The sequence below is a fragment of the Rhizophagus irregularis genome, chromosome 1, assembly GCF_026210795.1.
Source record: "Rhizophagus irregularis chromosome 1, complete sequence".
Lineage (NCBI taxonomy): Eukaryota > Fungi > Glomeromycota > Glomeromycetes > Glomerales > Glomeraceae > Rhizophagus > Rhizophagus irregularis.
The window spans coordinates 689,692-751,791 of NC_089429.1; the positions used below are offsets into that span (position 1 = coordinate 689,692).

The 62,100-nt window shown below is 28.1% G+C and overlaps 11 protein-coding genes across 11 annotated transcripts; 8 read left to right on the top strand and 3 right to left on the bottom strand.

The window, feature by feature from the left end:
• Nucleotides 1-3,413: 3,413 nt before the first annotated feature.
• On the top strand, nt 3,414-4,886 carry OCT59_000115 (uncharacterized protein; the record flags this gene model as incomplete). The annotated part of the gene is made up of 1 exon (XM_066138604.1): nt 3,414-4,886. The coding sequence occupies one exon, from the start codon at nt 3,414-3,416 to the stop codon at nt 4,884-4,886; it is 1,473 nt and encodes a 490-aa protein (XP_065988083.1).
• A 4,679-nt stretch (nt 4,887-9,565) lies between these two features.
• On the top strand, nt 9,566-9,892 carry OCT59_000116 (uncharacterized protein; the record flags this gene model as incomplete). The annotated part of the gene is made up of 1 exon (XM_066138605.1): nt 9,566-9,892. The coding sequence occupies one exon, from the start codon at nt 9,566-9,568 to the stop codon at nt 9,890-9,892; it is 327 nt and encodes a 108-aa protein (XP_065988084.1).
• A 5,749-nt stretch (nt 9,893-15,641) lies between these two features.
• On the top strand, nt 15,642-15,881 carry OCT59_000117 (uncharacterized protein; the record flags this gene model as incomplete). Its single annotated transcript, XM_066138606.1, has 1 exon — nt 15,642-15,881. One exon carries the CDS (start codon nt 15,642-15,644, stop codon nt 15,879-15,881), a length of 240 nt encoding a protein of 79 aa, XP_065988085.1.
• Nucleotides 15,882-18,985: 3,104 nt separating this feature from the next.
• OCT59_000118 (uncharacterized protein) lies at nt 18,986-19,990 on the bottom strand (the record flags this gene model as incomplete). Its single annotated transcript, XM_066138607.1, has 1 exon — nt 18,986-19,990. The coding sequence occupies one exon, from the start codon at nt 19,988-19,990 to the stop codon at nt 18,986-18,988; it is 1,005 nt and encodes a 334-aa protein (XP_065988086.1).
• A 4,286-nt stretch (nt 19,991-24,276) lies between these two features.
• Nucleotides 24,277-25,173, bottom strand: OCT59_000119 (uncharacterized protein; the record flags this gene model as incomplete). The annotated part of the gene is made up of 2 exons (XM_066138608.1): nt 24,277-24,300; nt 24,577-25,173. The coding sequence occupies 2 exons, from the start codon at nt 25,171-25,173 to the stop codon at nt 24,277-24,279; spliced, it is 621 nt and encodes a 206-aa protein (XP_065988087.1).
• A 343-nt stretch (nt 25,174-25,516) lies between these two features.
• On the bottom strand, nt 25,517-26,656 carry OCT59_000120 (uncharacterized protein; the record flags this gene model as incomplete). Its single annotated transcript, XM_025325957.1, has 1 exon — nt 25,517-26,656. The coding sequence occupies one exon, from the start codon at nt 26,654-26,656 to the stop codon at nt 25,517-25,519; it is 1,140 nt and encodes a 379-aa protein (XP_025178716.1).
• A 4,947-nt stretch (nt 26,657-31,603) lies between these two features.
• On the top strand, nt 31,604-34,542 carry OCT59_000121 (uncharacterized protein; the record flags this gene model as incomplete). The annotated part of the gene is made up of 7 exons (XM_066138609.1): nt 31,604-32,030; nt 32,123-32,161; nt 32,347-32,406; nt 32,485-32,724; nt 32,802-33,208; nt 33,289-33,815; nt 33,894-34,542. The coding sequence occupies 7 exons, from the start codon at nt 31,604-31,606 to the stop codon at nt 34,273-34,275; spliced, it is 2,082 nt and encodes a 693-aa protein (XP_065988088.1). The 3' UTR covers nt 34,276-34,542.
• Nucleotides 34,543-40,722: 6,180 nt separating this feature from the next.
• Nucleotides 40,723-41,928, top strand: OCT59_000122 (uncharacterized protein; the record flags this gene model as incomplete). The annotated part of the gene is made up of 8 exons (XM_066138610.1): nt 40,723-40,819; nt 41,195-41,206; nt 41,289-41,330; nt 41,402-41,470; nt 41,538-41,591; nt 41,666-41,701; nt 41,773-41,841; nt 41,918-41,928. The coding sequence occupies 8 exons, from the start codon at nt 40,723-40,725 to the stop codon at nt 41,926-41,928; spliced, it is 390 nt and encodes a 129-aa protein (XP_065988089.1).
• A 3,455-nt stretch (nt 41,929-45,383) lies between these two features.
• Nucleotides 45,384-45,722, top strand: OCT59_000123 (uncharacterized protein; the record flags this gene model as incomplete). The annotated part of the gene is made up of 2 exons (XM_066138611.1): nt 45,384-45,432; nt 45,493-45,722. The coding sequence occupies 2 exons, from the start codon at nt 45,384-45,386 to the stop codon at nt 45,720-45,722; spliced, it is 279 nt and encodes a 92-aa protein (XP_065988090.1).
• A 2,662-nt stretch (nt 45,723-48,384) lies between these two features.
• On the top strand, nt 48,385-51,361 carry OCT59_000124 (uncharacterized protein; the record flags this gene model as incomplete). The annotated part of the gene is made up of 7 exons (XM_066138612.1): nt 48,385-48,814; nt 48,907-48,945; nt 49,240-49,380; nt 49,456-49,710; nt 49,795-50,201; nt 50,283-50,809; nt 50,890-51,361. 7 exons carry the CDS (start codon nt 48,385-48,387, stop codon nt 51,260-51,262), a joined length of 2,172 nt encoding a protein of 723 aa, XP_065988091.1. The 3' UTR covers nt 51,263-51,361.
• Nucleotides 51,362-54,742: 3,381 nt separating this feature from the next.
• On the top strand, nt 54,743-57,358 carry OCT59_000125 (uncharacterized protein; the record flags this gene model as incomplete). The annotated part of the gene is made up of 6 exons (XM_025325955.2): nt 54,743-55,172; nt 55,339-55,479; nt 55,557-55,811; nt 55,895-56,301; nt 56,376-56,902; nt 56,983-57,358. 6 exons carry the CDS (start codon nt 54,743-54,745, stop codon nt 57,356-57,358), a joined length of 2,136 nt encoding a protein of 711 aa, XP_025178709.2.
• Between the last annotated feature and the right edge of the window lie 4,742 nt (nt 57,359-62,100).

The following is a 62,100-nucleotide window of genomic DNA, read 5'->3' on the forward strand; positions in this document are numbered from 1 at the left end:
GATTTGGATATACGATGTTTAATGATTACTATGATGAACCAAAACAACAATTTTTTGAATTTATTACGAAATATTGTAATAAGATTAGATATTTTGAATCGGGAATACCTGATGATAATAATATTTATTTATTCATTGAAAATAATCAACATAATATTAATTATCTTACTATTGAAGCAAGTATTTATAAGCTATACTGATTATAGGGAATTAAGTTTAACTGTATTACAAAATATAGGACAGGTTCTTTCCTTCTAAATTAGAATATTTATGTTTATCCCTTTTATATAGGACAAGTGATCTGAAAATATTTTTAAAAAATTCACAAAATACTTTTATTAAGAAATTATTAATTAGAAATATTATGGTAGATAAAAATGGGAATATTTTATTTTGTATAAAGAAATATATTATGAAGAAGGAAAGGGTTAAATATTTGGCTATTACTAATATTAAGGCTCATTTCACCGACTATCATTTCACTGACAATTATCTCGCCGACATATGTTTCACTGATAATCATTATACTGACAGTCATTTCACCGACAGTTTTGAAATCCTAATCCACTTACCCTAACCTAATTCTAGCCTAATCCCAACCCTGATTTTCTTACCTAACCCTAACTTTAACCCTAAATTCCCTTGTCGATGATTGTCGGTGAAACATTTGTCTGCGAAATGACCCTGTTAGTGAAATGTCAGTCGGTGAGATAATCGTCGGTAAAATGATTGTTCTGTGAAATGAATGCGACCAAGATTAACATTTAACGAAATAATTAATTCTACCGTATTTTCTTTATTTAAATTTTTCATTTTATTCATCAACCAAATATTCTACATATTATTCCTTTCCTACAAATTGATGAATAAGCTTGAGTTGTTTGTTTGAGTTTCAGAACAAGATATTTCTTAAAGATATGATGTCACAAAAGTGACTGAAACGTTTCAACTCTTCTATTAACTGTTAAGATACAAATTTTGAGTAGCCACTTCAATATTTATATAATTATTATAAAGATTTTTGTTACCATTGTGAAATCAATGTAATCCGTGTATTATATTTTAAATAATATACATACAGTATATATTTTTTATAATACACACCCTATAAAAAAAGAATGTCCGGAAATTGTAGCTGAAAACGTCCGGAAAATGTTTATTTGTCTGGAATATGTCCGGAATATTGCAATATTCCGGACGTTGGAAAATTTCCATTTTCCGGAAAATGTCCAGTAAATGTCTAGGAGGGTTCAGACCCAGCGTCCAGAAAGTGTCCGGAATATTGCAATTTTCTGGACGTTTTCCGGACACACGGACATTTTCCGGATGTTTTTAGCTACAATTTCCGGACATTTTTTTTTTACAGGGACATTAACGCCAGTATTATGTATTCAATAATGTAAATGTTTATAGTTAGCCAAAAAAACATTTATAATATAAAGATGCAGCAATTGATTATATTACCCGAATGAAAATTAATTTAATAAAATATCCAGATAATAAATAATTTTAAAACAATATTTGAAGTACAGGTTGAAGAAATGATCTTCAATTAAGGTAGATTTTGGCATGATAGCCTATCATTCAATAAAATTTGCGTGATCAATTTTTGTCCCCTTTATATTATTTAATTCATCATGTGATATGATGTAAAAAATTCTGAATTTACATAATATAGTTATATAGATACTATTAGTGTTTAAACTTTATATTATGCAAAAACATCGTTATTAACCTGTTAAGCTTGTTAATTAAGTTGATTAGTAATTTTAATGTAATTCAAATATAATTTTGAACTTTGACATGAAAATTGTATACTCATTATGTTAAAAGAATATCTAAAAATAGTGGTAGTGTGTATATAATTATCTTATGTTTGATAGAATATACGGATATAATCTTATAATCCAAACGGACTCTGAATATAAACAATTAACATGTGGAATTAAACCAATTATAAAATATCATTCTTTCTTCAACTGTATTGGATTTGTGCAATATTTGAATGAATATCTGATTTAAAAAATTTTTCGATATGAGTATTTTTAATGGTAATGTATTTTTTTTATCCGAATATCATTAAACAAAATATTTATGAGAAATTACAATAATTATTTAAATGATGTCATATGTACGTTAAAAAAAAGTAAAAGCAAAACGACCTAATTAATAATATTTAAAGATTGAATTAATCGATTATTAATTTCGTATTAAATTTAGCATTAAATTATTCTACCAGAAAAGTATGCTTGCTATAAAAATATATACAGAACATGCTTTCTCTCATAAAGTTATATCATAGGTACTTTAAGATGTAAATTATTACTTACATATAAAAGAAAGTAACATAAATTGCGTCACAGTTATGCGGTTCTAAAAAGTCTTAAGAGGTTTTAAGAAATTAAAGAGTTTTCTTAAAAATCTATAATTAAACTTTTTATGATAATATTTTAATGAGTATTACTAAAAATAAGTGACAATACATTCTGGAAATTCGAATTTCTTGAAATTCTAAAAAAAGAATTTAACTAGTAGTAGAACATCTTCCTTCAGTAATTCTTGAATCTTACGTTAGACCTGTTTAAAAAGTTCATTTGATTTTTGAGAGTTAGCAAACTTTGTATAAAGAAAACTTCATTACGATTATTCTTTTAAGAACTTTTGAAAGAAGGATTTCGTTGGCTCCAGATTCATATATATTATATATATTCTTAATAAAAATTGATTCTCCGTTTTTTGTCAATTAAATTAAAGTGAAATGTTGAATTTATTAGAATTTAAATACGAACAGCAGAACCCTAAAAAGTACATTCTATTAATTGATAAACCCAAAATGGTATTTATTTAAAATTTTGGAACTTTGAGGATAATATAAAAAACATTATTCAATAAACAGCGCAATAATATCAATGATTTATAAAAAAAAAATACTTATTTTTCCAAGTTCACTGTTGAAAGATTAAAATGTTTAATAATACTTCTAAAGTTAATTCTTTTACCATTTAAAGATTTTTGGTGCATAAAATCAAGAATTTCCAAATAAAGAAAATTTTTATGTGAAAATAATACCATTTTATAAAATTGTTAATATCCTTTTTCTGTGTGAAAAAGTGTTTGTTTATCAATATTATGAATCAAAATATGATTATTTAGTTAGTAGTCACCATGTTTTTTTTTTAATATCAAGGATTTTGACTATTAACCAATATTTGGAGTCAAAATAAGAATAATTCCGGTCAGAATTGCAGATCATATGTCAATTAACATCACATGATTTAAATTTCTAATAAAGAATTTCTTTTAGCATGTGCAATATTACACAAATATGCATAAAATTACGTATATTACACAATGGCGTTTATTGTCCCCACCAAAAACTTTTTCTTTATTTTCTTTAGAAAATAAAAAAAAAAATGACTTGTCAACTTTCAGATCTTCCAACCGAGTGCTTACAAGAAATTATTGAACATTTAGAGAATAATATTTCCACTTTACATTCATGTTTATTAGTTAATCGTCTTTGGTGTAAAATTTCCGTTAGAATGTTGTGGAAGGATGTTTGGGGTTATAATTATCAACAACGTTCATTGAGAGTGACAACATCAATTCTTAGTACATTAATTGCTTGTCTTCCTAATGAATCAAAAGAGAAATTATACAAAAATGAAATTTTTATTTTATCACCTAATTTAAAATCACCACTTTTTAATTACGCAGAATTTTGCAAAGTTCTTTCAATAGGTTCTCTCTCTGGAATAGTTCATAATGTTCTTAAAAAAGAACCATCAGATAGAAGTCGTCTAGTTATTGATGAAATTATCAAAATGTTTGTGGATCAAATTTCTTCTTTAAAAAAATTATCTTATTATAGTCGATTTTATAGTAATTTTACTTTAACTTATTTTCCTGGGGTGAGAGATCTTTCAGAATTATGCTGCAGTTCAAATCTTCCTTCTAATTTTTTTTGGCAATTGTCACAAATATGTCATAATTTACAATCAATTTCTATAGATTTTCATAATGAAGTTTCAAATGAATTAAATGAGTTAAAAGAATTGATTTCTTTACAAGATAATTTAAAAAATTTAACTTTAATAGCTTTTGCAGTAAGTTGGGTAAATATTATACCTGCTTTAAAAAAGCATTCTAATACTGTAACAAAATTACATCTTTATAGTGAATATTATGATTTACCATTATCTTTTGTTAGTTTATTCACAAATTTACAAGAAATTATAATTTCTTTCTTAGATTATGGATATATTGAAGATTTTAAAAAATTACAATTTATTAATTTTTCTAAATTACAAAATTTAAAGATTCCATATCAATGTCCAAAACCTGATTATATGAAAAAATTTTTAGAAATTAATGGTAAAAATCTTAAAAAATTTTATTCTGGTGAAAATGATAAAACTTTAAGTATATCAATTGCTAATTTTTGTCCAAACCTTAAAAATCTTTTTGTATTATTTCATGATGGTGAAATTGATATATTAAAAGATATATTTATTAATTGTCAATATTTAGAAAGTATTAAAATTCAATGTGGGAGAAGATTTTTATTTGAAAAGGAAGTATTAGAAACTGTTGCAAGTCATTCATCAAATAATTTTTGTGAATTAAAATTATATAATATTTCATATCCAAATTCAGGTTCTGTATCTCCAGAAGATTTAGAATCATTTATTATAAATTGGAAAAATAGAACATCTAAAAAATTACTTTGTATAATAATTATTGAAAGTTATGGTGGTCGTAGTAGTTTATTAAATGAAGAAAATATGTTGATAATTAAAAAATACGAAAATTTAGGTATAATTAAATTTGGTGTTAAACACTATGAAGAAGAAGTAATAGATGAAGAAGAAGACTATTTTTTTTGATTATTTTTTTTATAATATCTTTTGGACAGACTATATTTGTAATATTACATAATATATTTTGATTATCATAATAAAGTATTTCTTTTTTAACAAATGATTATTGTTTCTTTGTAAATTTGAATCATTGTCATAATCGTAAATAGTTTCACTCATTTTCGAGTTAGTAACTTAAAGAACAACGGCAAACTGGGAAACGTGTATACCTTTTTTCGTCACCGAAATAATTCTTTTTTCCTGGCGGGCTTCCAGATCAGGTGACATGGACGTCTGTGGAACGATACCATCCGTTTTTACTTACCATAACAAGTCTCAACCTAAAATAGAACGAACACCAATTAATTTTTGTATCTCAATAGCACGAAATTCGTACAACTTATACCCCCTATAACGTGATCTATGATCGCCACACTTTCACAACAATTACACAATACTACGTTACTGGTTACAAAACAACTCCACACTTTAAAAGTATACACTATAACTTTATTTACATATAGTATGTATAGTATGAACTTATGATATCTTATGATGAAAGAAAAATATTATAGATTCGATTTATTTTTAATCATTTATTTAGTTGACATCTTTTGTATTATCTATATCCGTAGTATAGATAAGCTTTCTTCATATTTTGTTTTTCTTATTTTCTAATACAGTATATGATTTTATTGTATATAATTTCTTATAGACTGTACTGAAGCTGGTTCTTTTCGAGAAATAAAATAAAAAATAAATGAAAATAAAATAATATTGCCCATTTTTTTTATGTATATATGAAACTAACATAAATATCGAATTTCTGGTCAATTCTTAATTGCAGTAAAATAAAAATTAATTTATATTACAAATGATTTTAAGGATGCTCATGATGCCATACGGCCATACGTATTACAGTCATATTTGAATTTCTTTTTTAAATCGTACGTTGAGGATGTTCAAACAGCGTGACACAAAACACAGGTTCATAATACTGGTAATAAATACTAATATATTAAATATTATAATCAGTCAATTGTAATAATCTATTTATTAAGAGCCCAAGGACTTTATTCCATCTTAAAAAGACTGATGAGAGAGTTTAAGCTAAGTAATAATATCGATATTTACAATAAAATATATATTTACTTGAACTGCGGTAACAAGATGAGCTTTATATTTCGGTGGAACATTCAGAAAGACCAATATGTTTAACTTTTCTTTAACACGTTCAGCTAATGCACCAACAACAGCAGTATCTTCAATGGTCTGCAAAATGCAAATGCAGTATATGCATTGTATATTAAAAACGAATGGTTCATCTATTTTTCATTTTTTTTTAATAAGATTAAATAATCTCTTACATATTGTGAGTCATACGATGTTGACAATAAAGATCGATACAATCCACTTCCAATCTTTTTAAAGAATCTTTGTGATATTGACGAACATATTTAGGTTTACTTGGGAAATTAATTTCGCCATTTGGTCCATGAAAGTTAGCAACCTTTGTTACTAATGAGTTAGTGAAAAAGGATATCTTAAAAAAAAAAAAAGTGCACTTTTTAAATTAAAATGAAATCTTGAATTTATTGGAGTTTAAATACGAACAATAGCATCCAAAGCATGCATCATATATTCCTACGTGATTCGACACATTAATATTCTCCTGTTCAGTTGAGCAAGTTGGGCCGTAAGAAGTTTTCTAATAAAATAAATAATTTTAAATTACATGATGAGTTAGTAGCTCATTTATTATTATTACAATAGATAATTGCTGATACCCAAAATTTTCAGAACGTTTACGCAATGTGTTTTCAATTATAAATTCGGTATTGATTTAAAATTTGAATTTTGCGGATAACGTAAAGAAACTTTATTCAATAAACTGCGACTTGCAATATTATCATGATTCTTAAAAAAAAATACTTGATATTTCTAAGAGATCAAAATATTTACTTTAATATTACTTCCAAGGTTAATTATTTTACCATTCGAAAATTTGTGGCGAAAATAATTAGCATCGAACGAATGTATCATATCGAACAAATTATATATTTTTTCTATTTTGGTATCCGGACTATACCAATTCCAATAAAATTTTGCTTAAATATTCATTGTTAGGTTCCATATTTTTCGGAGATAAAGTTCATACTTGTGTATGTATTTTCGTTTAACTAAGCTTGGATTAATTTCATAATAAATTTTTTTTTTATCATTTAGTTATGTGTAACAGGGGTTCAATAATTCAAGACAATAATATTACACTTAAGGTGGTTCGGACATAATGTTGTACTTAAATAAATTAATTGAATAAACCATTTTGAAAATGGTTTAATACTTTTGATGAATTATGATCATTTTCAGATATCATCCAAATTATTTATTAAAAATTATGATTTACGTAATAATTGAATGAAAAATTCATAATCTTTCATTTTAAATAATTTATAATTATCTTTATTTTAATAATTTAATAGTCCTATAAAAAAATAAAAAATCCGAATTATTTAAATTACAAACTAATAATCTTCTTAATACTCTAATCTTAGTGTTTAAATAATTCAACATAAGATAAATAATAAAATGAAATTGTTTTAAATTAAGAGTAAATTTATTCATCGCACGTGCGATGCATCGCCACTTTCCTTTTTTGTAAATTATTTATGTTGATCAACCTGCTTATACATCGCCACCCCCTTAAAATGGCAATGATAAACATAAAAATTTGCATCGCACGTGCGATAAATAAATTATTTCTTAAATTAATTAGTGTAATGCCGTAGTATACCTAGTAAATTTATTAATTGTGGGGCGCAGTATTACATTTAGTCTTAGTGTATAAAATTTTAACTTATTTTTATTTTTATTTTAATTGGACCGAGAAGTCGTTAAACTAATAATCACATGGATTAAGGTAGTTGGTCCGTGATGACCTTAAACTATTAGTTACGAGATTTAAGGATAAATGAAGATCCGAAAGATACTAAATTGAATGAAATCAAGTGATCTGAGGTGTCAAGTGATTAATTTGTTGATCACTACGTTAATATTATAAATCACAATTCAGGAGTTCATGATGATCAAATGGATACAAAATTAAGATAATGGAAATACTTTAAAACAATGGAAATACTTTAATAATCTAAATCCATGAATTGAAATTATGAATTTATTTATACAAAAACAAACATAAAAGGGCGTGAAGATCACCTTTTGGAAAAGGAGAGAAAAATTGAACGAATTTTGTTATGAATTATTTATTTTATTATTTAATGTTATTAAACCAAGCATATTATTGTATTTATTTATATTATTAATAAAGAGTCATTTTGTTAATACCTGAGGTGGCAAACATAATTCTCTATGGGCTCAGGTGTTACAAGTGGTGCATGCTCCGAGAAAGGAAAAGTGATCATCCTCACATGATCACTACAGGTTACGAGTACAGGATCTCCGAGAAAGGAAAATGATCATCTCCATATGATCATTAGAAGTTACAAATAAAGGATCGACGAAGTTAAGGAATTATAAAATTAAAAGTTCTAAGTCTTGGTTAAAAAAAGAATTTAAGGTGTATTAATGACAAATTTTAATAAAATAAAGTCAAATATTTTAAAGGATACGTAAAAATAATGGTTACCAATGTAAAAAGTATTAATTTGGGTAAGTATGACCATAAATGTATGAAGAAATAATGTTAAAAATTAAATTTTTGATCTAACTTGACCACCGGCTGATAAGTCAATGAAAAATTATTATTATAATAATTTTCATACATATGAACCAAATATGTATGGTAGTAATTGATTATCAAGGGAAATGCGAGGCTAATCAAGTTAGAAGGGGTTTTAATAGAATATTGTAAATAAGTTCCATGAATTAAGGATTAAAAATAATTTTTATAAATAATTGAGGTTAAGTTAAGGATAAAAAGTGTACCCAAAAGCCGACACTATAAATACGATGGTGGGTAATTCTGTGTGAACTCAATTGAGGTTTTCTGTGTGATCAATTGAGAATAGTTCTGTGTGAGCTTTTTCTGTGTGAACTCAATTGAGGTTTTCTGTGTGATCAATTGAGAATAGTTCTGTGTGAGCTTTTTCTGTGTGAACTCAATTGAGGTTTTCTGTGTGATCAATTGAGAATAGTTCTGTGTGAGCTTTTTCTGTGTGAACTCAATTGAGGTTTTCTGTGTGATCAATTGAGAATAGTTCTGTGTGAGCTTTTTCTGTGTGAACTCAATTGAGGTATTCTGTGTGATCAATTGAGAATAGTTCTGTGTGAACTTTCAAAAACAATTCTGTGTGAGGGTACCCAAGAAAAATCATGATTAAAAAAATTTTTTTTAAAAATAATATTTGCTGGACAAATATGAGAAAATTACAGGAAAGAGATAAATCAAATATGGAAACACATCCCAACCTTGGGTTGGAAAATTTTATGGAATATAAATTTATTTGTACAAACCTGTAAACTACCATACTCAGTAATGAACAAATGAGGTAAAGGCAAGCCCAGTATAGGTCAAATAAAATATAAAAGAAGGATAAAAATAATAAAAATAGGAAGATTGACAAAAATCACATGACCAAGGAAAAATATAAATATAGGAGGGAGATTTGGATCTCCCACTTATTATTTCAAAATATAACAAAATAACGATAATAATAAAATAATAATAATTATAACAAGAAATTAAAATGATTGTACATAAAATCAATTTAACTGAAGAAGAATTGGGAAAATACTTACGAGGTGAAGAACAGATTAAAATAGAAATACATGATAAAAATGAGGTCATAATTGAAAAGAAAATCCTAGCTAAAAAGACAACTAATAATGGAGGGAAAAGAAAAAGTTGTGGAGTCTGTGAAGAAAATGCTGAGATAAAGAAAAGGAAAAAAGAAGATAAAGTGGAAAAATTTATCAAAGAAGTGAGCACACCAATTAAAGGAAATAAGAGAATGACGTTAGAAAGTCAATTCACTGGAATTGACAATCAGAATGAGGAAACATGTAAATATTAAAGGATAAAATATAAATAAAGGTTATCGTCTTAAAAGTAGAAATTAAAAAGTGATCAAAATAAAATAAAAAAAAAAAAAAAAAAAAAAACCGTAAATAAAATTTTATTAAAATGGAATGGTACCATGTTTGGAACGCTGAATATATAAACCATAAACAAGAACATGACCTAGGAGTGATAGAACCAGAGGAATGTTTAGCATGTGAAATATGTAACCCAATAGAAAGAGAAGTATCAGCGGCATTCAAGAAATTTTGGGATGCTTTATTTAAATTCGAGGATACAATACTAATGTACAATAATGTAACACATAAAGAATTATTGAATTTATTAAGTATGGACAATAGAGAAAGGGAGGATACAATACATAAAGGAAAATGTAGGAATATAGTAGATAGAATAATTGAATCAATAAGGTACAGACAACAACCAAAAATGAAGGAAAAAGGATTGAGAATAATAATTGTAGTAATTGTAAGGGATTGTATTGAAGGAAACTTGGAAAATGAAGTATTTGATCGATTAATAGGATGTCCAGAAATAATGAAACATGGATACATTTTAGAAGATTGGGATGTTGAAAATAGATTTCAAAAATTTTGGGATTGGTATAACACGATATTGGAAAATGAAATGAAAGCAATACATGTTAAGAAGTTAGCAATGAAGTTATTCAGGGATCTATTATATGAAGAAACAGAAGATCTGTTGAGGAAAGAAGAGGTAATTGAATTATTACTCCAGATAGAATATCAGAATAGATGTGAGACAGACATGCAAGAAGGAGGTGATGCATGGATAAGATATGTATCGAAAGTAAGACAAAGATTTATTGATACCAAACAATTTACAAGGGAACCTGAGGACCCAGAAAGTGCTAGTCCTGAAAGTTATGAATTAGAGGACAGTGATGGTAGTATACATTATGAAATAAAAATAGAGGATAATGTTGAATGGACAGTGGAATCATTAAAAAGAAAAATTGAAGAAATGGGTGGAAGGTTCACTGACAAAGATATACAAAGAATGTGGGACCTAAGGATAAGGATAGAATTGATATTAACAGAGGACTTTTTAGGTACATTTTTCGAATTAATGGGACTAAGTGATAAAAAATTAAAAGATGAAATAAATGAATGGTTAACAAAAGAAACATTAATATGTGGAAATTGTAGGAATAGAAAGTTACCTGATATGATAGCAGACATTGGACAATGTAAAAATTGTGAACAAGAAGAATTATTAAAATTAAAGGATGACTTAGAAAAACTAGGATACGAATTAAATGTGTCAGAAATAGAGAGAATAAGAAAATTCAGGATAAGCAATAGTATGATATTAACAACGGAATTTATGGAAAAATATTTCCAGGAAATGGATACGAATGACAAAGAATTAAGGATAAAATTATATGAATGGATAAATGAAAATACCACATTTTGTAATGAATGTGGAATAAGATGGATGAACAATAAATTTGACGAAGGAAAAACCAAGTGTAGGGATTGTGAGAATAACGAAAATGAAATTGATATCAGGGTCAAAAGATTAAAACAAATATGTGATGATAATAAAATAGAAATAACTAATGGAGAGTTATTGAGGTTAATCAGTATGGGATACTCTGATGGAGAAATACTGGATCAAGAATTTATTGAAATATTCCAAGGAAATAAAAATGAATTGGAGAAAAATTTAAGGCGGATATTAGATAAATTTCTAAAACAGCAAGCTGGAACTGAAGATAGTGAAAGTAGTGGAAATGAATCTGATAACGAAAAATCTGATGGATCTGAAAAAGAATCAGATGGATCTGAAAAAAATGGAGAAATTTTAAATCCAAATGATACCGATAGCAATGAAAATTTTGAAGAACCTTATGAAGAAAACATTATAAATAGACCTGGTTTTGACTCAAGTGAAAGTTCAGAATCAAATTCTGAAAATAAAAGCGAAATATCTGATAATAATATAGAAAATTTATTTGAAACACCTTTAACACCACCGATACCACCAATCCCACCAATAGTACCAATAATTATGGGAGCAACAAGAGCTGAAGTAAGGGAAGATGTTAGAGCGGCTTTACTAGCAACAACAGGACATGATATAGGAGGTAATTGGGCTGGATTAATCGCAGCCAACCCATTAGCAAATGCAATTGAGGATGCAGGAAATGTAGCTGGAGGAATAATTAGTTTGCCACACTTTTATGGAAAAGAAGAAGAAGACATAAACGATTGGGTAAGACAATTTGAAACAGCATTTACTGCTATAGGAAAAGCAGCAGGAGTAAATGGAACTAGACAAGCAGCAATGGCAGCTACCTGTTTGAAAGGTGCAGCAGCACAATGGTATAATGAAAAGAAGGAAGCAAATAATGGACATTTAGTAAATTGGGCAGACAATAATGATGATAATGATTTGAAACATAGAGTTAAACAAAGATTTACCAGAGAGGATGTTAGAAAAAGGAAAATGTTAGAATTAAGGAAAATAACACAAGGAGTAAATGAAAATGTTGAAGCATATACGACAAGGTTCAGACAAATATTAAGGATAGCAACTAGAGGCCATGCATTAGATGATGAACTACAAGTAGACAATTATATTGAAGGATTAACACCAATATTGGGATATCAAGTCAGAAGACAAAACCCAGCAAATTTAAATGATGCAGTGAATACAGCAAGAAGAGAGGAGGAAGCTACTAATGAATTAATAAGAAGAACAAATGTTGTACCAATTAATACCCAAAGAAAAGGAATCGATATACAAGATGACAAGCCAAAGAATATATTTGAAAAACCATTGGAGAAAAATTATGAGGATGACCTTGCCGACATGTTTAAAAAATTAGAGGTAAAATTAGTAAATCAACTCGGAGGGCAAAAGAGACCACCAAACAATAATAATAGACAAGGACCACCACCTCGAGCATGTTATAATTGTAAACAACCAGGACATTATGCAAATGAATGTAGGGTAAATAATGGTCAAAGAAACTATGGAAGACCAAATAATCAAAATTATAATAGAAGATCAAATAACTATAATGGAAGACCAAATAACTATAACAGACCACCAAACCACCAAAACAATAATCGAGGATTCAATGTAGTGGAATATGATAATTATAATGACCAATATGACCAATATGATTATGATAGTCAGGATTATCAGGATAATTATGATCAAGGATATAGTTATGACGACCCGTATTATCAAGATAATGATGTAACATTTAACCATGTTGATCAAGATTTTTATATTGGTGAAAGACAAACGAGAAGTAACATAAAAAATAGGTCAAGTAATCGAGATATAGATATGGAAATTGACCAAGAACAAACACGAAGAAGGAATAATAAATATGCAAGCCAAGAGGAAAGGGCAGCAGCATTACCAAAAAAAGGATTCACTGATGAAAGTCTGAGGAAAGCACAAGAAGCAAGGAGAAATAATAATACATGTGGAAATTGTGGACAAAGAGGTCACTATGCAAAACAATGTAAAAATGAACGTGTTGAAGGTATCCATAGGACAAGCGCATTTCAGAGGAACACACCAGAATATAACGTATTAGAGGATATGAAAAATACCAGAGCAAATGCAACCTTTTCACAAATTATAAACATAAGTCCAGAGCAAAGAAAAATATATCATGAAGGAATGAGAAGGTATCCACAAACAGATTGACTACAAGAATCAATGAACAACATTGAAGCAGAACACTTAACTGCATTAAGGGGTAAATTAATAATAAACCAAGAATTAAAGGACGTAATGTTTGATACAGGAGCAGCAGTAAATGTAATAACTAGTCAGATAATGGATGAAATGGACCTAAAAATTGAGGAACCAAGTACAGTAAGATGTGTGATGATAAATGAGGATAAATTAGCATCTAGGGGTACTACGACAATATACATACAATTTGGGGATAAGGAAATACCCATTAAGGTTGAAGTAATTGATTCAGGAAAAAACGAAATTGTGTTAGGAAATGGAGTATTAGATATGTTCAAAGCAAATATAGATTACACAGATAAAACAATAATAATTAGAATGAATGACGAAACTATGGATATACCAGTAAAATACACACAAAGGACCATTAAAGGGTTTGAAGAAACATTTGATGAAGAGGAAATATTAGAAGAATTATACCAGGATGAATTGTATAACATATATGAAGATGACCATGAAGGTCAGGAAGATGAAAATTTTAAAGTATAAGTCTTGGTCAGAATGATACTGAAGAGACGATAAAGAAGCACAAAAGTGACCATGAAAAATTTACTGAAAAATTTAAAGTAGGGGACATAACCAATGAACAAAAAGGTAAATTAAAGGTATTAGTAGAAAAATATAAGGATATATTTGAGTACGATGGTGAAAAATATAATAGGTCAAACCTAGTAAAACATGAAATCAGATTAAAAAGGGGTACTGAACCAATAGCCCAAAAGAGGTACAAAGAAAATGATGAAAAAGGTAAATTCATCAGAAAAGAGGTTGAAGAAATGTTAAAAATGGGAAAAATTAGAGAATCTAGAAGTCCATGGTCTTCACCAGTGACTTTAGCAGGGAAAAAGTCAGGAAATTATAGATTTTGCATCGACTATAGAAAATTAAATAAAGTTACAATAACAGATGCATATCCATTACCGAGGATTGATGAACAATTAGAAAGGATAAGTTCAGGAAAATGGTTTACCAGTCTAGATTTAGCATCAGGGTTTAATCAGATAGAAATGGCTGAGGAAGATATTGAGAAAACAGCATTCATATGCTCAGCAGGATTATATGAATATAATGTCATGCCATTTGGGTTAACAAATGCGCCTGCAAGTTTTCAAAGGTTAATGGATAAAGTATTAAAGGAGTACCTAAATGAATTTGTGATAGTATACATTGATGATATAATGATATATTCAGAAAATTTTGAAGACCACCTAAAACACATAAAGTTAGTGTTAGAAAAATTAAAGGAAGCCAGTTTAATACTAAAGTTAAAGAAATGTATATTTGGAAAAACAGAAATAGAATTTTTAGGACATGTAGTTGGTAAAAATGGATTAAAACCAAGTCCAGGAAAGGTTGAAAAGATACAAAAATTAACAGCACCTATAAATATAAAAGGTGTAAGGTCAATATTGGGGTTATGTACATATTATAGAAAATTTATTAAAGATTTTTCAAAAATAGTAAAACCAATAACATCTTTATTGAGAAAAGATGAAAAGTTTGAATGGGGCATCAAACAACATGAAGCATTAGAAATATTAAAAAGGAAATTAACCGAAGAACCGGTGTTAAGACAACCAGATTGGTTAAGGAAATTTATATTAATTACAGATGCTTCAGGAATAGGATTAGGGGCAGTGCTAGCTCAAAAAGATGATAAAGGTCAAGAATATGTAATAGAATATGCCAGTAAAAGTTTAAACAGGACAGAACAAAGATGGCCAATAACCGAACAAGAATGTTATGCAATTGTATGGGGAATACAACATTTCCATAAATACTTGATCAATAGAAAATTTGAGGTAGTAACAGACCATGCAGCTTTGAAGGGATTAATGACTGCAAAAGTACCAAAAGGAAAGAGATCAAGATGGGTCATGGAATTGGAACAGTATGATTTTGAAATAACCCATAGACCAGGAAAAGAAAATAAAAACGCAGATGCCTTATCAAGAATAATATAAATAGATGGGTAAAAGAGTTACTTTTCAAAAATAAAAATGGAACAAGTGGTAAGAAATACAAATCATAAAATAAAGGATATAATCGAAAATTTAGAAGGTATAACAAAGGAATTAAACAGGATAAATTATAACTATAAATTCAAAGCCAAAAATTTTGAAGATAGTGAAGAAAGACCATTAATATTGGAAACTCAAGAGGAAATATTACAAATAGAGGTGATATTAAGTAAAGTAAACAAGCTAAAATTATCAGAATTATGTAAAAATGGGACCTAAAATAATAATCATATGTGGAGTTGATGGTACTGAAAAAACATTCATTATAAATAAACTTATAAAAGAATTTGAAAAAGTAGGACAAAGTGTGAGGTTTAACACCTTTAAAAGGAGAAGAGAGGACAATGATAAGTATAAAATACCAAAGAAAGGTATAGAATGGGAATTCAGGAAGGAAGTTGTCGAACAAATCAACAGGAGAATGGAAGAACATGATAATGAGGATTGGTTAATATTAGATAAAAGTCCCTATAGTGAGTACTTTTATCAACAAACACCATCATTCGACAGAGGATACATAACAAGATATGAGAACCACCTATTAGAAAAGGAAGTATTTAGGAACAAAAGGATAATTGATGAATCAATAGTGATATTTTTAGAAAATGAAAAATGTTGGGAAAATTACAAAGGTAGAGAATATTCGAAAAAGGATCAAGGACATAAAACATCATATCCATTATTAGATGAAGAAAGATATATGGAGATGGTGAAATCATTTAAAGAATGTCAAGATATTTACGAAGGAGAAAAATATGCTAATATTAAAATATCGAATAATGACACAGATTGGGAAAGAGTATATAATAAAATAATAGAATTAGATGGAGATAAACCACCAATAGAGGTTAAAAATGTTGAGATTAAGGATAACATCAGAGTAACTGATGGCAAAAAGTATATTGAGAAAAATGGTAAAAACATCAGGATAATAGAAGACTTTGAAAAGATGGGAGCACTATATTTAGCTCACGGTCATGAATTATCGGCACATATGGGAATCAAAAGTACTTATGATAATTTAAAAGATAAATATTATTGGGAAAATATGCTGAATGATGTTGAAAGATATGTAAGGACATGTGATGAATGTCAAAGAAGAGGAAAACCACAAGGGAAAAATGAATTACACCCAATTAAAGTAGTAGAACCATGGTATCAAATCGGGATTGACTTTGTTGGACCATTGAACACAACAACAAATGGTAATAAATACATCATAGTAGCAATGGATTATTTTACAAAATGGCCAGAAGCCAAAGCAGTAAAAGAAGCAACTGCCAAAGAAGTATCAAAATTTATTTATGAAGACATCATTTGTAGACATGGATGTCCAATGAAAATATTGAGTGATAGAGGAAGTCATTTCAATAATGAAATGATTAAGGAATTAATGGAAAAATTCAAAATTAAATGGAATTTTTCTACAAGTTATCATCCAGAGACAAACGGACTTGTTGAAAGATTCAACCGAACATTAGGTCAAGCATTAGCAAAATTATCAACCAAAGATGATTGGGATCAAAGGATAGCACCCATATTATTTGCTTACCGAAATAAAAAGCATAGTTCAACAAGAATTCGACCATTTTATTTAACATACGGAAGAAATGTACGGACAATAATGGATGAAAATATCAAAGAAATTAACCTAAATGATAGAATAGTTGGATTATTAGAAGAACTACCAAAAATCCGACATGAAGCCAAAGAACAAATACTGAAATCTCAAACAAAACAAAAAGAGTATCATGACAGAAAAATAAGCAAAGAACACACCTTTGGAATTGGAGATAAAATACTACTCTATGATAAAGCCAAAGCACAACAACTATCTGGAAAATTAGAATCAAAATGGTTAGGACCATTTTACATTCATGAAATACTACCGAATGGAGCTTATAGAATTAAAAATATTAAAGGTGTCATCAAGAAGATACCTGTAAATGGAGAATTATTAAAGACTTACCATACACCGATGAGTAAATGATAACTATCATCAATGGACTTAGAAAAATAAAGATAATTTATAATCATGTGAAATAAAATCACATGACATAAAAATAATTTTCGAAAATAGGAAAAACTAATGAAAATTTCCTAAGAAAGACCGAAGTGAAATCCGGTACAGGAAAACCGTAGACTTAACAAACACATGATAAACCGCAGATGTAGACGCAGCAAAAAGGAATATTTAAAACGCAGCTGAGTCAAGTGACAATGCATGTTTGATTTAGTGGTATAATTCGCACCTACCACTTCGAGACACGAGTTCGATTCTTAGAATAAATTTAATGTGGGCATTAAATTTTTATGCGGGGGATAGTTGTAATGCCGTAGTATACCTAGTAAATTTATTAATTGTGGGGCGCAGTATTACATTTAGTCTTAGTGTATAAAATTTTAACTTATTTTTATTTTTATTTTAATTGGACCGAGAAGTCGTTAAACTAATAATCACATGGATTAAGGTAGTTGGTCCGTGATGACCTTAAACTATTAGTTACGAGATTTAAGGATAAATGAAGATCCGAAAGATACTAAATTGAATGAAATCAAGTGATCTGAGGTGTCAAGTGATTAATTTGTTGATCACTACGTTAATATTATAAATCACAATTCAGGAGTTCATGATGATCAAATGGATACAAAATTAAGATAATGGAAATACTTTAAAACAATGGAAATACTTTAATAATCTAAATCCATGAATTGAAATTATGAATTTATTTATACAAAAACAAACATAAAAGGGCGTGAAGATCACCTTTTGGAAAAGGAGAGAAAAATTGAACGAATTTTGTTATGAATTATTTATTTTATTATTTAATGTTATTAAACCAAGCATATTATTGTATTTATTTATATTATTAATAAAGAGTCATTTTGTTAATACCTGAGGTGGCAAACATAATTCTCTATGGGCTCAGGTGTTACATTAGTAAATTAATTTAAAATCCGCCTAAAAAATAAATATATTAGTAAATAAATATTATTTACTAATTTAATCTATATAATTAAAAAATCTATATAATTAAAAAAATTGTGTTTGTGTGACTAACGTTTAGATTAGCCTATATAAATAATCTTTGAATTGTTTAATGTGTTATTAATCTGCGCCTCTTTTTTTTTTTTTTTTTTTTTTAATAGTAACGCATTTTATTAATTATTTTAAAAATTTAAAATTTTACATAATTAATTTAAAATACTTAGAGCTAGTTACATAAATATAACTAACCCTATAACTAAGTTTGATCTATATAAGCTATTACTAAACTAATCTATATTAATTTTAAACTAATTATAAAAACTATTCTAAATAATTAAAAAGTTTTCGTTGTAGAATCCCAGATCTTCTTTATATGAGTACCATCCGTTATCGAACCTATTAGTCTATCTCTCGTTACTATGTTTATATTTTTATCAAAATTATTATTATTATTTTTTATTTTTTTCTCATTATTTTTATCTGTTTTTTTGTTTATATTATTTATTATTTTCTCAGCTATGCTATCCTCTTTTTCCTTACGTTCCTGTTTTCTTTTTCTTTTCAAATCTTGTTTCTGTATCCCCATAATTTGTTCCAAACGTGCAATTTCATCACATCGTGGTTGCCAAATCCTATTTTTAAATTCGTTGTAAATAAAATTCCAACATTCTTTTATAATGCATCGTTCTCCCTTAATATTAGTTAATTTATTAAATTTGTCATTAAAGACTCCTCTCAACATCTCCCAAATACGGCATTTTTTCAATAATATATTTGAAGGTTCTTCCAAAATTGTTATTATATTGACATTATGATCTCTCAAAATTGAAATGTCTTCTATTCTATCGTTGTCTTTGAGAAATTCTTCAAATTTACTTATCGATTCACGCGCAATTTCTTCTAATGTTGCTTCATTATCTTCGCAAACCCACATATGATCCCATGTCTCCGACTCCTTTTTTCCACATCTCATACACAAGTTATCTTCAATACAATTGACGTCTCGTTTAAAAAGAGTTTCATAGGTCGGGAGTTCTTTAAGCAAATTTTTAATTCGATAAGATCTTTCTCTAGTATCCTCAATACTGCATTGTCTTTTACTGAATGTTGTACGATTGCTAATAAATTCTAAAGTTGTTCTCCAATCAAATTCTTTTTTAAAATTGTACATAAATAAATCGTTCAATTTGTTACTATTTAGGATTTCGTTCTTCCATAGCGCCATAGAAACTTTTTTCCTCCATTTCCTAAAACCTCCTGTTATAATATTTTTCTTCCATATTAGATTATATTCATTTACTAGTAATGCATTATCCGATATATCGATTTGGTATCGCATCTTTTTTTCTTTGAAATCTCCTAGTAAAATTTTATCTATTCTGTTTTTAATTTCTTTTATTGTATGCATTTCATCGTCCAATGCATCTACTATCTTTATATTATTTTTAAATAAAAAATGTTCTATATAAAGTAGCTCTATATAATAATCACTATCTATTTTTTTTCTTTTACTATTAATAATAAAATCTTTTATTAATTTACTAATCGCTTTATTTATTCCTAAAACAATCTTGCTATTTTGATTAATTAATATTAAACCGATAATTATGGCTCTAATTAAAACTTTGTATTCATTTTTGTTGAGAACTTCATAACTGGCTGAAAAACAAATTTCTTCTTCTTTTTGAACGTTGTTTTCTTTTAAAATCCAAACTATATTATAAAAATATGTTCTTTTTCCATATTTATTTAGATCATTTTTGATTTTTTTAAGGTCTATAATCAAAAAATATTTTTTGATCCTCTCTTTAGTGTCATATTCCGATAAACTATTTTTCATTATTGTTATGAATTCCTTATCTGCTTTAATTATCGAATCTATATTTTCTATCCTTTCGTTAATTTTTTCGTTCGTTGTTTCTTCTTCATTAATTGTCTTTACACATTCGTTTTTCTTAATTAAATTGTTTAACGTTTCAAAAGGTTTTATCGTTTCCTCTTCTTTCCTTGTATCTATTATTCTACTATGTTTATTTTCTATATATATCAAACATTGATTTGATGATGCTTTTTTACTTATATTTTTCTTACATCCTTCGCATATCGTTAAATTCGGTGAATTATTCCATCCTTCGTTATCTCCTTTGATTACGTAATGAATACCTATTCTCTTGTAATTTTTACTTCTAGATCTTTTTTTATCTTCTGCAAAAACTGGAAGTTCTCCTTCTTCATTCCATGATACTATTGTATTTTTATCTTGTTTTTTATCTTCATCAAAATATTTAATATGAATATTTTTCTTTTCTATTGTTCTCATATATTCGTTTTTTATTTTCCTCGTGTTTTCATTTGTATTTTCTAAAATTTTTAATTCTAATTCTTTAAACCAAAGAGGAACTTTCCCTTTTGTACTTACGCCTGATTCTTTACACATGTGTTTCCATTTTTTCATATATATTCCATCTGATTCTAATACATCTTCAATAAACATTATTTTTTTATTTCTTCGTGATGCTGCGCTTTTCATAATATTTTTCTCATCAAGAATTTCTAAGATGTCTGTATTACCACCTTCTATTAAATGATTTTTATTAATATTGCTATATAATTCGTGGTCGCATATTTTAATGTTTTCGTTGTTTAAAATCTTAATAGCTGCTATGCACCAATTGTTATTAGTTTTATATGATAAATTAAAATCACCCGGACATTTCGATGTCCATATTCTCTTTTGTTCTTGAGACATTACAATCTTGAACAATTTCTTAAGTTTGTCGTTACCATTCGCCTGGTATAATAAATTTTTGCTGAGCATTTCTAATTGTAGGTCGTATATATGTTTAACATCATATAAGTCTTTGTCATAAATTATAAAGTTGGGCGTTGACCGTGTTAGACTTGCTCTTTTCTTAATTATCATATTTAATCTTGTCATTAATTTTGTGCATTCATTTTTCGTTAAAACTATAGCAGCCAGTTGATATTCAATCCTCAGTACGATTACTATATTCCATACCGCTATTATTTGTTTTTCATTTAGTTTTTTCCAGTTGAAGATGTTGCAAGCACTATTGATGATTGATATAATTTTATCTTTATACACCTTTCTTCTATTATCGTATCTAAAATAGATTCCTAGGTATCGATTTCCTTCTTCGCTGTTCATCTTATCTATTATATTTCCCTCTATTCTTAGTTCTTTATCTTTACTATTAATTTTGATTAATTCGTATTTACCTACATTCGCTTTAATATCGTTGATGTTAAAAAATTGATGGCATATATCTATCATTTCTTCTAAATTTTTTTTATTATTACTTATGATCGTAGTATCGTCCATAAATGCCATCACGTTTATGGAAATATTCAAATTTTCTATTTCATTTTTTCTAAAATTTATAATTTTGTCTTCTTCAAAATGATATCCATTTTCCTTTTTAATTTTATCTAATCTTGCTAGAAGTGCGTCGTAAAAAATCCTCCACAATATCGGCGACCACACTTCTCCTTGATCTAATCCATCTTCAACGTAATATTCATCCGTCATTTCATTGTTTACTAAAATTCTATTATATCTGTTTAAGCTGATATCTAAAACTAAATTTATAAATTTTGATGGTAATCCTATTCTTTTCATGCTTAATTCTAACATTTTTATATTGACTGAGTCGTAGGCCTTTGAAATGTCCATGAATAGAATCCAAGCTTCTTTCTTGTTTCTGTTAGCGTCTTCAATTATATGTTGTATGATTTTAATTGGTTCTAGCGTACTTTCATTTTTGAGTGCTGCATAATTTGTATCCGTAAGAATTTTGTTTTTTGTTAGAATGTCGCTCAGTCTGTTTACTAATATTTTGAACCATATTTTCCGTGCAGTTTCTAGTAGTACTATAGGTCTTGTTAGCGTCAAATCTTGGTTCCAGTGTGAACGTTGTGTTTTATTAATCGGGTAAATTAGACCTCTTTTCCAATCTGTTATTGCGTTCTCTTTTTCCATGCTTTCATTGATTATTGCTAAAAGAATTTGTCTTGTCAGATTTTTGCTTTTCTTCCAAAAGTCGTAACTAATTCCGCTCATGCCTGGTGCTTTATTCGTTTTCAAATTGTTTAATACATTTTCTAATTCATCCATTTCTATTTTATCCATGAGTTTTTTATATATTGTATTGTCGATTGTTTCCATCGGTTTGTATATTTCACGCCATTCGTGGTTGAATTCTATCTCGTCTAGATCTATATTACGCTTCGCAGTCCATTTACTATAGTGATCTATTGCCATTTGTTTAATTTTTTCTTTTTCTTTTTCTATCGTAATCCTTCCATATTCTCTCTTGACTAGTCCAGACATATCTATTTTTTCTCTTTTCTTTTCTAAAATTCTATTTAGCATTTTTCCTATGTCTTCTTCTAAATAAATTTCTCTTTTTCTTATATTGATATCTATAATATTATCGTTTATATCTTCGTATAAATTTTGCATTATTTTTTTCCTCTCTTTCTCTCTATCCTCTAGTTTTTTCCTGTATTCGTGTTTTCTTAGGTGTTCTATATTTATTAAATTTTCTTTATTTTTTTCTATTTTATCGTGACTTCTGATTAAACTAATTATTTTCCTTGCGTTTGGCTTTCCTGTATCAGTTGTTCCCCAATCTTCTATAATTAGTTGTTTGTCAAAATTTTTATAAGTATCTGGACTAATTTTTATTTCTCTTACCCTCCATTTTAATTTGATAACTTTTTTAATCAATTTAATTATTTCATGTTCGATGTTGTTGATTTTTTCTAAGGTTTCGTATTTTCTGATTAAATGATATATTTTGTTCTCAAGCAAATCCTCGTTTTTGTCTTTTCCTTGTTTCAATTCCATTTCTTTAATATCTTTGATCTCATTTATTCGTCTAATTTTTTCTTCTTCATATATTGTTACTAATGTTGCCCAAATATCTTCTCTGTCTAAATCTGTTTCTGTTATATCCAATAATTTGTCGTCTAGTCGTTCTGCTATTATTTCCCAGTCGTTTGGTTCTAAAATTATTCGTTTAAGTTCTACTTTAACTTTTTTGAAATATTCTTTTTTATTTAAATTTAACGATTCTTTCAATTCTATGTTAATTGTAAGTGCTTTGTGATCTGTCTCAAAATCTTCTATATCTAAAATTTCATGACTTGAAATTTGCCCTAAAATGTTTTCGCTCGCGAAAATATAATCTATTCTGGATGAATATTCTCCACTCTTCCAAGTATCTAGTATATCTTTCCCTGCTAGACATTCGTGAACATCTTCTAAGCCATGTTTTTTGATTACTTGAATTAAAGGTTTGCTTTTTATTTTTTTGTTCGTTGATTCGTTGAAGTCTCCAAGGATAAGTAATTCTTGATTCAGTTTCTGAGCTTCGTTGATCCAACTGGTTATCCTTTTCTCTATTGATTGTGTAATTTCTTTATCATTATTGGGATTATATATTCCTATTACTTTGATTCCTTTTTGTTTATCTTTGAATAAAATATCTAATTTAAACACGTGACCATCTATTTCTTCAACTTTATATCGTCGGTCGTTAATATTTTTCTTTAGCATTATTATGATCCCACTTTTTGTGTTGTCATCATTGTAACTACTATTTATAACTTCGTATTTGTCCCAGCCTTTATAAATATATTTTCCTTTTTGTTTTGTTAGTTTTGTCTCCGTGATGATCGCTATATCCCATTTTTCTTTCCCTAAAAAAGTTCTTAGATTTCCTTGTTTGTTTACGTTATTCAATCCCCTCACGTTTATACAACCAATTTTTAGTTTTTGATTTTTTTGTATTTATGTGTTGTTGTTATGGATTTTTCGTTAATCTCTTTTTTTTCTTTTTTCTTGTTTATATATTTTTTGTTGTTTGTTTTTATTGTCGTCTCTCGAGATGTTTCACTTACTTCTCCTTCTTCTTCTTCTTCTCCTTCCCTTATTGTATTGTAAGTTTGTGGTATCCAGTTAATGGCGTCCAGCCATTCGACGCCCGTCATTGTTTCTGTAGTTTCCTTCATTCCTTCTTCTGTTATATCCATTGTAGTTATTTTCTCCGTACTCGTTGTATCTATCGGCATTGTAACCGTTGCTATTGTAGTCATTGTTTCCGTTATATCTCTGTTGTTGGTAGTAAGAACTTTGTCGTTTTCCTCTAGTCTCATCTCTGCCATTTTCTCTATTATGGTTGTCGTTAAATCTTCTTCTTGGGTATGTATGGTTTCCTCTTTTGGTGTAGGCGTTGTATCTATTGTCATCGTGGGCGCTAAAATGTTGTCATTGCATGTCGTATCTAAAATTTCCTTCATTGTCGTATCTGCCTTTCCTATAGCTATACGCTTCATTTTGGTTGTCATTCCTGTTGTTTCTATTTTCGTGTGTACTATTTCTATTGTTGAAATAGCATTCATCTGTGATGTGATTGTTTTTTTTGCATATGTTGCATCTGGTTCTTTTGGCCTTTCCTCCATTGTACATTTCTTCTTGAAATCGTTTACCAAATCCATTATCGTTTCTTTTTTCGTTACGAAAATTATTTTGCCTTCCCGATCCCGTCCGAAAAAACCAAGTAAAAATCTTTCCATCGATTTTGATTTTTTTATTAATTGCTTGTTTTCTGTCATCTTCGTTGTTGAAGTATATCTTCATATTGTATGTTCCTTTCGTCCTGTTGTTGGTTTTGAACCAATATCTTGCGCTGGTAGTCTTAAGTACCTTTGAAAATGTTGTTTCATTGATATCATTGGGTATATCGATTATTTCCGCCATAATTCTTCCTCGTTGTTTGATCATGTGATATTTGTAATTCATTGGTTCGATTTTAATCATTTTATTCCTGACTAGGACTCCTCATGTATTAAATAGTTCGTCCTCTGTACATGTAATTTCCATTTCTAGTTTCATACTTATCCATTTTCCGTTGCCTGTTTTTTGTGTTACTTTTTTAAGTTTACCTAGTTTGTCTTCTATTGCCTGAATAACTTCGTTGATGTCTGTATTTTCTCCGTCTATTCCGGTTGCTGATATGGTAATTGTTTTGTTCAATTTGTTTAGCCATTCTAGCTCTCTGAATTTTCCTATCATTCCCAATATTCTTCCATCATTTATAAAATCATTTTTTGCTGCTTCTGTGAAAAAGCCTAAGTAAGTGTATTCGTTTCTGTGATGAGTAGTTCTCCCAAGTGTGTTCACGTGATATTCTAAAATTTTATTGGTGTTGAGGTATTCTATCATCGATTGGTCAGTTTGTCCATCCCTTATTTGGACTGTGAAAAGTCCCGCGAAATATTTCAGATCTTTTTCCGATTTTGGTTGGTGCACGGATTCGTTACTTTTGTTGGATTTTTCTCCCATGTTGTGATCGGCGGTGATAGCCATTGTTAACGATTGGTCCCTTGATTTAGTAAAATTCCTATTTTTGCTCTCGGCCTGCATTCCCGAAGAATTATTGGTGTTCTCAATTGACTGGTGTGATGCTTTGTTGTAAATCTGGTATTTTTGGTTCATTTTCCCTTCATCCCATGATTCTTCACTGGGTGTGCTGCTTTCTATTTCCCAGGTATGTTGAAGTGTATCGTTGTCTTCGTCGCTGTCCTCGTCAAGGTTAGTCATAGTTTTCTTTCTACATTCATTCATTTTTCTTTCTTTTTCTTGTTTTTCGATCCTTGTTCTATCTTCGTTATCTACAGCTCCTAGTTCAGTTTGTATTTGGTGTGCTTTTATAGATGTGTTTTTGAAATAGTATTCTTCTTTGATGTTCCATTGTTCTTCTTTTAGTCGAGCCCATTCGTTCATTTCTAAAGTTTTTTGTTGTATCATATCGTGTGTAGCTGTCTTGTAATCTTCTATGTATTCATTGAATTCTTTTGTTCTTTGGTTATTGAAATGTCTTAGGCATATCGTGATTATTCCTCTAATAAAGCAGCCTAATATTTCATCTTCTGAACCCAAAAATTGTGCTATCTCTTTGTCGTTATCGGTTATTTCCATTCCCGCGTTTTGTATTATTGCTCTGCGCTCTTCTTCGCTTTTTTTACGTATCCTTCCAGGGCTACAAAGTCTTCTCTTGACGGTGTTATACCCATATTTCTAATAAAATTTTATTTTGCTGCGGATTATTATGAAAATCGATTTATGCAGGAGAGAGTTTTTCCTCCATTAATCTGCGCCTCTGCACCTGACCTATTACGTTCTGTTCGATATATACGTTGTTAGTAATTACTAATGTTGTGTAACATTTGGTATAATCTATTAATGTGTTCGCGCCTGATCTATGCTTAATAGTTAAGACCACCTGATCGGCAAATTCATTCTAATTACTAACGTACGGGAGAATTAATTTTGATTCTCGGTAATCACCCTTTCACTAATACTTATAAATGATAGGTAATTAACTTTATAAGAATAACAATAGATCAGTATAATCTATATTTATATAATAAATAAATTTTAATATAGAAAATAAATTTTTTTATAATAATGAATCGGTAACTGACATTTTTCTAATACTGATAAGAAATAAGTAATTAACTATCTTTAGCAATAATGATAGATCCCTATAACGGATGTTTTTTTTTTGAGATGTATTTTTCAATTATATAGATTAATATAGATTTTTTTAACAATAGAACGTTATGATGATATTTTTGTTTTTATATCAATAAATTATTTAAAATTAATAATGTATTTGTAAACACATAAATAAATAATAAATTTTACAATACTTCAACATCTCCTTCGTGTAATAATAAGATTTGCATCAAATTTCCATATATATAACACATCTACTTATCTATCTAACTAAAAAAATTTGTTTGACGTTTGGATTAGTCTCCGTGTAAATAATTTGAATTGTGTAACTTGAAAGTTGAAATCCCATGCCACATAATTAAAACCCGTGACATGCCTACCGCCTGATCCATTTATCATCAAAAACTATTCGATTCCAATCAACTAACCAATTTTTTTTTTTTTGATTATTAATTTTTTTTGTCCAAGTTTTTTTTAACTCCTTTTTTTAAAAAAAATTTTCAAACCGAAAAAAAATTTTTCTCCCTTTTTTTTTCCAACCCGAAAAATTTTTTTTCTCATTCTTTTCCCGTTTAGGTTTAATTTTTTTTCCCAAACTGAAAAAATTATATTTTTTTTTATTAAATAATCCCCCATTCTTTTGGTCTTTTTTTTTTATTTTTTTCGATCTTTTTTTTAGACCATATTGTTATTTTTTTTAAAAAAAATTTTTTTTTTCACTCTTTTAGATCGGATTATTGTCCTTTTTTTTCAGAATTTTTTCGTACTTATTTTTTTCGGATTCCTTTTTTTCGGAAGTTTCCCTTTTTTTTAAACTGATTTCTTTCTTTACCCTTTTTCTTCCCCCAAATTTTTTTTTAAAATTTTTTTTCTTTTTCTTTCAATTTTTTATTATTATTAAATAAAAAATAAAAAATTATATATTAAATATATTTACAAAATTATTATTTTTTTAAAAAAATCACCACAACATATCAAATATAGGAAAATTGACCAATGTTGATAGAAAGATGAATAAGATTTTTCAATTAAATTGAACGCTGGATAAATAGTTTGATTTTTCAAATTCCAATTAATTAATTATAAAATATGTAAAAATATCAATTTTTTTTTGAAGAAATTGTTGGTTTAATAATAGATTATTATAACCAAATCCATATCCGGAATTCTCTAAATAACTACCAGATTTTTGAATAAAGATTTTAATTCTGATTTAATTAAATTAAGTACCAAAAGAATAATAATAAATGAAATGAATAGATTCTATAAATACATTTAATTATTCAAATATTCTTTTTAAGTTGGTTATAAGTTTAAGATTCATGTAATATAATATAATAAGAAATAATTATAAAGTTTATAAATAATAAAAAATTAATCAAAAAAATGAGGGTGAATGAAAAAATAAGGAGAGTAAAATGGAATGAAAGAAACAAAGGGGGGAGAAATGAAATGGAGCAAAGGGGAGTAAAAGAAACAAAAGGAACAAAAAAGATCAAGTGGGAATGAAAAAAATGAAAAGAATGGAGGGGGACGAAATGGAGCAAAGGGAATAAAAAAATAAAAGGAACAAAGGGTAGTGTAAAGAGAAGTGGGAATGGAAAAAAAAATGAAAATGACAACGGATAGTGTAAAGGAACGAAAAAGATGAAGTGGGAATGGAATAAAAATGAAAGAGACAAAGGGTATTGTAAAGGAATGAAAAAGGCGAAGGAACGAAGAGGAAATAAAAAACAATGGAAAAAATGAAGGAAGGGAAGAATAAAAAGAGCAAAAGAGATGAAAAGACAAAAAGAAAACAAAAAAATAGAGAAGGGACGAAATGAGATAAACAGGGGACCAAATAAAAACAAAACCCATAAAACTAAAAGAAGAAATAAAGTTAGTATGGAACAGAAATTACATGTAATAAATAAACAAAAACAAAAAACTACTGTAACCATCTTTAATTTACTTAGTATTACATTATAATACTAATTTTTTTATTTAAACAACCTCATTGGTCCCGGTGCGAAGCAACGGGTGACTGCTAGTATTATATTATTGAAATTACATAATACTATATAATGGGGTGATCATCACCATTGGCCAGAATTATCGATTTTTACCGGCACTATATTACTTTAATGCTGGTCAATCGTCATAATTTCAGTCACAGGTGATCATCACCCCTGGTGATAGTTAGAAAAATTCTTTTTTATAAAAAAAATTTATTAAAAAGTCAGAATCAAAAAAGTCCGTGGCTTGGCTGTACCGCCGATGTGGCATTTCAGATGTACAGTCGCGTCCGAAAGTGACGCCCGATTTGAAAATGAAGACAAAAGCAAAAATATCTGTATTTTTTCACTAGTGTATACATTAGTAAAATATTCATACCTAGTTTGTTTCTCATACTAAATCAAATTTTCATAATGCCAGGGTGGCAACCTTCTCAAAAACAGAACTATTTAAATTTTTATTTTTTCTTTAATATAGCTTTAAATTCGCCTACAGCTCTTGGGAGAGGGACACACTTCTGGATAATATATTGGTTCATTTTTAAATGTTCTCTACTTGGTTTAAACCAAATAAATTTGTTGGAAAATTAGTAGTTGCAATTTTATTTAATTTTAGCTTATTTTTGGCCTAAAGATAAAGGATATAATCATCTGGAAACCTGTGATTATCTTGGCATCCAGTGATCAGAATTCGATGAACAAAGGCTCATTGGATTCGTCTCGTCAAGATGAGTTGAATGGTGAATGTCTCATATCTCTAGGGTTAATAGATACTAAGGTGTACCTTAAAACATTTTTTTGATGGTTTGGCCTTTATCCTGAGATATAATGATGCTACATGTATGAACTGGCCACCATTCGACGTGTATCAATGAGACAAATCCAATGAGTCTTTGTTTGTCAGAATAGAATCACTGGATAGTGAGATATTCCCAATTTCGTGAAATTTAGAGTTTCGAAAAATTTTCAGGTAAAGAATGTTTTAAGTTATATCTTGGCATCTATTGATCCTAGAGATATAGGCCAACCACCATTCACTTCGTCTTGACGAGATGAATCCAATGAGCCTTTGTTTGTCGAATTCTGATCACTGGATGCCGAGATGATCATAGTGACTTAATAATTATGGCCTTCATCTGTAAGTAATCGGGCAACACTTTCGGACGCGACTGTACTTAACCAATTAATTTAGATTTTTGAAATGGAATATGATTTTTTTTTTTGTCATGTTTAATAAAAATCAACCCTTGTATTTGATAATTATTTCGGAGATTTATCGTTAAGATACTATCGTATTACTATAAAAGGTTTTTACACATGAACCTTTGGAACATATTAAAAAATAAATTAGTCGTTTTTTTTTTGGAAATTACCTGTTAGTTAACAATAACTTTGTTATTGAAAGAAAATTATTTATGTGATATCATAATTCACTAATCGCATAAAATACAATGATTTCTTATAATTATATCATTCGAAGTTAATAAATTCACTTTTGGATACACAAAAAATTCGTAACTACATTTATCATTCATCGCCTTTTTTTGTATTGAAAGATTCAAATATTTTTATGGTTAGCTGTATTGTATGACAACTGTTATTTTAATGATCATAAAACGAAAATAGTAATCTTGTAAACATAAATGGGAATAATTCACTTGTTTGTTTATTCCTTCTATATCCGACAATCGTTTTTATCTTTATCGAATTAACCTTATTAGATGTTGGTGTAACTATTATGATTCCTGCAGTTTGATCGACAAAATGTCCTAATTCCGTGAAAATCCTAAAAAGAAAATAATGAAATATTAATAATTATATCAATGCTTAAACCTTCTCAACATGATATAAAATCACCTAATCTCATTAATTCCTAGGAAATCATGAAAAGAAATCAATGAAATATCTAATTACATCAATAATCAAACTTTCTCAACAAGATGTAAAATCACCTAATCTCATTAATTCCATGAAATCTCAAATAGGAAATAATGAAATATTAATTACATCTATGCTTCAAACTTATCTAACAAAATATAAAATCACTTAATCTCATTAATTCCATCATTCCATGAAATCCTAAAAAGAAATTAATGAAATATCTAATTACACAATACACAAACTTTCTCAAAAAGACGTAAAATCTCCTAATCTCATTAATTCCATGAAATATTAAAAAGAAAACAATGAAATATTAATTACATCTATGCTTAAGTTTTCTCAACACGATATGAAAACCACTTAATCTCATTTAATTCCATGAAATTCTAAAACAGAAATAATGATATGCTGATTAAAAAAATTTCTTCATAATGATTTCTTTATAAATATCGAGTTTGATGATTTTTTTTAAATCAAAAAAAAAAACCAATATTATTTTTTTTTTTGAAAATTAGTTATTTACGAAATCATGTCTGATATTAACCTCTCTTGTCTTATCCAAGGAACTGACCTTGATAAGTATTTTAAAATTAGTATCGATAAGAACAGTGACATTTATGATCTTAAGGAAACTATTTGGAATAAAAAAAAGAACACCTTTTCCAGCATTGATGCTAACGACCTAATTTTATGGAAAGTAAAAGTCCCCATCAGCGACAAGGAGAAATTCAAACAACTTGAATATACCGAGTCAATTATCGAGGATGTTTTAGGCGGTACAAAGCTAAATGATGCAACTGTTGGCGTTAAAGAGATCTTTGGTAATTCTCCCGCAAAAAAACATATTCATATTATCATTGGACAACCTACCACTGAGCAGTCTACAAATACCACTCAAAAAATGAATCAAGAGATTCCGAGTTTAACTCAACAGGCGAAAGCAATGTCCTTGGAAGGTATGTAGAAGAAAAACTTTTGTGATTACAAAATTTATGATTGGGATAATTTCTTATCGTCAATATAATGACAAACTATAAATCTTTTAAAGAAGAATCGGACGAATATAATGATAGAAGCGTACCCTCAGGTAATTAATTATGGATTATATGATATTAAAATAGATTTCAACATTTTAATATTTAGTCCATAAGAAGTTTAATCATGCCTTTACGACTTTATTAAACCTATTTATTTCAATAACTTCTTAAAAAGTCTCTTTGCTTCTTGTTAATGTGATACACAATTAAATATATCATTTTACTCTTTTCAAAGAAAATACGAGAACTTGGCAGTCTTCACGTAATAACTCATCACGATCCAATTTTAGACAAGGTATATTTTTTTTCAATGCAACTTTTTTATATTAATAATTAAAAATAATTATTAATAAAAGGCAATATTTCTATAAAGGTACCAATCCATTCGGAACTTCGCCATTTGGTCAAAATAAACGGAATAATGGAATGAATAATCAATCTAGAATTAACCTAACTGGCAAAACACCACTTACTTGCAAAATTCTTTTATTGGGTGGAACTGGGACTGGAAAGTCAACCATCATTAATATGATGGCAAATTATTTTCTGAGTGGTACTTTAGAAAATCCAAAAGTCGTTATTCCAACCAAGTACTTTAAAGTTACTGAAAATGGTACTATTTTAAAATAATTATAAATACAAATAATAAAATTTAAGACATTAATTTGCTTTATTATAATCTTATTTCAGATTTTGTAAGAAATAATTCTGAAGCGAAAATTGCAGATGTAACCAGGAGCCAAACTACAAGCTGTTGTAACTACGAATTTAAACATCCAGGAAATTCATTCTATGATTTTATCTTCATTGATACTCCAGGAATGAGCGATACAAATGGAATAGATCAAGATGACAAGAATATTGAAGAGATTGTTAACGCGGCAATTAATGTTGGTTCATTAACTGCTATCGTCATTATTGCTAGTGGTACCGAAGCTAGAGTAACTCCAACGATAATGAATACAATAATTCGCCTACGGAACAGTCTTCCTGATGAAATTGTCTATAATAATCTCTTACTTATTTTAACAAAGTGTACAAAATCCAGCGCTTGTTTCTCTGAGGATGCTTTTGCAAATGAGATTGCAAAACCAAAAGTTAGTATATCATTTTTATTATAATAAATAATTAAAAAAAATTAACAGTTCTTAATCAAATCACACACTCGGTTTTTTAGCAAATTTTTTATATGGACAACCAAGTTTTTTGCACTGATCCTCAAATTTGGCTAAACGACGAAGATGAATATTCTATCGTTCAACATCAATGGAATAAATCTTTTAAAACATTCGATAACCTCTTAAAAATGATCACTGAAATGAATGCTACCTCAACTAAAGCCTTTACAGAAATGAGAGACCTTCGTAATAAAATTAAATCGGAAATCGCTACAATTTCTCAAACTACTACAAATATTCAACAAATACAAGACAAACTTGAAGCTGCATATATAGCTTTACAGAAAACTGGCGATAAAAAGAATTCATTCTCTAACTATACAACAACTGAAACAATAACAATTACAGTACCCGTTGAAACAAGCATTATAAATACGGTCTGTACAACCCATCAGAGAAGTGGCATTATTTGTCATAAAGATTGCGGTCTTGAGTTTACTGGTAACAGTGGAACAACTAATTTTAATGGCTGTTATTGTATGGGAAGCGATAATAAATGTACGGAATGTGGATGTGACACTTACAGGTACTACTTAAATTTAACTTCATTTCCATATTTCATCAACATTGATATTAATACTACTATTTTAATCTTTCAAATAAGCCACTTCCATACTAATGTTGAGATGAAGACCGAAACTAAGACAATTAACAAAGTAATTAACAAAGTTCTCGAAGATGTAAAAGCGCAATATGATATGGCCGATGCTGATCATAAAAGGATTAGTAATGATGCTAACCAATTTCAACAAGCATTCGCTAAACTTCAAGCTAAAGCAGATGATAATTACAATAAAATTCGCCAACTTTGTTCTGATCTTAGTAAGATTTGTTCTCGATTCAATTTTGTTGATGAACTCAATGCGAATATTAAGAATATGAAATTGGATGCAAAAACCTTAAAAAATTTAGATTTACGAGATAAGGCTGAATCTGAGATTAGGAAGCTTGAAGCTTATATAGATGGTTTATCAAGACAAGGTTAACTTTATATGTGTTAGTTAAAATAATTTATTTAACCTTTTTTTTACTTCAAATCACCGGGGGGTGATCATCACCATTGGCCAGAATTATCAATTTTTACCGGTACTATATTTTTTTAATGCTGGTCGATTGTCATAATTTCAGTCACCAGTGATCATCATCCCCGGTGATAGTTAGAAAAATTCTTTTTGTTAATCACTAAATAAATTCTTTGGTAAATAAAGCATTATATTACGAAGATTAAATAAAATTGCTCAGTTATTAAAGATATTTTTTTTGTATATAAGTATATACAGTAAATTAGTCAATAAATATCTAATTAGTTAATATAAAGTGAGCGAGATTATGGAACTTTATTAGAATTTACAAATGCAATAACGTAATGCAGTCCTTAAATATACCTCTTCCTGTTGAAGTCAATTTTCTGAATGCCTATTTCCCGAACTGTAGTATTTCCTAAAACTTCAGTTTCTTGAACACTAATTTCCGAATCCCAATTTATGAGAATCATATGAAACATTCCGAATAGAAAAATTTATTAAAAATGAAATCGGAAAAAAGGAGCATCTCCGATCGATCTGATATGCCTAAAAGATGAAACAATACACCTATAAAAATACAAGTTAATAAATAACAAAATTACATAAAAAGAATATTAGTTAGATTATAAAGGGAAAAAAATTCGGTTTTAAAAAATTGAAAATAACATTAAAAAAAACTTTCGGTCAAAAAGAGGCCAAAAAAAAAAAGAAATTAACATTATTAAAAAAAAATGGATTTTTTTTTAAAAATCGACATTTAGATAGCTGCGTAACATCCCAACTCAAATATTCAGTATCAATTTTTTATTGATCCCTTGTGCACCGTGAGCAGGATTTCCAGAGATTTTCATGTTTATAGCGATTGCTGTGGAAAAAGTCATATTTTGAAATGAGTAAGATTGTAACATTTTTGTTTATGTTCAAATGCATAAACACATTGAAGGCGTTAATCTATAACGTAATAAGAATATAACAAACCATTTGACGATCGTTTCTATCATCACATCTAACATTCTTCGAACTTCTAAACATCTAATTGACTTGTATGACAATTATTCCACATATAATTGAATTTTCAGTGTCAGGAAGAAAAATACAGAAAGAACACCTAATTATGAATAAACGTGCTGTGTGTATACATGGCGAATGCAATTTTTTACAGTAATATAATAAGTTTAATTCGTGATCCACGAGCCAACTGCAAAGGATCTGTAAAAAATGGGAATCTGGCGTGGCATCAAATAAAAAAAAATTATGTGAAAAATTATTGTAAAAAACAAACTATTTGAAATTTTGGGATAAACATTATGTATTAAAACATGTTAGTATCGAATGGGTTCACATATTAAAAGGCATTATTGCACCTAAATCATATATGAACTCACGGATCACGAATTAACAATTTATTTCATCGCTCATTAAATAAATTAATGAATGTAGCAAACAGAAATATTTTTGAGAATTAATATAAAACAATTATAAAATTTTCGTCAACTACAATTGTGTTCCCAATAGGTATTTAATAGTAATGTTAACTAACCATTTTTAAACATTACATACAATCCGAGAGGCTTCCATGATCTTACAGTCAACTCTTTCTATAACGGAATTTTTGATATAACGAATCACGTGATGTAAAGCCAATAGATTCGTCAAAATACTCTCGATATAGTGAACCAACCAATTAAAGTCATCAGATTCTTCGTTATAAAATTATAACGAAGTTGAGATAAAATTTGGACCGATATAGCTTCGATTGAAAAATTTCTGTAGTATCGTAGAAAATTTACACGTGATTCTTCAGAACATTAAAAAATTAGTCTAGATTTTTTTGGAATTATCTGTTAGTTCACAATAACTTTGTTATTGCCATAGAATTATAGAAATGGTGACCGTCTATCCGGATAATTATCGGATATCCGTTATCCGTTGTCCGAGTGTCCGATCGAATTTATCCGGATATCCGTCTACTATTGATATCCAGATAATTCAGATCGGATAAAATAATAATGTATTCTTCCCACAATCCGAAGAAAAAATTTTTTACCCCTGAGAATCACCATTTTTAGATTAAGTTTGTGACGTTCACGCAAGAGCATTATACTCGAAAAGAATTATAGCTTAGGGTTAGACTATTTATGGTTATTTTATCCTTACCCAAAAAAATTTCTTGCTTATTTTTCCTTTGTAATAAGAGATTACTTCCTAGTGATTAATTATAACAAAATACTTCGTGATAATTATGTTCATAGATATTACATAATAAAAAATATCATTTATCTTAAAGACATGCTTTTATCATAATCATGCACTGGCCCATAATGCTAACGCCAGCAGTTAGAATACCAACATTTATATTTTTACATTTATAAATCCCATTAGTAACTTATCATTTTATCTCAATACAGGTTTGTAAATGTTTTATTTATTAATATTGTAAATGATAATTTATATAACTATGTGCATCAATATATAAATCATGGTATTTTTGAACTATAATATTATGTAATTTATATTCATTTACTTCATCATTTAAAAAAAATAATTCGACAGGTTGTATACCACCATTAGAATCCGATTCTAAAATAGCCAAATATTTAACCCTTTCCTTTTTCATAATATATTTCTTTATAAAAAATAAAATTTTTGTATCTACACTTCTCGGGGATGATGTATGCAGGAATACATTATTAATTAATAATTTTTTGATAAAAGTATTTTGTGAATTTTTTAAAAATATTTCTAGATCACTTGCAATAAAAGAAAGAGATAAACATAAATATCTAACCTAGAAGGAAGAACCTGTCCTAAATTTCGTAATAAAGTTGAACTTTCAGCAAAAAGAATATGATTTTCGATAAAATCCCCTTCAATAGTAAGATAATTAATATTATGTTGATTCTTTTCAATGAATAAGTAAATACTATTATTATCATAATAAGGTAAACACGAATAAAAATATCTAATATTTTTACAATATTTCATAATAAATTCAAATAATTTTTGTTTTTGTTCATTATATTCGACTCCTATATCTCCATTTTCAAATCCAAAATTTTCTAAACAATCACTAAATTTCTGTAATAATAATAGTAATGATTCAATATGATCATTAAGTATTATTTCTTTCGTAAACAAAGATCTTAATTTAAAAGGTTTAATGACCCTAATAATTTGTTGAACGAAATCTGAATTTAAAGAATCACAATAAAGAATGTGAATAGATTCTAAAACATTCAATTGATCAAAAACCTCTTGTAAAATACTATTTATATTTTTAAAATCAATGAAATAAAATATAATTGTATTTAAAGTATTTGAACAATTAGAATTTTTTAATGTTAAAAGTGGATTATATAAATTAACGAAAGATTCAAACGAAATTTTTTTGAGGTTATTTTGTGAAATAATTAATTGTGATAAATGATTTTCAATTAATGAATAATTATTGATATCAATTCTATAAGTAGGAAATTTAATAACAATTGATGAGATTGATTTGCAATTAGAATATAAAAATTCTAAAAATGCAATATTTTGATATAAATCATTATTATAAATATGGAATGTTAAATTTCTGATATCATATATAAGATTTGGATTTTGTAAAATCAAGTATATATTATCATTAAAATAATTATAACCATAAGACCTAGGATGTACAACTTCAAAAGAATGTAAATTCCCTTCATTTTCAATGAACACTTCAAATAATAAACTATAAACTAAATTTCCTAACCTATTATCGGATTTATCTACTAAAGTATCAACCCAATATTCAATAGAATGACAAATTTTACTTATATCCAAGTATTTAATAAAACTAGGATAATTGAATAATGGATTTGTAAGAAATAAATTATCATTAATTCCATATTCATTAAATCTTGCTTTATCATCTTCATTTAAAAAGCAGAAATAAGTTTTAATACAACGATAATTTTGGGTAGGAAGTGAAAATGGATCTTCCCATAATAATGGAATGGTTAAACGACACCATAATCTATTAACTAAAATACATGAATATAATGTTGAAATATCTTTTCTGAGCATGCCATGGAGTTTGCTTTCATTTTCAAAATGTATCAATTTTCGGAGTTGTACAATTTATCTAGTATTACATAAAAAGACAACAAAAGAACAAACATAACATGTAAATCATTCCTTTTTTTTCAAATAATTGTTTTAATTACGCACCTATAGACTAACTATATAAGATTAGCTCCTTTTGTCAATCGGGTGGGTGGGTGTAATTCCGGCCTGCCGATCCTTCATTTGCTACAGCGTACCGCCGTACCGCGTACCACATCTCATAATGTATAAATAATTTGAATTGTGTAACATGAAAACCCGTGCCATGATATGAAAACCCTGTGACATACTTGCGCCTCCTTACCTGTTACTATTACACTGAATCGTTACGTAATAATTTCATTAAAAACATTTTTTTTATTAAACCATATATTTTTTATTTAAACATATATTTGTGATCAATCATTACATCCTAAAAAAAAAAATAATAATTATAATTCTACAGAAATTCTTCTCTTGGATATTTTTAGTAGAAATAATAAATTGAATGGTTTTTTTATAATCTTTCATGTTTATTATTCGCCACGTTGTTTATTCAATTGAAAATAACTAAATTGACTTCAGTCATCAATCATGTATTTTTGTTTATATTGATTTTAAATAAGATTTAAAAATAACAACAAATTAATATAATCTATTGAATAATAATCATTGATTTTGTTTATCAAATTAATCAAGGATATTATCTATTCATTAATTATGACAATCAAATTTGTTAAACACAAATTTGTATTCGCTGAAAAAAAAAATAAAATAAAAAATTTTTAATTTTAAATTATTATACTAAGTATAGAAATATTTCTTCTTTTTTTGGTTGTGGGCGTAAAATATTACGACAAAATTTATGTGGGACAACATGAAATTTTGATCAACAATTTGCATTTCACTAATTTATCAAGTAAATGAACTTAAAATAATTCATTCATTCTCTCTTTCTTGTTGATTACATTATGTCCACTCTTCGATATGAATTAATTGCTGCAACAATGAATAGTGCAGATACATTAACAGATACTAATATTTACAATAATATACACAAACAATTTGAATTTAAAAAACAAACAGTTTTTGCTGATAAAATTCTTACAAATGATGAAAAAACTTATGCAATAAGATGGATAACTAAAAGTTATGATCGAGATAAAGTTATGGATAATGATGGTACAAAAAGAATTTGTGAAAATTGTAAGCAAGAATGTTTAGCCACATTATATTGTGAATATTGTGTTCGAAATTATTTAAAAGAAGATTTTTCAAATTGGACATCTGGAAATGATGTTATTGATAATTTAATACAGAAATGTCAAATGGAATCACTCATGCCAAGCAAAGTAGTTGAATGGATCCCATATAGTTATTTAGAAAATATTAAATATTTAACAAAAGGCGGATTCTCAGAAATTTATACAGCAGATTGGATTAATGGATATTATGATGAATGGGATTCTGAAAAAAAACAATTGAAAAGAATAGAAAGACCTGGAATACATAATCTAGTGACAAAAGTAGTACTTAAAACGTTAGAAAATGTTGAAAGTGCAAATCAAAGTTGGTTTGAAGAGGTTTGTATAATTTTATTCTAAATTTTAAAATTTTATGTTTTTTCTACAATAACATGTTGTCATTTAGGCTAAATCACATTTAACCATAAGTAATAAATGGCCGGTTGTTGTTCGATGTTATGGTTTAACACAAAATCCATCAAATGGAAATTATATGCTTGTAATATATAAAATGGATATAGATTTAAGAAAATATTTACAACAAAATCATAATCAACTTACATGGAAAGATAGAATGAAAATTATTGATGAAATAACTGTTGCACTTTATTATATTCATAAAGAGAAAGCAATTCATAGAGATTTGCATTCTGGAAATATATTATATTCACAATTTAATAATTCTTGGTGTGTTAGTGATCTTGGATTTTGTGGACCTGCTGATAAATCTTCAACAAGTATATATGGAAATCTTCCTTACATAGCACCCGAAGTTATTGTTGGAAGAGAATATACTTTTGCATCTGATATTTATAGTATTGCAATTCTTATGTGGGAAATTTCATCTGGACAAACACCATTTATAAATTATGAACATGAAAATGATATTGTAATGAATATTATTAACGGTATAAGGCCAAAAATTGTGCCAGGAACTCCATTAGAATATAAAAATTTAATGAAAGAATGTTGGGATGCTGACCCATTAAAAAGACCTAATATACTTACACTTTGGAACAAAATAAACAATATTAACTTACATTATCAAAATATGTCAGATGAATTATTTAAATCAGAAATGGATAATTTAGAAATGAATAAAGTAGAAGAAAATTATACGAGTAGCAGATTATTTACAAGTAAAATTCATAACTTTGGAAATCTACCTGAACCAAGAAATGCAACAGAAGGTATAAGTGTATAATATTTATTAATGAATATATTTCCCTATAAAAAAAGAAAATTCGGAATTTGTCCTGAAAAGTATGGAAAATGTCCGGAAATTTTCCGTGCGTCCGGAAAACATTCGGAAACGGTCACGTTTTGGAACATTTTCCGGACGCACAAATTCCAGACATTTTCTTGACACTCCAGAATTTGTCCAGAATTTGTCCAGAATCGAGCGTCCGGAAAATGTTCCAAAACATGACCGTTTCCGAATGTTTTCCGGACGCATGGAAAATTTCCGGACATTTTCCATACTTTTCAGGACAAATTCCGAATTTTCTTTTTTTATAGGGTTTATTTTAAAATACATTATTAATGTTATCTTTTTATTATAATAGAAGAACAAGAAGGTATAACCGTATAAATAATAATTTCTACCATTTTTGGTTACTATCATAATTTAATTTTAAATACTTTATTTACTGCTGATAGTGTTTCATAGTAAATTGTATGATTTTAACATTCCTAACGATAGTAAGTATTTAATAACATTATAGTGTTGAATTATCATATAATGATGTTTAATGATTAATTTTTTATTTTAGTTAACGACTTTAATAAATCAAATGAGCAGAATAGTAGCAAGTCATCAAAAGTAATAACTATTTTTAGAGGTAATATATTTTAATTATTTTCAAATCGAGATTAATTTATATATTAAATTTATATCTTAATTTTTAGATAGTAATAAAAAATTATCCAAATTATTTAAAAAGTTGCAAATAAAGTCAAATGGTAAGTAAATTACTAACAAATAAAGTTACTATATCAATTTCATTTATTAAACGCGACTTTTATTTAAAATTTAGATGACGAAAAAGAAAAAACTCAAAAATATGTCAATGGTAGGTGAAAATTTTACGTAATAACGAACGATTTTAATACTGTTTTAATTATATTTACTTATCTATTACAGATGATGACGAAGTATATAATAATCCAAACCTTCATTCAAAAGAGCAAGATGAACTGGAAATTCCTGATGGTAAGCTCTTAAAATAAAGTAGAAAAAATAAATTTCTTTTATAAAGCAAATAATTAATCTATTTTTTATCTTTTAGATGGATTTTAAATTGTCTTTTTTATAAATCAAATTAACAATATTTTTTTTTATATTTTAAATTATTATCACATAATTTATTTATCATGGATTATTTAAACACTAAGACTAGAGTAGTAAATGTTTTACAAAATTCTTAGTGTGTAATTTAAATAATTTTAATAAATTTATTCAAATTATTAAATGTATTGATTTAGGCGAAAATTAAGTATCTTAACGTAAATTTATGTTATAAACATTATAGAATCATGACAGATTATTCCCATTCGTTATACATGAATTTATTAAAACAAGTTGAAAGAATCAACCTCATGAAAGTATAACAAGATATTGTGCACACGTTCTATATTAAAAAATTTGTTTTTGATTTTTTACAATAACCTCTTGTTAATTCCATAAAATTTATTATGTGCATGATCAATATACTGTATATAATAAAATACATAATTCTCATAATAATTAATAAAAATTTTTGGGAATTGCTAACCGATCATCGCCTGGGTTTTTTTTTCAAATATGTCACATGATGTACAATATATAGTAAATCGGCTGATGGCTGATTTTTTTAACTTTTTTTTAAAATTTTGTTGCGAAGATATTTTTAAAAAAAATTTTTTACAAACATATTTATTCAAAATAATCTTATTTAATGAAATTTTATTTTTATTTGCAAATATTAAAATTTAAGTCACACATTTACGATTTTAAAGAAAAAAATCACCGTATTTATTTTTAATGAAGTAAAAAAAAACAATAACAATAAATAAAAAAGATAAGTAAATTACAATGATCAAGGAGAAAGATAGATGCTAATAAAAAAAATGAAACAACAATGGACGAAAAAGAGTAATGAAAAGTGATAGGAAACAAAAAGGAGAAATAGGACATGATGAGAGATGAAAAGGAGTGATGGGAGACGAAGAGGAGTGATGGGAGGTAAAAAGGAGTGATGGGAGACGATAAGAAGTGATGAGAGACAAAAGAAGTGATGGGAGACGAAGAGGAGTGATGGAAGGTAAAAGGGTGATGGGAGACGAAAAGAAGTGATAGGAGACGAAAATTAGTGATGGAAGACGAAAAGAAGTGATGGAAGACGATAAGGAGCGATGGAAGACGAAAAGAAGTGATGGGAAGATGAAGAGGAGTTGATGGGAGACGAAAAGGAGTGATGAGAGGCAAAAGGAAATTATGGGAAGTAAACAGGAGAGAAAGAGAGATAATAGAAAATGAAAAGTTGTAATTAATAAAAAATCATCATTTTCAACAGTTCAATCACCATCATCGCCTACTAGTACTCTCTTATATACGACACATCCTCAAGCAATTTATGCAAGTAAACTTTTAGATTTTAAAAATCTTCCCAAACCAAAAAATGCAGACAATGATGACTTAGAATATTCAGGTAATTTTAATTCAAAATAATTATTCAAATCTATTTATAATAATAATTATTCTTTATTTTACAGATTCCTTAAGAATGGATTTTACTAAACTTGATTAGTTCTAAAGGTAATTACTTTTGCATGTAACTTTTTATTAAATTTTAATTAAGCTATTTTTTTTTTATTATAGATTAAACACATTTTATTTTAAATGAAAATACTGTATTTAGTATATAAAAAACATAACAGGTATAATTTATTCTTATTTCATTGATAATTTTTAATTTTATTCTGGGATATTTAACGGTACTAAGGCTCATATTATACATGTTGCCGAAACTCGGCAATTTCAGGATTCGGCCTTCGGCTAATCATTCCAAAAACGAAACTCCAGCCGAAAGTTGAAAGTTGGAAATTTTCTGGCCGGCATTATGCATTTTGGCCAGCATTATAAATTTTGTGTAACATTAATGTAACACGAAATTTCATTGATTTTAAACAAATTAATATTAAATTTATGTAATAAAAAAAATAAATAATAAATTATCTAATTTTGATTAATAAGATATAATTTGCCATAGAAATGATGGACATTTAACAATACAAATTTATTGATCAATTATAATTACTACATAGAATAAGATAAAGAATTATAAATTAATTTAATTAAATTTACGATTATAAAAAAATAAATTTATACATATAAAAATGTATATTCCAACTTTTTTTAAAAAAAAATTCTTAATAAATAATAAAAAAAGAATGATAATAAAAAATACCTTGTACAATATTGATTTTTGTCAAATAAATTCAAAAGAGTTAGTCGAATTGGATTAACAAATTATATAGTTCAAAAAATGCATTTAAAACATCACTTCTTTTAACTCTTGAGATCATAACTTTTTGAATTACAGAAAGTCACAAAAAAAAATACACTGAAGGAAATAGGAAGCTTGCGCAATAAAAGTTGTTCTTTACCTATTTAAAAGTAATAAAGTGGGTGTTTGATAATTATTTGAAATCGTTCAGTGTAACGACTATAATGAATTTGCCTTCCTTCTTGTCTAGAACGCGTTTTATATATTTTATTCCTATTATTATCTGACGTATTAGAGTAAGTTTTTATTATATAAAATAATAATAATATTTTACATGTTTTTCAATAATAAAAACAAAGAATACAAATAAAAGTGGTATGATTTGTGAGTTTATTTTTTTTAATGAGATCTGTCTAATAATTACATATTATATATTATTTATATCGATTATTAAATATTTATTTGGTCAAACAACTATTGACAAAATCAAAGAAATTATATTTGTAATTAAGAATTCATAAATCTTAATCATTTTGTTGTATTTTTTTTTTATTAATATTTATTTATATTATGTTATAATTTATATATTATTATTACAAACAATCATAAATAGAACGAGTCATATAAAAATTTTTTTATGAATCAATCCACACTATGTCCTATTTAACGTAAAGATAGGTAAATTTTCTAAATATGTCACGTATATTATTCATTATCATTATGTAAAACTTGAGGTATTCATTTTACATCAAATCTAATCTTACTCATTATTACGACTTAGGTATATAATAGATGTAATGTTAAATAAATTCAAAATAGTAAAAATTACAATAAAGTTGTAATATTTGTAATTTTAGTTAGTATCATATTAAATCATATAGCATAATACCAAATAAATTGTTAGTAATTTTATGAAATATTATGACATTTAAATTTTATATTATGCGAAATTAATTTTCGAGATGCGATCTTTGAGAGTCATGTGATAAAACGAATCACGAGATGAGATAATTTTGGTATATTATGCAAATCAACTAATAAATGATACACTATACATAATTAGATATTATTTTCATGTTTAATATTTCTTATGTCAATAATGAGTCAGACTGATAATTTTTTTTACCTTAAGATGTCAGTCCAAGTCATAATGCTAAATAACATTATATATAAAACCCTCATGTTCTTGTTAACAACAGTTTAACAAGGTTCACCATTAACTTCAACAAATTTCAACAATTTACCATTAACAAGAGCAAGGTTCACCATGAACACTTCTAGCGCTTCCAAAAATCATCCTTCTGGTAGTAAATTCTGTAAATTCTGCATTTAACATGATACATAAATTTACTAATGATATAATCTTTTTTTTTTAGCTATTATTTTCTCTTATTTAGAGAGGTACTCAAAGCACTCATATCGAGGTTTTTTAAAGGTTTGTCATGACGAAGTTGTTGCCTCAACACCATTTTCGGATCATGACTGGCGAAATATTGATGATTTTTGGGCTAATCAATTCTTAGTTGTAGCAAAGTTGCAATTAGATAATGAAGAAATTTTTATCTCTTTATTAGAAAAGGTGCGTATTATTTATTTTGCAAAATAGGGTAACCCCTGGTTGGGGGTACTCCACTGTTGGGTACCTGCTAACCAGGGGAATTACTGGATTCGGATATTGCTTCTTAGTTCAGGTGTCCTATTTTGTTGTTAATAAGGGTCTACTAATTCTGGAGGAGGAACTGGTTATGTACCTTCCCTTGTTACTAAATAAAGACGCACTATTAACAGTAAATGTGTTATTTCAGGTGAAATCAGAACGTAAAGGCAAGGGTTTGTATACATACTGGCAGAGAGTAATTGAGGAATTTGGAAGAGTGAGTAATAAAAATTATTAGAACCTCTTGGCAATGTTTATATGATTCATTATATATAAATTCATTATATATAAATATAGAAACGAAAATAAACTGCGATTGAAGCAAAGGAAAACAGTCAACCACAAACAAAAAAGAAGCCTTTTGAAGTAATTTCTTTGCCATCAGTTGTTAATAATACTTTACCAAATCTGACTTATCTTAATTTGCGTAATAAGTCAAATTCATGCACTAAATCCACAGAACTACGGATTCCCGATGAAATTGTAAATTGGATAGAATTTGAACAAGAAGTGCTAGCATGGCAACCGAAGGTAGATAAGGAATACCAAAAACCAACATTTAGCCAGCGTCGTACAGTCACGTGTGAAAAAGATATATGTACAGCATCAGATATAAACATATATGAGACTTTAACTCCACTTGATCGATCAATCCTTTTCTTGGATAGTCGTGCTTTGGAAAGCATTGTCGGTCAACCAGATTTTATAATAGTTAATAGCAACATGGTACTACTCATGATTTGGGAATGCAAAACTAAGTGGGTTTTAAAAGTACTTCCCCATGAAGATATTATCGCATTATATGTACAGGAAAAAGAGACTAAAGAAGGACCATATGTTCGTTCTAATAATGATTCTTCAATATTTGGTTCCATAAATCAAGTTTACAGCTATATATGTGCTAATAGTTTAAAGTACTAAATACATTCCTTCTTTTGTTATGTCCAACTTTGATAGATTTTGATAGACTAATTGATTTTCTTCATACAAAAATAGGTATAGCGTTCTGTCAACATACGATCAAACTTGGTTTCTTAAAAGGGAAGCAGTGAAAGTAGAGGGGGAAGACCATACATCAACAAGTCCCACGTTGCTTAAATCTGTTGCATACATGATTGATCTCGCATCTAATGATCATTATGCACCTTTTCTTAAAAAACCTATGATGACTGCTGATACCAATGAAGACGATAAAGATGATGAATCTATTCCTGAGAAAAAAGATGACAGCGAATTTAAGTATAAGGGGTATTTGCTCCCGAAAGGTCCAAATGTTGTAACTCGAAGCCAAAGTCGCCAGGTGCTTGGATCTTTAGACACTAACGTGGACCTATGATATGGGAATTATTTTAATATGCATATTTAACATATTTTACATATTAACAAATTGTTGCTAGTCTCAGGACCGAATGATTGGATGAAAATGGGCCATTTTCACCAATCAATGAAGGTCCCTGTAACCGATGCCCACACCCAATAAATGTGTTATCTCGTTCTGACGTTTTTGATCATGTATTAATTAATAACATCATAAATTCACTTTATAAGCTTTATTTAAACTTTTCCTACAAAATATTCATTTACACCATGATGTCTTTTTTACTCCACTTTATTACATCAATCATGCACTATTGTTATGCCTAATAAAAATATCGGTCTATAAAAATCTGCATGATCCTATTGGGCTGAACGATAATATTTGAAAAGTTGAACTTATCAACGAAAAATAAATAGTCATTAATATTTGCTTTTCAGAGTACGAGTCTCTTTGATGTCAATGATGTCAATGAAAAATTCTGTAATACCTTTTTTAAATCTGTATCGGGGTATATTGGGAATCTATTATCCGGCGCCTCTGATATATTGTTCAAATATATCAATTATTTACTAGTTCCAATATCTTTTTTATTTTACTAAAATAAGTTTATATATATAATTATAAATGTAAAATTGTATTAGCAAAAATTATTATTATTATGAATATGTTATAAAATAATACATTATTTGAGATAAAAAATTTGCTAAGCAGATTTTCTTTTTTCCTAATAATCTTATTATTGAAAGAAAAAACAAAATGATATCAAAGAAATGATTATATAATTCATCAAAGTTACATTCATATTTATCTATTTTTAGCATAATATTTAATTAATAAGATTCGCTTGCTTTGTACTATTTTAATCATCATGGATTTTCTTTTGTGTGACCCAAAAAGAAATATTTCATATTCCGATTAGATTTTTATGGTTAACCATATTTATGATCTTTTCTAAAACAAAAATAGTGTTGTTAAAACATAATAAATAATGGAATAATTCCTCCGAATAATCCTGATTTATTTCTTTCTTCTATATCCGAAAATCATTATGACTTTGTTAGAATTCAACTTTATTAGATGATTTTGGCGTTAATTATAACGATACTTTTTTAATCCGATTTTTTTTGTTCCATTCTCCGAAAATAATGAATTATTAAATTACATATATACATAAAAAATTTTCTCAATATGGTTCTTCACAATTTCGAGGTTTATAAATTTTTTTTTTCCTAAAATATAAAAATTATTTATTATTTTTTTTTATTCTGAAAGTTAGATATCAAATACGAAATCATGTCTAAGAATATTACCCTTTCCTGTCTTATTCAAGGGACAAGCCTTGATAAGTATTTCAAGATTACTATCGATAAGAATAGTGACATTTCTGACCTTAAGGAAACCATTTGGAATAAAAACAAGAACACCTTTTCCAGTATTGATGCTAACAGCCTAATTCTATGGAAAGTAAGAATCCCCATCAGCGATAAGGAGAAGTTCAAACAACTTAACTTCAACGAGTCAACTATCGAGGGTGATTTAAGTGGTACTAAGATAGATGATGCAACGGATGAAGTTAAAGATGTCTTTTGCGATTCTCCCATAGGAAAACATATTCATATTATCATTGGACAATCTATCACTGAAAACTCTACAACTACCACACACGCATTGAATCAAGAGACGCAAAGTTTAGCTCAACAGACGGGAGCAATGTATTCGAAAGGTATGTGAAGAAAAATTCCTGCTGTAATCACAAATTTACGATAGTGACAATTTTTTATCATCAATATAATGACAACCTATTATATTTTAAAGAAGAATCGAACGAACGTAACGGTAGAAGCTTATTTTCAGGTAATTATTTATCTTTAAAGATTACTATTTAAACAGATTAAAAGTTTAGTTAATAAGAAGCTTAGTTATGCCCCTACGACTTTACCAAGCTCACAAATATTTTCATTAAATGAAAAAAAGTGATATTTATAGTGTTGCTATATTATTCTGAGAAATTTCTAATGACCATCCTCCTTCTTATACCGAACAATACGATTTCAATTTGGCTTGTTTATTTCAACAAGTTTTTATTTTTCTTAAAATCGAAATATATTTATACTGATTTAAATATACCATCTCACTCATTTCTCAAAGACAATCTTTTTTTTAACCGTGAAACATCTGACATTTCCAAAAATGACCAACCCGATAAGAAAAATTCTTGTGAATATATTACTAATACGAGATCCAGACAATCATCACTTAACAACTCATCACAATCTGATTTTAGACTAGGTATTTTTTTGATGAAACTTTTTTTTTTATATTAATAATTAAAAATTATTAACGCAAAGTCAATTTTCTAAAAAGGTTTAAATTATGATGAAACAAATCCATTCGGACTTTCGTTATTTGATCAAAATAGACAGAATAATGAAATTAATAATCGAGCTGGATTTAATCTATCCGGTCAATCGTCATGTACTTGCAAAATTCTTTTATTGGGTGGAACTGGAACCGGAAAGTCAACGATCATTAATATGATGGCAAATTATTTTCTGGGTGGTACTTTAGAAAATCCAAAAGTTGTTATTCCAACTAAATACTTTAAAGTTACTGAAAATGGTACTATTTTAAAATCGTTATAAAATTATTTTAAAATTCAGTTTATTGATGGTATTAATTTTCTTTATCATAATCTTATTTTAGCTTTTGGAAGAAATGATACTGAAGCGAAAGTTGGAGATGTAACCAGAAGCCAAACTACAAAATGCTGCAACTACGAATTTAAACACCCAGAAAATCCATCTTGTAATTTTGTCTTCATCGATACTCCAGGAATGAGCGATACGAATGGTATAGAGCAAGATGACAAGAATATTCAAGAGATTATTAATACAGCAATTGATGCCGGATCATTAACTGCCATCATTATTATTGCTAGTGGTACCGAAGCTAGAGTAACTCCAACAATAAAAAATACTTTAACTCGCCTAGCGAACAATCTTCCTGATGAAATTATCTCAAATAATCTCTTACTTATTTTAACGAAGTGTACAAAATCTAGTGCTAGTTTCTCTGAGGATGCTTTTGCAAAAGAAATCGTAAAACCAAAGGTTAGTATATCATTTCTTTTCTCTAATAAACAATTAAAAAAATTATGTTACATTTAATCGAATCTTATTCTCTATTTCTAGAAAATTTTTTATATGGACAACCAAATTTTCTGCGCCGATCCTCAAATTTGGCTAAATGATGATGATGAATATTCTACCGTTAAACACCAATGGGATAAATCTTTTAAAACATTCAGTAATCTCTTAAAAATAATCCCAGAAATGAATGATACTTCAACTAAAGCCTTTACAAAAATGAGAGAACTTCGTAATAAAATTAAATCGGAAATCGTTACAATTTCTCAAATCACCACAAATATTCAACAAGTACAAGACAAACTTGAAGCCGCCTATAAAGCTTTGCAGAAAACTGGCGATCAAAAAAATTCATTCGCTAACTATACAACAACTGAAGAAATAACAATTAAGAAACCAATTCAAAAAGATACTAAAGACACACTTTGTACCACTCATATGAGAGATGGAATAATTTGTCATGAAAATTGTCAACTTGAATTTAATTTTGAAAGTGGATCAAATAATTTTATTAGTTGTTCTTGTATGGGACAAGATGGTAAATGTAAAGTATGTGGATGTGGCCCTTCAAGGTACTAATAATAATTTTTAAATTTGTTTTCATATTTTATCAACATTGATATTAATACTAATTTCTCATTTGCTTATAAAGTCACTATCATGATAACACTGAAATGGTAACCGAAACTAAGACAATTGAAAAAGTTCTTGAAGATATAAAAGCGAAATATGACTTGGCCGATCAAAATCATAAAGTGATTAGTAATCATGCAACCCGATTCCAAGAATCATTCGCTAATCTCCAAGATCAAGCAAATGCTAATTATGATAAAATTCTCCAACTTTGCACCGATCTTAGTAAGATTTGTTCTCGATTCAACTTTGTTGATGAACTTCATGCGAATATTGAGAATATGCGGATGGATGCAAGAAACATACAGAGCATTGATATACGAACGAAGGCTGAATCAGATATTAGGAATCTTGAAACTTTTATTAACGGTTTATCAAATAGAATAGTTTAGATTTATATGCGTTAGTTAAAATTTCGATTAAATAGTTTAAAAGTTTTTTTTTAATTATTAAATAAAATCTTTTAGAAAAATCAAATGCTTTATACAATGAAGATTAGTTAAATAAAGTTGTCCATTTATTTTTTAACGTACTTTCAAAAAGATTATATCCAATTTTAATTCGTTTCAACTCATGTGAATCAGTCAGTAAATCTCAAAATCGTTATACAAATTGTAGAGCGAGATCACGGAACTTAATTAGAATGTAGCGTGATGCAGCCAAGATAATAATTTCCTATTACAAATCAAATGTTATCACATCAAGGGTTGGATTTGTTTGTTCGTAATGGCAGTTTTTTTTTTTACTTTATTGATAACACTAATGACAACAATTGATATATTATGCATCCTGTAATCATCATAAAAAAAATTAGAAAATTCAATCGGGCAAATTAGAAATATATAAAGACAAGTCTTTACTCGTGAATTTCATAAATGAATGGGATACAATATTGTTTTTTGCCCACGAAAATATTCTAAAAAAATTCCCAATAACGAGACTGTGACCCAAGGTCACGGTTGCCTTATAATTTCCGCAGCTATTAACAAAATACCGCAAATGATCATATTTTCACTTCGGCGATATACTGACAGTCACTGTATGAAAGATAAAGAAGAATAAAAACGACATTTATAAGAAAATTTCAACATCTGGAACAACCTGAGATGCTTTTAGCCGATTTCCAATTAACTTAATCGAGCGGGCTCCATTCATACCTTCTTTGTTTAAGAGACGATTCTAGTTGTAAATGTTGTTGCCCTATAAAAACGAAATGTGTTGAATTTGTTTTATATTTGTGCTCGCGTGTAATAAATATCTAAAAAAGCCCCATTTTATCCGATTTATGTCTTATTACAAAAAAACAAAAATTAAACAAAATGGTGCTTTTTTAGACATTATTACACATGAGCACGAATTTAAAATAAATTTAACACATTTCGTCTTTATAGGGTTGTAAGGTAAAAAATATTAACGTTATTAAGCGAACAAACATCTTTTAACAGATTTTCATATGGGCAAATTACCATTTTTTTATCGTCGTAAAATTGAAGCAAGTCCTCGTAAGTCAAACTCCAATTACCCTAGTGGACGATTAGATATTTCGGACATATAATATTTTTGTTGACGGCCTTATTTCGAACAGTAACTTACGAAAACAAGCATACATGTATCGAAAAGTTTTTCGTATTTATTTAGAAGTTTCTTATTAGAGTAATAATATTCCGGACAGAGTCAATCTTCGAGTATCTTCAACTAAAACACTTAGGGGTATGTTTTAGAAAAATTGGAATTCAGAAATGCTGATTCAACCATATTTAGTGAGTTATAGAAATAATTATGGTTAGATCATTTGTATGCTAATATATTCTGGATACGGATACACAATGCTCTATTTAAAGAACTATTGCTTGGACATCCATTTTTTACGATGACATTAGTCAGATCCCTGAGAGTCTTACCGCTCAATACTGTTTAACCCATCTTAAGTCGGTATGTTTCTGGGAAGATCTGGATTCTGATAAAGGAAGATTTATGTTTATGCTGTCAGCGAGGTATAATTTTGTTTCAATGTTCAAGGAGAAATCTCGTACAAGTTGGGTTTTGGCAAAGCCCAGGCAAAGCCTACAATTTATGAGCCAAAACACGTTACTCTATCGGTTTATAGAATTGTTACCAATCCATATCATAATCTGTAAATCACCATCGAGTTTGTATAAATACTTCAAAGATAGGTAAGTTACTTTATTATGTGCCATCATGAAACTTAAAAAATTTTTCAACGTTTGTTTCCTTTCACGATAGAATAATAAACCAAAAACAGATTATCAAACAAACAGAAATAGTAGTTGAACTGGATACTATAGATGGGCTGGAACGCTCAGACGAAAATCCACAGCAAGAAAATAGTAATTCTGGTAAGAACCTTACAATGTTATGAATTAGATTCTTATTAATTATTGCGATAAATTGTTTGGATTATAGCAATAATGACAGATCGTAGTCTAGCTATAATAGTATAATCTTCCAAAAAATAAGTTCTCTTGAGCAGACCGTTCAGGAAATTAAAAGTGAAGTAGCGAATAATTCAAAGGAATTGAAAGAAGTCAAAGGGGAGTTAAAAGAGGTCAAAGACAAAGTAGAGAATAATTCGAAAGAGATAAAGGGAAGTCGAAAGATATTAATGACAAAATAGACATATTTGAAATGATCGCTAGAAATGAGATTGCCAAAAAACACGGACAGCATTATTCGGATGGTTTCATAGTTTTTGATTTAAATGGTCTCGTGAAGTTATCTACATATCCTTTCCGTATACATATTTCTTATAGGGCACGATGGGATGAGAATTTTTATTTGACGATGGTTTCGATCATCACATCATCTAACATCGTTCGAGACATCCAAGTGACATATGATAATTATTCTAAATATAATTGAATTTTCAGGACCAGGAAAAATAAAATATTAATCGTGTTGTATATATATATGGCGAATGCAATTTATTATACACCTAATACAGTAATATAATGACATGTTTACCTATTCATTGAATAAATGTAAACAGAGAAATATTTTTGAGAATTAACGTAAAAAACAATCAAATTTTCGCTAACTCGAATCGTATTTATATATTATCATATTATCACCTCTCCACAAAAGCAAAGTTTTTAATAAGTATTTAATAATAATGTTCATAACCAATTTTGAAATCTACTGTCGATACTTCCAATTTTCAAACTTATCAATAGAAAATAAAGAATGGTTATTTCTACCAATGATATCATTGTTAAAATAAACCATTATTGATTATAACTTCATTATTGGAAAAAAATTTTTAACAATACTATGAAACACAATCACATAAAAGAACGATTTTCTCATCAAAAGTTACATTCATATTTATCCTATTTTTGTATATTTAAGGCCTCACATCTAATACAAAAAAAAACAAGTTGATCATCATCGAATTTCTTTTGTATGAAAAAAAAAAATTTCAAATTCCGATTAGAATTTTTATGGTTTAACCCTTACGATAATCATTAAACAAAAATAGTAAGTTGTAAAACATAATAAATAGTGGAATAATTGTCCGAATAACCCTACTTTGCTCTTTCTTCTATATCCGAAAATCATTATGACTTTGTTCGAATTTAACTTTATTGGATGTTTAGGCGTTAATTATAATAAAATAAAATAACTTTCCTAATCCAACTTTTTTTGTTTTTCTGTATTGATCAACAAAATCAATTCTCCGTAAAATCCGTAAAGCGGAAATAATGAAATATTAATTACATAAATACTTTGAAAATTTTCTCAACATGCTTCCTCATAATTTCGAGGTTTATAAATTTTTTTTTTTCCTAGAATAATATAAAAATTATTATTATTATTATTTTCTTTTATTCTGAAAGTTAGATAAATACGGAATCATGTCTAATATTACCCTCTCTTGTCTTATTCAAGGAACAAGCCTTGATAAGTATTTTAAGATTACTATCGACAAGAACAATGACATTTCTGATCTTAAGGATATCGTTTGGAATAAAAATAAGACCACCTTTTCCAACATTGATGCTAATAACCTAATTCTATGGAAAGTAAAAATTCCCATCAGCGACAAGGCGAAGTTCAAACAACTTGATTTCACCGAGTCAACTATTGAGGGCGATTTGGGTGGTACTAAGATAAATGATGCATCTGATGAAATTAAAGATGTCTTCGGTAATTCTCCCGTGAGAAAACATATTCATATTATCATTGGACAACCTACTATTGTACAACTCACAACTACCACACGCGCGTTGAATCAAGAGACGCAAAGCTTAGCTAACGAATATAATGGTAGAAGCTTATTTTCAGGTAATTATTTATTTACTTTAAACAGATTTAAAAGTTTAGTTAATAAGAAGTTTAGTCATGCCTCTATGACTTTACCAAATTTATTTATTTCGACAAGTTTCTTTTTTTCTTATCAAAAGACGAAATATATTGATACTGATTTTAATATCTTACTCATTTCTCAAAGATAATCTTTTTTCTAATCGTGAAACATCTGACATTTCCAAAAATGACCAACCCGATAAGAAAAATTCTCGTGAATATATTACTAATACGAGATCCAGACAATCATCACATAATAACTCCTTACGATCTGAATTTAGACAAGGTATTTTTTTTTTCCGGCGAAACTTTTTTTATATTAATAATAGAAAAATTATTGACGCAAAGTTAATTTTCTAAAAGGTTTAAATTATGATGAAACCAATATATTCGGACTTTCGTTATACAATCAAAATAAACAGAATAGTGGAATTAATAATCGAACTGGATTTAACCTATCCGGTCAATCGCCATGTACTTGTAAAATTCTTTTATTGGGCGGAACTGGAACCGGAAAGTCAACGATCATTAATATGATGGCAAATTATTTTCTGGATGGTACTTTAGAAAATCCAAAAGTCGTTATTCCAACTAAATATTTTGAAGTTACTGAAAATGGTACTGTTTTAAAGTCGTTATAAAATTATTTTAAAATTCAGTTTATTGAAGGTATTAATTTTCTTTATCAAATCTTATTTCAGCTTTTGGAAGAAATGATACTGAAGCGAAAGTTGGAGATGTAACTAGGAGTCAGACAACAAAATGTTGCAATTACGAATTTAAACATCCAGAAAATCCATCTTGTAATTTTGTCTTCATCGACACTCCAGGAATGAGTGATACGAATGGAATAGAGCAAGATGACAAGAATATTCAAGAGATTATTAATACAGCAATTGATGCCGGATCATTAACTGCCATCATTATTATTGCTAGTGGTACCGAAGCTAGAGTAACTCCAACAATAAAAAATACTTTAACTCGTCTGGCGAACAATCTTCCTGATGAAATTGTCTCAAATAATCTCCTACTTATTTTAACAAAGTGTACAAAATCTAGTGCTAGTTTCTCTGAGGATGTTTTTGCAAAAGAAATCGCGAAGCCAAAGGTTAGTATATCATTTCTTTTCTAATAAAAAAAAAATTATACTACATTTAATCAAATAATATTCTCGATTTCTAGAAAATTTTTTATATGGACAACCAAATTTTCTGCGCCGACCCTCAAATTTGGCTAAATGATGAAGATGAATATTCTACCGTTAAACATCAATGGGATAAATCTTTCAAAACATTCAGTAATCTCTTAAAAATCATCACAGAAATGAATGCTACCTCAACTGAAGCATTTACAACAATGAGGGAACTTCGTAATAAAATTAAATCGGAAATCGTTACAATTTCTCAAACCACCACAAATATTCAACAAGTACAAGACAAACTTGAAGCCGCCTATAAAGCTTTGCGGAAAACCGGAGATCAAAAAAATTCATTCGCTAACTATACAACAACTGAAGAAATAACAATTAAGAAACCAATTCAAAAAGATACTAAAGACACACTTTGTACCACTCATATGAGAGATGGAACGATTTGTCATGAAAATTGTCAACTTGAGGTTAATTTTGAAAGTGGATCAAGTCATTTTATTCGTTGTTCTTGTATGGGACAAGATGGTAAATGTAGAATATGTGGGTGTGAACCTTCAAGGTACTAATAATAATTTTTAAATTTGTTTTCATATTTTATCAACATTGATATTAATACTAATTTCTTATTTTTTTATAAAGTCACTATCATGATAACACTGAAATGGTAACCGAAACTAAGACAATTGAAAAAGTTCTTGAAGATATAAAAGCGCAATATGACATGGCCGATAAAACTCATAAAAAGATTAGTAATTATGCACACCAATTCCAAGAAACATTCGCTAATCTCCAAGATCAAGCAAATGCTAATTACGATAGAATTTTTCAACTTTGCACCGACCTTAGTAAAATTTGTTCTCGATTCAACTTTGTTAATGAACTTCATGCAAATATTGAGAATATGCGGATGGATGCTAGAAACATACAGAGCATCGATTTACGAAAGAATGCTGAATCAGATATTAGGAAACTTGAAACTTTTATTAACGGTTTATCAAATAGAATAAATAAATAGAATAGTTTAGCTTCATAAGCGTTAGTTAGAACTTCAGCAAAATATTTAATTTAATTTAAAAACTTTTTAAATCCTTTAGAAAAATCAAATGCATTATATAATAAAGATTAAACAAAGTTGTAACATGCTTTCAAAAAATTAAACCAAATTTTAATTCGTGGGGATATTTTTCGTTAATCAATAAATCTCAAAATTGTTATATACAAAATGTAAAAGCGAGATTACAGAACTTAATTAGATGCAGCACAAATAATATATAATGATTTTAAAGGTAATAATTTCCTATTACAAATCAAATGTTATCACATCAAGGGTTGATATCTTTGAGTTTGTTCGTGATGACACTTCTTTTTTTTTTGCTCCATTGACCATTGACAACACTAAGGACACCAATATATCTATCCTGCAATAATCAGAAAAAAACAATTAGAAAATTCAACCAGCAAACTAACAATACATAAAACCAAACCTTTAATCGTGAATTTCATGATAATAATTGCCAAGATTATAATAATATTATTAATTTACAATATTACTACCGATCCCAAGAAACGAGAGAGTGGTGAAATAATATTAATTCGGAATATGATCATGTATATGACATTTTTCGGGTTAGAGAACGTTTCGGGTGTTTAACTTTCGGCTCGTGTATTACACTATTACCATTAATTATCATAAAAATATCCACATATTGATATTTCATCCTGAACAGCACCGAGAAAATCTGTGCGAGCAAGACTGAAATCGGATCTCTCTAACCAAAGATGTCATCAAAGATCAAATTGTAAAAAAATGTGGAGTTTTAGAAACGCGCTTAAAAAAAAATTAAGAATAAATAATCGATAGGTTAATTTTGGACATCTAAGATTGTGAAAAACAAAAAAAAAAAAAAAAAAAATGAAAATTTATAACAAAAAATCAAAATTATTTATTCATAATAATTAATGTTAATCATTACAAATAAAAGTTTTCTTTTGGGGACTTAGCAGTTATCGTTATTATCATAAAAAAGTAATCGAAATTAGAAAAATCAACGTTACGAAAAGAAAAGAGAAGTAGAAGAGTTATTACCGAATGAGAACGTGGTGGTCGATTTGGTGAATAAATCATAGGTCAGATTTTCTAGACGAACAAATATCAAAGCATTCGCCAGAAAAAAAAAACGGATAAGAATACTTATCCTGAGGAAGTAAGTGGAGATGATAGTAGATTTTCGGACCGAGAAAATAAAAGGTGTAAGCAGAACACATTGGAGGAATTCGTACAGATAGCGGATCAGTCTACAGTGGAAGAATTAAAGTCATTTCAGAAGTTAACGGTAAGATTAATTAATGAATTGTTAGGGACATCGTTTTCACCAAAAGGTAGTCGAGGATGTCTACTTTAGTTAATATGAATTTTGGTATAGTTAAAACCATTTTTTATTTTTTATTTTTATTTATCAGTAATAGTTAGTACTTAGTATACATAAAATTTTATAAACAAAACAAAATTGAAAAAGTAAATAAAAAATTAAACTAAACTAAAAGAAAAGATACTACTTCGTACGGTGAGGTAATTATAAACGAAACTATTTAAAATCTAACCAACTAAACTTTAAAACCGTTTCTATAATTAACCCACTACTAGTAAAACCTTGGTAAGTTGAAGCCCGCCCTGCAGAATAAAGTACCTTAACCCTATAATTATATGACAAAAACTATTAATCTATGAAAGTACCGGAAATTTTATTCGCATATCGAACTAAGAAGAATGATTCAACAAAATTGGAACCAGGATATTTAATATATGGAAGACAAATGAAGACATTATTGAACGTTATTTTGCTGGTTTTTTAAAATTATTAGAGTTAGGTTTAGGGCAATGGGATTAGGGTTAGGACGATTTTTGAAACTCGCTCGTTAAAAAGAAGAGACGTTTACAGCATGAACAAATGATGAAAAAAAATCGAGAATGTAAAAAAGATTCAGAATACGCAGATAATTTAGTGCAATGATCATTAGGTAAAATTGCACACTTATTATCCAAGCATTATTTGTTGCATTGTTCTTTTTTTATAGAACGATGCGATGTAATTTATATTTAAAAAGTTGACTAATCGAGCATATGCGTATTATTCGGCTTGTTAAATGTATAATATTTTGGTTTCGGTAAGTTGTGTTATAACTACAAGACAAAAACGTAAGATAGTTTTGTATAATATTATCTAGTAAGGAAATTTCTATTTATTTTATGTTATAGATAGAGCATTATAAAATATTACATCTGTAAGGTATAATTATCGAAATGTATTTCGACCTAGTTTCAATAAATGGATAACGGGAAAAAAAACCAAAATTTTATAAATTGACTGGTTCAAATTTTCGATTTCAATTTGATTTCTAATACATCGTGAGTAGGGATTTTCATGTTTGCAACCATTTCTTCGATCAACTTCGACAAAACAAAAATAAACTTCATTTTTTGTAATGAGTTTTGCAACATTTTTTTTTTTATATAAAATTCAACACATATTAAATAAATTATCAAACATTTGCCAAATCAGAACTTCGTTATTAATCTATGATATCGTATGAGTAGAATTTTGACAAACCATTTAACAATCGTGTAGAATTACAATTAGTTTCGATCACGAAATTTTTATCGTTACGTCACTCTTCGAATTCCCATGTTAATCAAACATCCAATTATCCCACATATAATTGAATTTTAATTTTTTAGGAAAAAAGAATGCCAAAAAGAATTCCTGAATAACGTATATTAGCGAATGCAATTTATTATTCACCTCAAAAGTTAACAGTTTAATTTTTAATATCCATCGCTCATTAAATAAATTAATGAATGTCATCAGTTTTATTTTAGAGGAAGAAGTATGATAAAATAAATATAATAAAAAATAAAATACATTGTTATTATGGACACGGAAGCGGAAAAAAACTTCGAGTATGTGAGGGAATTAAGGGGTTAATGTAAGAGCTTCTTTCTGAGTTATATAGAATTGACAAATCTAGTAAATAAACGCTTAATTCATTCGTTAGGATGATGCTATACAGTCAAAGCTCGTTATAGTGGATCTCGTTATAGTGAACATTAAGTAAAATCGCGTTATAGTGACCTATTGATTTTTTTCCTTATAATTAATTTCTCTCGATATAGTGAATTTTCTTAATAAATCTCGTTATAGTGAAAAAAAGGGAAAAAATTACATAGTGGAACGGAAAGTTCACTATAACGAGCTTTGACTGTATTAGGCGATTCAGCCCTATTTACTAGGTTACAAGTAGAGGTCTGCAAACGGGACCCGGGTCCGGGTTTGGGCTGTCAAACTTTCTTCAAAATTCACCCGGGTTAGGTCCGGGCCGGCACATTATTTTCGTTACAGTAAACCCGGATTTTCGTAATTCCGGCCAAAATCGTCTTAATTCTGGCCGAACTTAAACTGGCCAGAATTAAGTTGGCCGATTTTTTGTTTTTATAAAAAAATGATATAATAATCATAATCTGGGTCCGGTCCGGGTTGTAAAATAGGGGTCAATGTAGACCTCTAGTTACAAGTAAAATTTTTTTAGAAGGTATCACCAGGATGCTTTGTCAAATCTAGATAGGGCACCTTTCAATTCCCGCACTATTTGAGGTCCAATACTCTCACTACAATTCCATAAAAATCACATTTAAAAAATATTATAATTTCGTATTTGATTTAATCATAATACTTACTCTGTATAGTAAATAATAATGAACGAGTATTCGCGTTATATATGGGGTCATACAAACTTAATTTTTTTGGATTTCATAACATAAAAAATGACCTGATAACCTGGCTTTTAATTTTTTTTTTCAAAAATTTCATATGCATGAAAATTTTTTTAATATAATAGATAAAAAATTTTTCAAGATTTAGCAAAAACTGACCCACCCGAGATATGATTATTACTTTGCGTCGCCTAATCTATTATTCCGATGCATATGTCACTAATGTCAGTCAGCTTTCGAAAACGGGAGGAACGTTCACAGCAGGCCGTTCAGCGTACGCCAGGTCTTGGTAACCTTCGCAAGCTGCTGTCACGAAGTGCTTTGATTTACGCCTAGTGGCAGCGTATCTTCGGATCAAAACAACTCTACAAATTATTCCATTGAAAAACTCACCTTGTTCGATGTACTTCAATATTCAACGTCTTTAAATTTTATTTTATGTTATTTTCTTGAATTCGTCTCATTTTGATAGATCAGTAAAAATTTCAACGTAGAGGGGTATGCTGCGTGCGTAGTGGCCAGTCGCACATAATCACTGAGGTTCCAGAAACCCGGTACGTATAAAAGTGGGTTTCAAAACAAGTTTTCCTTTTCGCTGACATGTAGTAATATGACCCGTAACTAGCATCATCTCAAAAAAATAAAGAGGTATTGCTAAAGAAAACTAAATTTAGTAAAAATATGTGAAGTGATAACGAAAGTGTTTTATTAAAAAATTTCGGTTCGGTTCATACTACATTTAGATTTTCCGTGATAATTTCAGTGTTATTCACGAATCAAATTTAGCGGTAAACAAATTTTTATTGAATTGGCCTAGAAAAAATAAATATGGAAAGTTGGCACCATTTAAAAACTCCAACTCTATTTGTACTTATTGTGAATCCAATTGAATTTATATATTATCACATTTATGGAAATAATTAAAAAGGAGTAAATCCTCAAAATGATCGTCTACAAAGGTTTATTACAATAGCTTTACCTTTTAAGAT